General features: G+C 38.5%; 2 protein-coding genes across 2 annotated transcripts; both read right to left on the bottom strand.

The window, feature by feature from the left end:
* Positions 1-876: 876 nt before the first annotated feature.
* ubtd2 (ubiquitin domain containing 2) lies at positions 877-17698 on the bottom strand. The gene is made up of 3 exons (XM_033978987.2): positions 17528-17698; positions 10525-10752; positions 877-2106 (listed from the first exon to the last, which is right to left on the bottom strand). The coding sequence occupies exons 1-3, from the start codon at positions 17595-17597 to the stop codon at positions 1574-1576; spliced, it is 831 nt and encodes a 276-aa protein (XP_033834878.1). The 5' UTR covers positions 17598-17698; the 3' UTR covers positions 877-1573.
* Positions 17699-38231: 20533 nt separating this feature from the next.
* On the bottom strand, positions 38232-55609 carry LOC117381620 (beta-2 adrenergic receptor-like). Its single transcript, XM_033978612.2, has 4 exons — positions 55423-55609; positions 47437-47578; positions 44323-44614; positions 38232-41098 (listed from the first exon to the last, which is right to left on the bottom strand). Exons 2-4 carry the CDS (start codon positions 47564-47566, stop codon positions 40159-40161), a joined length of 1362 nt encoding a protein of 453 aa, XP_033834503.1. The 5' UTR covers positions 47567-47578; positions 55423-55609; the 3' UTR covers positions 38232-40158.
* Between the last annotated feature and the right edge of the window lie 5339 nt (positions 55610-60948).

The raw sequence follows: 60948 nt of genomic DNA, 5'->3' as shown, positions 1-60948 counted from the left end.
ACTCATTAGTCCAGCAGCTACTGGGAGAATTTGAACCTTACAGCGGGAGAATCTCCAGATGAATTATTGTGAGTTTGTGAACTCACAAATATCGTGAGAATCCATCTTGCTGTAGAAAGGTTAGTCTTAGCCGCGAGCACAGCAATCAGCAGGGCTTGAAATGGACTTAAGTGTAAGTTAATTTTATTCTTTTTCCATAATTACTGTAATTTTGGGCTGAGCAATTTTTGGAAATCGATCCTTTTTGTAAGGTTAGTTCACAGTGCACATTTTAAACACATCCGGGATAATTTATTTAATATTTTATTCTCCTCTCAAATAAAGTTAACAATAATCCCATGCATTTAAGAAAATGTTTAAAGGTCTTAACTACAGGGCAAAGAGGCTTTAAACGTAATATGTGAATAAATCATTTCAGTCTTTGCGATTTTCCAATTGCACCCACTGAAATATTGCAGCCCTTCTGAAATGAAAAGTGTAGTTATGTCAGGCAAATTGAATTCATTTTTATATGAATTATACAAAGTCTATAAAATTTGTTATAACACTAATCGTCATGGACCAGTGATCCAGAGCAGTTCAACTAACTCCTGAACTTTTATCTGGCAATAAAATCTCAATCCTATACCATATATTTTTGAGAACTTGCAGGTTTCTGTTACTGACCACAGCAGAACTACCAGCTGGTGACCTTTAATAGACGTACCATTCTATAACTAGTCATGGCAATCAGATGATAAAAATAAGTTATTCAACTCTAAAAAATCATGTTAATAAGAAACATTAGGTTACCAGGAAATAGTTGGAATGTTTTTTTCCCTCTGAAATTCAACTGTTACTTCAATGGAGTTTGTAAAATAATACAAAAGTCAAGAATGCAGTTTAATTAAAAACACTATTTTAATAATCAAAATATGCAGCTGTGTGCCTGCCGTCCATCTTTCAGTCCCATGAACAAGTGATAGTGAATGTTTGTAAATGGGTTTCTTGGTTTATTGTCTCTGCCACAGCATTTGAGATTAACTGATTGTTTTGAAATTGACTGAAGTAAAGCATCTAATCCAGCAGCAGCGTCTTGGTTAAACGTTCCTTCTTTCTCATAATACATTTCTTAATATGTCTTTTCAAAATGGAGCTAAATTTCCTGATGCAAAATTGTGACAACAGTTTACCCCAATATTGACAGCAATTGAAACTTCTTTTATCTAAATTGAAATATTAAAACTCAAACTTAAGCGTATGGTACAACCCTGTAACATATAAAAACATCTGCTGCAGAACATGAATGGAAAGTAAAATTCAGATCTCAGCTCATTAAGAAAATCCTTCAAGCCACTAGACACATTTCTCCTTTTGTAGTTTGGTTTCCATAGGAACAGTTAAAAAGACTTGAAAAAGGTCAACGTGTAAAATGAAAGAGAGTAAGAAGGCTGTATTTCTCAATTCAAGAGTCCTCCAGTAGACAGTCTATTGCCTCGAACAAGGATCTTCTTCTGGCTTTAAAAAAAAAATCCAGTAGAAAATAACTTGAAAAATTGAAATTCAACTGTCTGTAGTAGCCAGCTCTCTCTAGTCAATTTTCTACTGGAGTGGGTTCTTGAGATACCACTCCTTCCACTTCTACAGTGCCCCCTTCAGTTTGACTTTGTCCCAGGACGGGTGAGGGAGGGGCAGGCGGCTGACTCAGAATCACCTGCACCACATAGTCTTTGGAGATATTGAGCTGGTCTAACCGTAGTCTGTCCGTGAGCGGTCGCCCTGAGAAAAACCAGCGCTGGGTGTTAGCGGCGACCCCTTCCTGATTCTGGAGTCTCCTCTTCATCATTCCCACTGTGTCTGTGGATCGGACGGTCAAGCGCAGGTCCCGTCCCGTAGACAGCCGCAGCCGCAATTGGGACTCCCCTCCCACCACCGCGGGGTCCCCTCCTCCTCCCCCTCCTCCTCCGCCGCCTCCTGAAGTGGAGTTTGGGTCGGCCGCACTGGAGTCCGGGTCAGAACCGTCGGGCTCGTCTGAACGCTCCTCGATCATGTTCACGGGAGGGGACAGGCAGTACACGGGCAGCTGGTACCGGTTCCCCAACTCATCGTAGCATTCTGTGAGAGCCCCTAAAGACAGAAAGACAACGGGATGAGGCATGAGAAATATCATCATCCCTAAGTCTAAGAGCACATCTGTCAATCCACGGATTTTGGTAGAGCTGGAATGTGAGGATGAAACCAGATATCAAAATAAATCATGAATTCACTAATGAAATACTAAAATAATTGTTGACTATTTCTTGCCTTCATAATACAGGCTCTAAAACACATATCTAAAGATGTTTCATAACAGACTGCTGCATTTTTAATTTAAACCAAAATGTATAAAATAAATAAACACTAAAAATGATGATGACTCCTCAATAATGCACTTTATAAAATACGACTACTAAAATAATTGATGGCTGTTTTTACAATAACAGTGATATTTAGATGTCAGTGTGCACCATTTTCAGTTTGTGTTGAATCAATCCATGTTGCGTCTCAAAGATCACAATGCCAGTTTAAATAAGAGAGAAACCTTTGTTGAAACAAGTCAATTTAATGAGTCACACATATCGCTGTTTTTTAATGACAAAGCCTTTAAGACATCTACCCTGTTTCAAGAAGCAGATTTAGTCCAAACTCAGACTTTGTGAAGAGACCTCAACTCAAGTTTAAGCTTCACAGAGTTAACCTAAACCCTGACTCAGTCTCCATGGTAACTCACTCCATGAACCTGACCTGGTCCAGAGCAGGTTTTATAACGCTAAACCTGAGTTTAATCAAAGTCTGGACAGTCACAGATGTTGCACTTAATAAGGCTTTACAAGAGTTTAATGAGTTGACTTAATCATTTGTACTTTACACTTTACTCAAATGCTTGAATCACTTAATGTGTGTTCAGTGTGTTGGGAAGTGCAAACCATTAGATTCATGGATTTTACTTTATTCAATTTAATTCACTTTTAAATTTGATTTATGTGGAATAAAATCAAAATCTGAATGAGCTACACAACACTCAAACTTAGACAGTTCAAATTGGTGATTGAAAAAAATTAATGAAATAATAGAATTGTAATTTTTATATTTTAAATGCTTAATATTTTGCCGGTAGTGTATTGTGTATATGTATTTAATTAGACTTAAATTATTTCCATTCTCCTATTTAAATAATATAAATTGTGCTCCTCCACATTTCTTTTATATTAAACCAGACTGATCTGTCCAAAGTCTTTTCTGGGGTCCACTGATCGTCTCGTGTCCTCCTGAAACCAAAACTCTGAGCTGTCTCTCTCAGGGGAGATTAACCCCGAGTTAACTTTTAACTTTAACAGGGTTTATTGAACCTCCTTTGTGAAACAGGGCCATTTTCTACAGAATTGCACATTTGTGCTTTGTCTTAAAGTCAAAAATGAGAATCTCGTATCACATTTTGAACCACAAAAGTCATGCAGTCATGAGTTTCAATGAGAGAAATAAAAGGAAACACTGCTAAGTTGGTAAATGAATCAGAACCAGGACATAGAGGAATGACAGAGTCAGACTCTGATGACAAAACAAAACACTATTAAAACATGAGATAACAACAGCTCTGAGGACATCACAGTTGTCATTACTCAGTATAAAACAGGTAGATCGAAGTGACTCTGAATTTGTGAAAAGTGTATTCATTATTCTATTGATTATTGAATATATTGAATTATAAAACATGGCACAAAAACATACAAGTTCATTTTAAACTTTTTCCAATGATTACATTTTAACAGATTAAAATAAACAGTCATTATCATTACTAATAAAAGTGAATGGTTTTAATGGGTTTTAACTACGTCTTAAAGGTTAGTAATTTGAGCTATGAAAGTAAACACTACTACAAACACATTTCACAAAAAATGTATACATTTCCAATTTAGTTTAGAACCAGCGACATCTCTAGTCTCTAGTTTAGATTTTACTTCCTTAGTAACAGAAATAATATAAATATAAAATGATGTAATAATGACAGGTGTGAGAATGTGTCCTGACCAAACTGAAAGGCCACCTGTATCACCTGAGACTGAGGGAAACAAGAAGTGTAGTAAGTGTTAAACTGTGAAATGTCTCCTACTTTCAGCCAAATGTGGTCAACCAGGCTCTGGTTAACCAAAGTAAATTCACATCTTATTTCTTTAAGTAATTAAACGCAGGGCCTGGTTAACCAAAGTAAACTCATCTCATCTTCTTTCTCTAGGTATTTAACAATGCACCAGGCATCGACATCTTTTCTGATGGAGTCTACACAAACTGCTTATCTCCACAGAATGTTACACAATATCACAGGAAAATCATCTGTCTCCTTAATGAGCACGTGACAACACCAAGTCAAGTTACAGGTCAGATCTGTGAAGAAGCGACCCTGCTCAAAGTAAGGATGTTTTTAAGGATGCATTTTTCAGCAATAATTATACAGTAATAACATAAATATAAACATTCCAGGCAGCGCAATAACATGAACATCTCCACAGAAACAAGCAGGAAGCAAACATCCCCACCAGAAAAGTTACATAAAGCACCTTTAATTTACAACATTGCTAGTGACACTTTATATCTTTGTATATCATTGGCGTGTAGTTCCCAATCTAAAACCTGAGTATGCGGAGTTGTTTTAATTGCATCAACATTTTTAAGGCAGTGGGAATATACAGAATGTTGAGGAAGCATTTTAATGTTTCTTGTCATTTCCTGTCTCAAACAAACAAAGAAAAAGAATGAATAAACTAGCAAATGGCCACGCTGTAAATATCATATCCCAAACACATAATTTAAAAGAAACCTGATCTGCTTCAAACTTTTAAACAGAAAATGTTAAATACACTTATAAAAGACATGATGTAACAGCGGTAATACAGTGTTTGCTTATGCCAGATTTTTTCTTTTTAACTGAAACCTACTTTAAAACACTTTTGAAGGAGTGGCAAATGCACGCGAACCTTTAGAAGCATTTCCTCCCTCCGTTCAGCACTGGATTATTCATTATCGTGCTTCAAAACAAAACAACACGCCCTTTAGTGAGCCAACATCAGCAGCACTGATCGCACTGATACCTGGCTTGTGTTTACTGTTTTTTGTTTCCGAAGCCCATACTTTGACACAGGATAGGGGAAAAGGAAAAAAAAAATCTGAAAAATCACAATCAGAAGGGAAAATCTGTATAAAAGATTAAGTGCTCGATAGCTGTAGTGTCAAATATCATTGTCAAAACTATAAGAACAGACTGTAGTGCTGTTTTTAAACCAACAGGGGTAAAAACTGCACAAGAGCCTAAATAAAAAATAAAAATAAAAAAGGAAAGAATCATTATGGTCTGGTTGATTTTAATTTCAGTATTATTTTAGAATACTTATTAAACTTGCATATGTTTTATTCTATTGCTGTTTTTGTCTCTTATCTTTTCTTTTGGATGTGGTGAAAGACAAGATAACATAAGTCTCCTTTTCAGCACCTTCTTTTTGTCAAATCTAACGACTAAACATCATCAAAATACTCACAATTCAGTGCAGACGTCTAAAAAAGCATCTCAATCTGATAATCTGGGACTCCTCTCTATGTGTTATTGTATAAAATAGTGACATTTTAAACACTACATACAGCTGTAGAGTAAAAGCATTTTACCTCCCAAATCTGAAACGCTTCCCCTGTTCATTTTCCAGTGCATTCCACCTCTGCGTTTACCTTAGCGCTGCAGAATGCTAATTGTTTCCAGCTGCTCAAATGACCTCAGTAACACAAGATTATACAAGTGGAACAAATGTGCTCCAAATTACCGGCTCCTTGAGTTTGTTTTGTTTGTTAGAGATACAATGTGCGTGAATGGTAATTATTTTTCAGCTCATATTGTTTTTCAAGGCTGCAAAAAGGACAGTAGGTGGAGCCGTTGTGCTTTTACGGTAACAGTGCTCTGTCAATTCAATGGTTTAGATAGTTCACTGTACATTATCAACATTTCAGAAAGTATTTATTTTGTGTTTTCTGTATATGAACTATTATGTACAAAAAAGTTATATATTTACCTTTCATTGAACAAAATATTAAAATTGTAAATCTACTTAAAAGTAATTCAAAATGTTATTGATGGTGCCATTTTATTTGAGGGAGTTACTGCAGCTCTATACTCCACCCAGAGCCCTGAGGTGAAGCTGACCAACTCCTCCTGATGTGCGAAAAGGCTGAAGACCAGAGGTGACAGAATGTTTTTTTTTTGGCAGAACTATGGAACAGCGCCATCTGCCTGTCTAGACTGAAAACCCACCTCTTCTCCCTGGCATTTAATACTTCCTAAAAACAATATCTTGGTGTTTTATTGTTCTTTTCCTATGTATCGTGTTAGCTGTATATTTGTTATTTATTTATTTGTACTTTTATGTGAAGCACTTTGGTCAGCTGAAGTTGTTCCAAATGTGCCATATAAATAAACTTGAATTGAATGAGTATGTTTCAGTGGTAGATTTGTTCAGAAAAGGTGCAATACATAAGTCTTCTCTGATTGTATGAAGCCCACATGTTAAACTGAACGCACTCAGCTGCTGTATTTTGATTGGACAGTGGGCCCAGATATTTGGAGTGACATTGTGAATAACATCTCAGTACTAGACCCTCCTTGAACTGATACAAATTCACTTTTTGACACTTCAATGTTGAGAAAACAACCCCAGAATTTCCCTGTATATTTTGCATGTCTAAAGATGTCTAATGTAAAACTGCAAAGGAAAAGTAGTGATCATCAGTGACTGTTTTGGCCTTTTGGTGGAGAGAGCAAAAGGGATGGTTCAAACACTTTTTTTTTTGCCAATACCAATTTCCAATATTTGTTTTGCTGCTGTAGCTGATTGTAGCGTTTGAACAAAAGGAGTTCACTGGTCACGACCATTTACAAACAAAATTAAATTTCTCTCAGCTCAGATTAACAGAGTTTAGGGTGTTTCTCAATGATTCTGCAGAAATCTGTGATGTTTTTGAGTCCCTGTTTTCCTTTCTTTTTTCCTCGTACGCAGCTATATTTGTTTTGATACAGACAGACCATTTGTGTCTCTCATTGGCTAATCCACTTGCCAATCACTCCCATTTGAACTCTGGAGAGTCACTGGTGACTCAAGACTCTGGGAATCCACAGCTGACCTGAATCAACACACAGACGTCACGACAAGACACGACTATTTGCTTTCATAACATAGATACATGTGATTGTAATTATGAAACATGTGCACATTTCTTCCTATAAGTCACTGTCTGTAGCTGCCAGGAAAAGTAGAAGCTCATATAAACCTTCACAAAAACATGATAAACTATAGCTATATGATTTGGAATAAGTTTTAGTCAAAATATTTTGCAGTGCAGGGCAGAATTTATAGTGTGAATGCACCAACAGTGATACATCTGATCTGATCAAGAAGAAACTGCTGGATTAGGTCTTTGTTCCAGGACATCGGCTGGTCTATAAATTGATGAAATAAGCAAAAACTATGTATTAATGTGTTTGCTATACATGTTTTAAACTTCTGCTGTCTTACTTTTTGTCTAAATGAAATATGCAATTATTAATTTTATTTTTGTAATTTTTCTAACACTACATCTGACCTCATCAAGTGAAATAGATAAATACATAAATACATATCTTACTTATTCTATGCAATATTTCAACAACAAAAACATGTTATGATCTATGCTGCAGCTGTTCTTAATTATCCTCCAAATATTCTCACTTGATTGTGACAACCTCGAGACACATCTCCTCCACACACACGGCCACTTTGAACCTGCTGAGCAGGCATTCATATAGTACTGGAACACTGTTTTGACATGTACTTTCCCTGACACATACTCCACGTCACTTTGACACAGGATGAAGATCGCCAACTCAGCACAAAGTAAAAAAATAGCTCACAGTGAGTTATATAAAGACGAGATATGTTGAATATATTGTCAGTGGCTTTAACAATTTTGAGACATTTGGTGATAATTGTTGAATAATTGAGCAAATATTAAAAATTTAATCTTTTTTTTTATCATTTGCAGGACTTTTTGTTGGGGGTTACCATATATTATACATACCAAAGCTACATTTACAATATAGTTGGCTTTAATAACATGTTTTAGTCATGTTTCAACTCAAATAAATTTAGTGGATGCCCAGGTCTCTCCTGCCGAAGCGCTGCCCCTGCTTTCCAGTGCAGCAGTGTCTGAGCTGCAGCCTCACACTGGACTAGAGTATATGGGCCATGCTCTTTGCTTCAGAGTGTGCAGTAATAATAAGAATCGAATGACGCACTTTCATTGAGGACAGGACAAACATGCAGATAATTACTGAGAGGAGCCTCAACAATTACATCGATTTACGCTGAAAGCTCCTGAGTGCCTTTTTCTGTTGGTCGCTTTCTTCTGCCGTCTTTGACTTTCTTACAGACAAAACTGTCACATCTCCAAAACAAGCCCCTGAAAATGTGCTGTTTAAATCCATTTTGTAACTTTTTTGTCAGTGTTTGCTAATGTGTGCAATGTGTCACCATGGTAACTGCTGAACATTCCACCATAGAGACACATGTTAAACACATGTCACTGCAAAGTATCAGTAGTGACCATTATCATAGCCTGGTGGTGCAAAATGCTTGGTTAAATGCCATACTATGGAACATTCTAAGCAAACAAACATGCTGTAGACTCTCCACCAGAAAAGTTACATTGTTCATATTTAAACTATTGGATCTGAAGTTAAAAAGATGCGTGACAGGAATCAGGATTAGATCCCAATCCTAATTTCCATTACCCGTCCAGCCAGAACCACATGCTTTCACAAACTTTACAAAGACGAGTGGATCTGAAGCCATGTCCTGTCTCCCTGATTTCAGAGGGAATGATTGACAAAGTGCATTTACCAGTCAGTGAGACGCACAGTCCATTCATGTCAAAAACAAACATGGCTGCTTACATGTAAAAAAGGCTGTGGTTGGACCGTCTCAAATTAGGATGGAGGATTTTCACCCTCGACTCCAGACTCTTCTGGATAAGATCAGAATGTACAAAGGACTGGCTGGACAGGCAATAATTTCCATCTGTTGGCACATATTCATATAACCAACTCATTTTGATCACTACTAAAAAGTATGCTCATTATTTTCCTGTAGTTCCTCCTGTAGCGCTCAGCTGAGGTACAACAGACCAGCTAATCACTCACTTATTTCAAATGGCATTAGATTTACCTCTTTACATGTATTTGGGGTATAATGATTTACATGTGGGGTTAAAAATACATCAAACCAGGCATTGGTCCAATGAGAAACTTGTCTGACACATTACTTCCTGTTTATATTCAACTTCCGACAAAATACTAAAACAACAGGAGGCTGCAAATGACGCTTCCTCTACCCACCAGATCTATCTATAAACACAAGGAAACAAAAAGGTAATGGAAAGTCTAAGCTAAAACACGGTTTAACTTTATTTAAATCTTAAACTATGCACAATTAGATACATAAAAATACTGGAAAATGTAAATATGAAAATAAATGAAATAAAGATTAAATGCATTTCTTTTAGTTGCACAAAAGTCAGAAGGTGCAAACTGGCCGATTATAGATACACACTTTCATTCCTAACAAAGTCACAACTCATCTGATAAAGCTCAAAATACATACAATGGCAAATAGTTCATGAAAGTTGCAGATTTTAAACCCACAAAATGTTTTCTTTTTGAGGGAAACTAGCAACACTTTCATTGTCAACATTGTCAAGAGCTTTCTTTTGTGAAGCAATGGATTTTTGTTTCATGGACACTTTTCCGTTTCCATTAACATTCATTTTCACTGGATTGTTAGAAAGTGAGTCAGCAGCAATTACATTGTGTGACTCACAAAGGTTTTCTCTTTAAATATGAGGCTTGTTACCGTAGCTCAGGGTGATCCAAAAATGTCCCTTACCCTCTTTAGATTCTCACTCAACAATTCACTTTGAGCCTCATCCCTATGTAAGGCTTATAATATGTAGTGAAGTCATCTGAAACATCTGAAGCTATAACTGCATATATGGGACCTTTTTAATTTAGTAACTATAATAACTAACTAACTAAATAAATAAATACATAAAAAGTAAAAATAATAAATAATAATGCAATAGTCAAATATAGCATTTTTCCAAAGACAGTCATTTTAAAATTTTGTGTATTATTCATTCACTCCACACTCTGGATTGAATTAAGTTTGTTGCTTTTTAGAAGTCATCGCTACTTCCTGTGTGTTCTTTTTTAACTTTTCTTCACAAACTCCCACTTAACTGATGTAAAACTATGATTTTTTTTTCTTACCACATATATTATCCCACCAAACTAGGTAATAAGTAGCGCTAGAAAAACATCATATGCACTCTAACGCTCCTATGAATGAAACTATGCCTACAGACTGGCTTCTACAGTAGAGTATTCTGATGTAATTTAAAACCCAGCTACACATCTATGCAGTTCTATGGTCCAGTTACCGTGGGGCAGGGTGATGCTCGCTCCATCCAGAATGGCCTGAGCCAGCAGGTGGTCGTTGCCCTCAAAAGCACTGGCCGCAGCTCGGAGGGCGTCCCAGATCTCCTTGCGCCCCTCAAACGCTGGCGCCGTATCCCAGAATTCATCTCTCTTACTGCGCAGCTGGCCCTCTGTCATCGGGTAGTCGCTTTTCCATTTGGGCCGTTCACGTTTTAGGGGCTGGTTTCGCCCTGCAGCCACTGAAACCAAAACGCAGGTGAGAGGAGACGAAAATTAAGCCTGTAAGTAATTTTACAAATGGGGGAAAAGTAATTTGTGTAAAATATAAAACTGCACTCACCAGGAAATGATCAGGAAGTGGTCAGTAGTAACATCCATACATACATTTGTGGTTGCAGATGTAGAAAGAGAGAGAGGGAAAGAAAGAGAAATGAAACAGGATATTAGCCATTACCAGAGTGGATGTGATTCACTAAAACTCAAGAGACACTTTAACCTAATGTTGTTTTATCTGAACACGGACACATAGCTTAAGACTGAAGCTCGATCTGAGGCCAAATCAATAAGGAGCAAACAGGAGAAAGAACAAGGTATCTTTAAACCAGTCCCAGTGATTATGCTGTAACTATATCACAATGAATAGGAAAGTATATCGACACTAGAAGAAAAAGCACATCAAATTATGTTATGTTATTATACTGATCTGTGTAGCTGACTATTGTAAGATGAGTGTAGTATCTGTCTATGTAAGTGATAAACAGGAATAAAACTACCTCATAGTTCATTACCACAGTAAAGCCACTTGTACTGAGGTGATAATGGACATGCAGTAGACTTATAAATAGAGAAAGGCATGGGAAATAAGACTTACTATATTGAATTAACTACACAATTGCTTATATATTTTGAACAAGCACAAAATGTGTGCTTTGATAATTACAAGTGTAGAAACAGAGACTTGGTGTAATTGAGAGAGGGAGTTGAGTTTCACCTGCTGCTGTTTCACAATCCAAACTTGAAATAAATATAAAACTAGCGGGCTGCGTGTATTGATAAAAATGTATAGATTTTGTGTGATTATAAAATAAGTAAAATGATATGCTGGAGTGGTTGTATCCTGAGACTGTGATTAAAATTGAGTGAACTTGAGTAAATTTAGTAATTCGAATAAAACATCTTTTGAATAGTGAAAAAAGGTAATGCTTTTAGATGTCATTTTCTCATCTGTCTCTTCAGTCTATTATGTTAACAGTGTTATCATACAGAATGGTGTCAGTGTCTTTCCAAATGCCTCATAAAGATCGCAGTGGGCCCCGGGAGGGTTGTGTTCAATGACATCCTGGAAACTTTAGTCGTACCTTTGGGGAAATGTGTAGAGGTGTAGCAGCAGCTGGCACAAAGTAATACTACATCAGATATAAACGTCAATGGCTTTGTATTTTTAATGTTTTATTTCCACTCCTAAACGCTCATGAATTTTCTTGCGATATTATTGATTGCATTGTCTTTCCTACTGAAGCGATATAATTTTAAGCTTTAGCATTTCTAATTTCTAACTAATGTGTGTCTTTTACGCATATTTTCACTGTTGTTGTCTAGTGTAATAAGTGACGCTGATCCTCAATAGAAGTTCTCAGCAGTTTCTAACATATTGTAGCAGACTTTATTACAACTGACAGGGAAAGAAAACATCCAGATCATCAGTCATCAGTGTGGTCTTTGTTATTGGATGAGAAATGCAAAGATTTCACATATACCGTAAATTTCGGAGTATAAGCCACTACTTTTTTCCCACACTTTGAACCCTGCGGCTTATACAACAGTGCGGCTAATTTATAGATTTTTACTGCCTAACAGCGACTGGGGGGCACTCTAACAGTAAATGCAAAAGTGAGACATGGGGAAAGATTATGAATGAAACTTTTCAGACACAGTTTTTTTTTTAAAAAGAAGAAAAAAAGCATTTCCTAAATTAAAACTAAAAAAACCTTCTGTGTACCATCTTTCTGTGTAAATATCACGTGTTACAACACAAAAACCTGTGGCTTATATTCAGGTGCGGCTTATATATGTACAAAATTGATTTTCTTTTCATATTTAGCTGGTGCGGCTTATATTCAGGTGCGCTCTATAGTCCGAAATTTACGGTAGATATAATTGTGATGACTGGAAAGCTGACTCAAAACAGCTGTAAAACATCTGTGGGGTTTAACCGGGCAGCAGTGATCTATAGGATCTATCTAAAACAGGTTCAAACCTGCAGGTTAGCCTTACCTATGGTGGCGGCACTCAAACTGATCTGCAGTTAAATTGTACAACTTATAATGACAAATGAAGCACTGTGTCTTTAATTTAATTTGAATACCTTTACTAATGACAATAATAACAAAGTCTTGTTGGTTCCACTTTATATTATACTTTATATTTATTAAAGTGTGAAGTCATAATGAACAAATAGTTTATTATTAAGAATGATTAACAACTAATTAAGGGGTTAGTGTATAGTATATAAGTAGTTATTAAGCCTAAATCTGAGTAAACGATTGGTTCATGAATTGAGTATTAGTCCATGTTTTATTTAGGCTATTAAAAGTGTAGTTATTATAAACTGTTACCGTTTTGCCTATTAAAATAAAAAATGTCACTGAAGGATGCAGACAGATTTTTCCCTGTTTGTCATTGCACTTGGGGCTTTAGGTCTACACTTTGACCTCCTTCTGCTGGGCTCTGGTGCAAGCTGAGCTGATTTAACATGTGTTCATCCTCGTTGCTGTGGTGTTAGGTAGCAGCTCTGTTTGGACACTGTAGGTGTCCCGTTACTACACTTAACTTTGACATCTGATTATAGGACACACGGGAACCGCTGGAGGCTAAGCACAGAGAAAGGGAGATGTTCGGAACTATGCCAAGGATATTATGGATTTGTGAATGAATAGGCAGTGAGATTATAGTATTTGTCCTCATGTGTGTCTTAATTGCAAAACACATAATAACTATATGGTACACTGCAGAAGAGGCTTTTCTGACTCTAAAACCCCGACATACTTGGACTCCCCCATTGAGGCAAGGACACACCTCCCGCCCAGAGAGGGCAAGCCACCTTTTTCCGGTTGAGAACCATGGCTTCGGATTTGAAGGAGCCCTCTGGTCCCCCTTCTTAAACAGAGGGACCACCACTCTGGTCTACCAGTCAAGAGGTACTGACCCTAACAGCCACACAGTGTTGCGAAGGCGTGTCAGCCAAGACAGCCCACAGAATCCAGAGACTTAAGATACTCAGGACGGATCTCATCCACCCTTGCCACAGAGGGACTTGCCAACCACCTCAATAACTTCAGCCTGGTGATAGACGAGTCCGCCTCCAAGTCCCCAGCCTCTGCTTCCGGGTTGGAAGACAGGATGGGATCTTAAAAGAATTCCTTTTACCGTCCGTTGAGGTCTCCACCTATTCTCTTAACAGTCTTGGTGAAGCACTGCTTACCTCTCGAGACAGTTGGCCAGAATTACTTTACGGCCGCCCGATAATCCTCCTCCATGGCCTCCCTGAACTCCTCCCAACCCTGGGTTTTTGCCTCTGCAACCACCAAAACTGCAGCATGCTTGGCCTGCCGATACCCGTCAAATACCTCAGAAGTTCCACAAGTCAACAAGGCTGGATAGGACTCCTTCTTCAGTCTGATGGCATCCCTTACTTCCAGCGTCCACCACAGGTTTGGGGATTTCCACTGTGACAGGCACCACAGACCTTATGACTAAAGCTAGGAGAAACCTCATTGACAGTGGAACATGGTCCACTCGGACTCCATGTCCCCAGCCTCCCCCAGGATCTGGGAAAAGTTCTCCCAGAGGTGCTAAGTTGAAAGTGCCCCTGATAGGTGTACTATGCAACTTTTTTGTTGGCGTTTGCCACCCGTTTGTCTCCGTGAAGATCTTATTTCTTCACCAGGAATGTCCCACTATGCCATGAAACCTTCACAATCAGATGACACCAGCAGGCCAATTTACAGGCCAGATCTGTAAAAGCTAATAAAAAAATGCAACATAAATAAGTGTAATGCTTTACTGAGAAACGTTCCAGGCAGAGTAATTCCCTCATCCCAATAGAAATAAGCAGGTAGAGGACCCTCTACCTGAAAAATTATATTGTGCACCTTTAATCAAATAGGTAGATAGGTAGATTCATAACCAATTCCCATTTACAATATGTACTGAGTACATAATGTACATTCTAACTACTGACTGAATAACCCTATACAACCAAGTTTCTCAAAATGAGAACAAAGGCTACCCATCCTCAACTTTTAATTGTATAAATTTACCAAGAAAAGTAATAAACTGCAATGTTCCATTGTTGTCAACTGACAATACATTCAAACCACTCCTAGGCCAAAGTCCAAATCAGTGGCTCAAAAACAATGTGAAACATCAGGGTTCACATTCTAATGCATTGACTTAAAGCCTCCTGCATATTGTACTATGTAATAAAATGTTGAGGTCTACAGTAAGTCCCATTTTGTAGCAGCTTCCTGTCCGCTGGCTCAGCTGATTGTCAAAGGGATCAATGACTCCTGTCCGCTCTATTATACACTAAATACTGCACTACTCCTATGTAGATTCTCTTTCATGCAATGCTAAAATTAACCATATAGAATTTATTGTAGTATGTTCAGAAACTATAGATAGCTGAGGCATTTTCAATGCAAAAAATAAAACAGTTTCACAGTACTGTTATGACAATGCCTTTCGTCTCAATCCATTACCCATAATCCTTCAAACTAGGGCACAGCCTTTGAATCGTAACAGACATAATCAAAATGTCCCTTGGGTAAAATGTGTGTGATTGAATTCATATTTGACACATATACACCAGCAATTTTCTAATTTTGGTGTAGGTACCTTTTGTGGTATGAATCAGGGTTATGATTTTTCAGTTGCAGAAGTTGTTTATGAGTACATTTTGTACTTATTTCTCAAGCGGATCCAATTAGAAAGCATAATTAGCTCCTCATTTTGTGTAGTGAAATCTTACAACAAAAAACATGTGCCATAACCCAAAAGGGTTCACTCTCTTCAGTGTAGTGTCATTGTTTTGCTGTTTTTAAACCAGTATGTGAAGTGAATGTTACACCAAGGACCTTTATATTTGGTGTTTACCATTGTTAAGTCATGCATTAGTCTTATTTGTAGTCTGGCTTAAATCCCATCTTGAAAGCTTTCTAGTAAAGCTTTGTTTGACCTGATGATGAGATGTTTTTGCTTTGTCGGAATGTTCAATCTATTTATCTTTTTATGTGTTCTTAGTGAGACATCTAACCTGCAACTTGGCCTGGCGGTGTCATCTTCTTGTCTCCATGGAAATAGACAAGTGTTTGGATAAAAGATACTGTGATACATTTCACACAAGCCCAAAACATCTCCATGTAGACAACCAGGTGGTGGACCTCGAATCAGAAAAGTTACATAGTACACTTTTAAATAGGCACCATGTCATTCTCTGTGTTGCCAAATAATCTAGGTCTGTATTCTGTGGCAGATCCAGCTGAATGCTATCTCAACCATGACCTTGGCTGGGTGCTTGCATCAGTGTCTGTGCTGCTCCACAGTGTGCTCACATTAACCCACATTTCATCTGTCTCTGTCTGCCACTTCGCACTGTGACACTCTATCCTGCTTTTCAGACCAAAAAAAAAACCAACCACAATATGTTTCACCATACAATGCACTTCCTTCCTCTGTCATAAAGATACGTGACGGCAACTTAACTTAGACAATAGGACCACAAATGTTTCTGAAATCTGCTCTCACAGTCAAGACAAGTTATATTGTTGTACACATTTAGCCTTATCTAAAATCCGGACCGCACTAATTTGAATAGCAAATAATGTGTTATAATAAGTTCATATGACAGTCTATTGACTTACTTTTTAATATCCGTTACACTGCCTCCTGTATAGTAACCAGACAGTGCACTCTCTAGTCCAAAGTCTAAATCTAAAGTGCATGTAATTTCTATAGCAGCCCTGCTTCCTGAACACGGCGTAATAACATCAGCACCATGTTACTGCAATATTGTAAATAACAACTTAGCAAAAACTGTTTTTAGTGGACTGGGCCTAAGCGTAAAAGCAGAGGACTAGTGATAGTAGTAGTAGTTGGAGTAGTAGTAGATGCTATGCTGTGTGTTCTTTGAATCTGACTGTAGCGCTTTAAGATTTGTAAAATGCAATACCTACTACATGCGGTAATACTTATTTTGCAGAACTGGGATACAATAGTAGGCCTACCCAAATATACTACATATTATATTAACTATTATAACTATTATATTATTTTGGAGATGCAATAAGTACATGTTAAAAGACTTAAAGGCCAAATCATTGACCATCATCTCAACTGATCATTTAAGGAGCACTGCAATTTGCATCAAGTCACAGGGCAAGCTCCAAACTACTGGATAATACAGATAACATTTAAATTAAGATGAATTCATTGAGGTTTTAGGATTTGAAGTGCTGGTTGTTGACCTACAGAGGAGAGGGTTATATCATTCATAATAGAAACTGCTCATAATGTAAGCTTTCACATGATTTGCACCAGGGCCCAGTGTAATCACCAAACGCACTATCTGTGACCCATATATTTGTTATGCAGAAGAGCTAGCAGGCTAACGGGGCTACTGTGCTTTAGCCACAGCTAGCACCGCCAAAGAACAAAGGCTGGCAGCAGCGTTCACTCCACATTACCCCAGTACTTTACAAAGTGGCGAGGAGACACGGCATCAGGGCCCCGCAGAGGAGGTAAGACACACCGGGGAGAGCTGTCGTGTGCGCCCGCTGCTCCGGTTTAACGCACCGGAGCGAGCGCCAGCCGTAGGACCCCCCCTCCTTCCCCTCAACCAGCAGAATCCAGCCAGGACACAACACGCGTTTAATCCCCAAAGGAAAGCCCGTTTAAACAGACACCCAGACACCCTCTCAAGCTGGGGATAAGCCGGTTATAAGTTACCTCCAGTGCCGTCCGAGTTCTCGTTGAGGCTGCCCGAAGAGTCGTGATGGCTCCCGACGCAACCACCCATGGATGTTTTGGCGAAGCAGCCCGGGCGTTTTGGTAGCTCACCCTAGCTACATCTACAACTAGCCCCTCTCTCTCTCTCTCTCGCTCGCTCGCTTGTTCCTCCGGTGTCCTCCCCCCTCCCCTTCCCTTCCTCCTCCAGCCTCCTCCTCGCTCCTGTCTCCTCGTATCTGGTAACTACGCCTCTTTAGTGTGACTTCGGCTCCTTCTCCAGCGCGCGTCCGTGCGTCCTCTGCGCTCCTGTCCGGTTCAGCAGCAGCAGCATTTGGGTCGCTGGGTGGCCGCTGTCCCGTGCAGAGAGGGTGGAGGGTGGATGAGGGGGGGGGGAGGGGTAGGGGGTGAGAGGAAGTCATGCACAAGGTGACCCACAAAGACACAACTAAACAAGAAGAAGTGCACGGACACAGTTTAGTGTGATGCATGTGGGGGGAGGTTTCATGCGCAAGAAGTTTTTTTTAGTGATGTTTTGAGTTGGGGTTTCAATAATGCAGCGATAATGTTTGTTTTTTTGTTTTGTTTTGTAGTAACAGGAGCAGTTCTAGACTTTAATGAGCTTTCATGCTGTTTGGAGTTGTTTAAGACGTTTTTGTGCAAGGATCATTTCCAAATCTAATCTGCGCATAGAAAAACATGGGACTATAGGCCATTCAATTGACTAATAGAGCCTACATCCTACCAGTTATAGGCTACAAGCTAATATATTTAAGTTTTGGGGACAATATACAGATGTAATACATTACTTCCATTGTTACAAAGGTGCAAAACGTTCTGTTTCTCATGCATCTGTGGCCAAATGTCACACTAGGGGAAGATAACAGCTATCTGCTTGGTTATCTGTAACCCCCCAACTCTGAGAGGGTTATAAAACACTCACCTTGTTATGTTTAACCCCCCACTCTTCTAGTTGTAAAAAAAAGCCCTGGTACAATCTCACCCTAACAGATGCTACAAGACTCTGCACAAGACTCTGCACAAGAATCTACAAGACTCAGACATCACTACTCACTCGACTCATTTTTAAATTTCTGGACGCTGCCTTGAACCCAACTGTATTGCTGTAACTGGCAATAAAAATCTACAGAACAATCCACATTTCTCTGCGCCTGTTCTTCATGCAACAGAACAGAAAACCGACAGTTACATCATGTCTATTATAGATTAATAGACACCATTATAGTCTAGTTCTCAATTTTACTATGATGATCTACAAGAGGCAAACCACAAACAGAAGGCAACTGTCAAAACTCACACATCACTAATAAACATGCAGCATTAGACCTATGATCCTCAAATTTTTAACTCAATTGGTGAGAGCATGTTATGTCTTTTTATCTGAATAAAGCAAAATAGAAGAGGTGTCATAAGACTTATCTATCATGCTGTTATTTTACAGTTTATATTGCTATAGCTACGCATGCACTGTTATTGTGCGATGGCTTTCCTCTCCACAGATTTGACTTGTAACGTGTAATCTTTTGCCATCACCAGCTTGTCTGCATGATTATAGATACGTTTAATGCCGTACATGAAGCCAAGAGGGTGAGTTAGAGTTAAAATGAATTCTAATTTGTTTTTGCTAGCATATTAACATCTGAAAGTGAATGCACAGTTTGAAAGTAGAGCAGAAGTTGTTTATTTCCTCTTTAGGCCAGTGCGCTCATTATGTGCTCATGTTTATCGTTGAAGCATAAAAGAAACGTCCAGTTTGTCCTATAAGCTTTTACCGTCCTCGCTGCCCGGACACTCCCCTTCTCTATACAGTGCTTTGGGTCTGCAGTTACATGACATATATCACTGCATCATTTACATATTTGACACCTTTATTTGAGTCTTTGGGGCCCTTATATTCACCAAGGCTTTGTCACAGAGCTGTCCTTGGCAACGATGAACAGATGGTGTACAAGCTCGGGACAACTTTCTGCACTCTTGTAGTTCAGTCGTTTTTGTGTTGTTTTGTGATGTTTTTGTCAGTGGCGCTCTTGGTGCAACATCCATTCATAAAAGTGCATTTGATTTCTTATTCATAGTGCCTTGAAGGGATTTTTCAGCTTTAAAATTTCATTCACCTGTTTCAGCACTTTGTAGTTTCTGGTGGTGAGGAGAAGAGATAAGAGAGGGAGCTTGAGTTGAAAGTTTTCATGAATGGACAATATGAATAGACATTGTTACGTCAAAATGTGTTTAGGGCTGTTTTATTTAATGTCTGCGCTGTTTTTTCTCTGCATTTGACCCATCTGTCTGTTGATTTTCTTTGTTGAAAACTGAAAATGAAGCAAGCAATGACACAAAAGAGGGAAGAAGAACATCACCTCTGCTCAATCAATGGGTCATTTTTCCTCAATCAGTGTGGTTTAGTTAAACTCTTGTCAATAAAGTACTAACTATAACTTATTTTTACTTTATTTTTATATTGTAATGTCTGCGCTACTGTCAAGGTGATTTCCCTTTTGGTTGAATAAACTTTGTCTTAGTTTATTTTGATAGTTGGTCCTATTGTTATTACTATTTCTATTTAAATCTGTATAGTAAAATGAATAAAAATGTATGTGTTATGGATGCTCTGCTCTCCCTTTGTAATAATACTGTAGTAGTAGCAGTACATGATCCTCGTATGATGTGCCTGTTTGTGAAAGTGGAGCCTGCTCAAACACAGCTCTATGTTTAGCACTGAGGAGTCGCTGTAACTCGACACAGTCACTACCTCACGTGTTTTTACTCACATAAACAGCAGCCCGGCATTTCACCTTTCAGGGAAGTTAGTTAGTAGTAACGAGTACAGTATAATTTGTTTAAAAATCATTTTACTATTAGGCCTATCATATAAAAGTCTCAAAATCAATCAATCAATCAATCAACATTTATTTGTAGAGCACTTTACAACACTCAAAGTGACCAAAGTGCTTCCCAGTAAAATCAAATTAAAACAAGTTAAAATCATACTAAAACAGTAAAACAGTCAAAAGACAAATTGAGATTTTTAGATATTTACATAATACTTTAAAACAAGCCCTATCTATATGTTGTTTAGGGTTGTTTGTCTAGTTGCTATCACAAAACATCAATCTGTAGTTTGCTAATAGCTGTGCTGCTTTCTGTCGCGCTGCACCGTTCATTAAAACAACAAAGAAGTCTGTGTGGAACTGAGAAATGCAGATTCTCCAGGAAATGTGTATTATATATATTTAATTTTTAGGTTGCTGTAATGGTCACTAGCATTTCTATTTCATGTGTTCAGTGGATATTGGAAACCCTGACATGTGGGGACCCTTTTTAATTAATCTCTACATGCTGCACTTAGGCCAGTTAATACGCAGCAGTAATATGTCATATCACAACTACTCAAATAAACACTTAGATCATCGTCATCGTCTTTGGCCCTCAGAAACAAACAGAAAGTATCAAAAGTCACCTCCAATCTCTCTCTCTTTCTCTCTCTCTAAAACCTTAAAATCAGGCAACATATCTAGGGGTAATAATGACTCAGACTTGAACTTTAACAGCCACATCAAATCAATAACATCAGCAGTATCATTTTTACCATCTAAAAACATTGCAAAAATCAAAAGTATCTCTAAACCAGAATGGGAGAGATTTATTCATGCACTTGTCTCGGACGGCTCACTGGCCTCTCCAGCTGCAGTACATTCAGAACACTGCTGCTCGGTCCTGACTAGAACCAGGAAGTATAAGCGCACAAGTCCTGTGCTCAGGTCTGCATTGACTTCCTGTGGTAGACTTTAAGACAGCTCTGCTTATGAACAAGTCTCTCCATGGACCAGCACCAAAATACATCTCCGACATGTTAGAGCCATATGAACCATCTCACACTCTGAGGACTTCAGGACCGACCTCCTGTTGGTGGAGTCAAGACTAAACATGGGGCATCAGCGTTTAAGTTTTATGCAGCTAAAACCTGGAACATGAAGATGTGAGCAGGCCTCTACTTTGACAATGTTTAAATCCAAACTTAAAACGGTTCTGTTTAGCTGTACATACAACTGAAAGGGTTTTTATTCTGCACTCTTTATGTTTTCTTTGTATATTCTTTCTTATTCTGTAAAGCACTCCGAATTACTTTGTGTATGAACTGTGCTATACAAATAAACTTTCCTTGTCTTGCCCACAGAGGTTCTCCTATGGGCTATTGACATTGACATTTCCAGATGGCGCTGACAAGGTGAATGTCTCTTCTCATGTGAAAGCTCTTTGGGGATTCTGGATATAGTGTTGTTTTTCCCACTGAACCTGTGCTTTAAGCTGTGAAATATTTACACCGCCTCACATACACAAGAATAGGCTGCTATGGACGTGAAGATATCCACAGTGCCCTCTGGGATATTTAAAGGTGCTCTATGTAGCTTTTCTGGTTGAGGGTCTAACAGCTGTTTGACTCCATTGCTTTGCCTGGAATCTCCGCAATATTGAAATACGCTCATCTATCTCACATTAATTCAGTTACAGTTTTTATTGCTATCACTTGAAAAACATGCATTCTTACAGTGGGTAGCCAATGAGGTGGTGGTGAAAAGTTACACATAGAGCACCTTTAAATAGGGTGGATAGAGAATTGGTGAGTGAGGCTGTTTTGTTTATAGTGTTATTTGCAGTTAACTTAGAAGAAATCAAAACGAAAGAGGAAAGGGGAAGGTTTTGGAGGCAAAAAAAAGAAAAAGAAAACACCATGTAAATTCATAACTACATGAGAATTTAAAGAATTGACCGTGTTTGCCTTGTGTAAGTTGATTTGCTGTTTTTATTATAGGTGTTTTTCTGCTATTTTGATTCAATTTAAGTTAAGTAGTTCAGAGGTGGGAGATATGTAAGGATTTTTTCAGTGTTCCAAGGCTGTAAAATACTGCATTCAAACACCATAACCTCACACCATCACTAATCATTGTAAAAGAAAGCACAGTCAATGTAGTAATTTGACCTTTTATTAATGATCAGCAATGCCAAACTCAAAGATACTCATATTTATTACAACCAGTAGAGCACTTGTAATATTGTTCCTCATGCTTTAACACTGATTGTCCAAGAGATGGAGCTGTAGAGTTTAGAAAGTGAAAGAGGCCAAATTCATGGCTCATTTTTGTCACATCACATGAGGTAAAACTCTACTGGTCTTTCATGATAATATGTTTTTTTTAACTTTTGTTTAAGTCAATATTTAACCCTTAATATGAGCTAAAACAGTCAAATCAACCTTTATTTAGGCTTATGTGTATGTTTTATTATTTCATCTTAATGCATTTATTTATTTATTTGCATGTATTTATTTTTATTTATTATTTATTATTTATTTTTTATTTATCCATCATTTTTTCGTTATTTATTTATTTATTTTGTATTTATTTATTTTGTATTTATTCATTTTTTTATTATTATTTGAGAGACATCAACAGTGTCATGAAGTAAAATATTCACGTAATAAAAAGGATCTTATTTTATTTAATCTGCCCCTATTGCAGATATTATGATAATTACTTTAAAACAACCATATTTGATTTCAGTCATGTTATACTTTTGGAGACAGCTATGCCTCTGAAAAATATATATTGCATAGCAGTCAGATTTGATTAAAATGACCTGTAGCATCATTGATAACCACTTACACTATCTGGACCCACGCCATCCAAATCCTCTCCTTCAAACACGTGGTCAGAAAACAGCCAATAAAGCGATCAATAGACTTTCACATTGATTTACTATTAGCCGCCATTATCTCTCATGATCCCGCCCGCAATTCTATGGCCATTTAAACATGTCCAACCCCCTAATGGTCTATAGAAAATCTGTATTGATTCAGTTCCTGCGTGTATCTAAAGATGAAGAGCGAAAGCTTTTTAAAATCATTTGTGTGAAACTGTTATGGCGATGCTGACACGTGAGTTACTGTTACAAAATGTGGAATAATATAACAAAGCGTCAAGGTATGAAGTCAGAAAACAGAATCTGAAAGAAGGCCATAACAATGATATGCATGATTAATATCAAAACAGTGTGAATCATCATTGTGTTGTTATAGTTTAGTGGCAGAATGGACCAGTGGTTGTCAAATAGTGCTGCAAAAGTACAATATCCAGGCAGTTTGAGCTTTAATCTTGTTAGTAGCGATGTTTATTTTGTTTAATAAAGCTTGAAATTTCATCCTTTATTACGCCATACTATTGTAACTACCGTATTCTCTCTCACCCCAATTCATCTTGATCTGGAGTTCAAAATGTATTGCAAACCGTTTTAAGATCAGTTACAGAGGTCCATAAGATGAAATAAAAAGAAAAAAAATTAGGTGAAGACGCAATGCACAAATCTTGATATGCACTCAGCTAATGTTTTATAAGTAATTGATTCCCTATATCGTCACTGTTTATTGGCAATGCCTTTCTTTTGTATTGTTTTGTTAATCTGCGCACCTCTGGGACCGTGTTGATCCTTTGAGCAGAGGGGATGCGTGGGATGGACAGGACAGGACAGGCAGGGCATAGGGACATTAAGTACCAACCACTCCCAAAACAACACGTCAGGGGAAAGGAAGTCACGGCATTAGGACTTCACTTTGTGTCACTCAAACGTCATCGAAATGTAAGGAATGAAAACGTACGTCAAGGTATTTGGGACGCAGAGGGTTAATAAAGGAAAGAGCTGATTTAGATGTAGATATGATTTTAATAAAAGAGATCTAATCTAATCAACAATAACGCAATGGTTTTACAGCGTGTGATCACGAGCGGGATTTAGGGGATTAAGCCGCGTAAGATGTGGTTTATATTCTTATTGCATTGGCGTATGAAAGATTCTCCGTGAAAGAATGTTGAAAATAGAACATTTCCTTTTGTAACTACACTTTGCACTGTTCTTGCTAACCCTTTGTGTACAGGGTGTCCATAAAGTATTTACAATTTAAAACAGGGGTGTCAAACTCATTTTCACAAAGGCCCACATCAACAAAATGGTCACTCTCAAAGGGCCAGATGTCACTAACTGTAAGATAAATATCACTAACTGTAACCAAATTTAATGTAAAATAAATGCAACTTCTTTTGAATCGTGTTAATTAACCATTTCTATATTTATTATTTATTCAAGCTACAAATATTGCATATGGATTTGCATAGATATGAAAAAATGGCTGTTTAACTGTGTATCTAATGATAAACTGACATTTTAAAACAGTCGTGGGCCACATAAAATGATGTGGCGGGCCGCATTTGGCCCACGGGCCTTGAGTTTGACATATGTGATTTAAAACATGTATTTGCTAAGATATTTTAATCAGAATTGTACTCAGTGGTTTCCAAAGTTTTTTACCTCATTTAATACACCTCTACATGGACACCGTTAGTCACATGAAGCACATCAAGACAGTACTCGATTTCTTGCCTTGTTCGCTGCATCATAAACTCATCAATGGGTGCAATCACATCTGTTCTTTTTTGCTTTAGTTCAGTAATGTCCCCATAAAACCACATTGTGCCTTCTCTTGAGGAGGAGCCATTTCTCAGGGGTTCATTCAGTTTAATCAACAGGATGCCTGAAACACAAAAAAGCAATGTGATTTAAAACTTTTATAACCACTGAGTACAATAGAACAAATCAGATTAATGTATCTTATCAATTGCTTTTGGAATTAAATTTTAAAATTGTAAAGAGACTGCGCATTGCATACTGACTGACACATCTGTATTTCTATAGATATTTATATGATGTTGAGGAAATGAATTTATATAGCACTTTGAAGACCCCCCTAAGCATGTTACAGTTCACTATTCTTTCATTACTCAGTGGTGATAAGATGCTAGTTCTGGTTGATTCATTTGCAAACTCTAAACTACATATCTCACAGATGAGGAGTGGGGTTGAGTGTATATTCTACTTGTATAGCCACAGCTGCCCTCTTACAGACTGGCAAAAGTGAGGCTGCCAGTCTGCACCATCGGCCCCTCATCCCTCACACACCTCATTCATACTAAACAATGTGCAAGCAGCTAGTTTTACTCATATATAACATTATTATTTTGAGTAAGTATGTCTCAGTAATGTCTCTTGTGGATCAAAGTCTAAATTTGGACATTTGATCTGCAGCACATGTTGTGTTTCTTCTCAGCCCTGTCATTCTATGCTGTTATAAGTAAATACCCCCACACCCCAAGAGACAGGACTGTTTTTGGTAAAGTCTTTCTACATTTCTCTTCTCTTGGCCAAAATCCACTGTGCCTCGAACAGCAGCTAAGCTTTCTGAATGCAATCTGTGTATACACCGGTGCAAAAGTGCAGTCGTTGTGTTTATGGATGTGTCACTTAACATAACAGAGTCAAATTCTGCGCGAACAAATGAGGTATTTTAAAATGTTGATCATGGTGACACTAAGCAGATCTGTACTTCACTGAGTATACCATGGTACGATAGAGCGTCATTAGCAAATGCAATACTACTCGAGGAAATGTGTGACTGTTTAGAGTGACTTTAGGTTTGCATGTGATCCATTATTTGCTTGTTATTTACTCAAATACATTACATATTGCTTTAGCTCCTTGTGATCGTACACCACTTTTGTAATCACAGCTGGGAAAGAATGACAGAATAAACAAGGCTGCCAGTCTAAGCCATCAGCCCCTCCAACAACCACCAGTCAACCAAACGGGAGCCTGCCTCACAGAAAAGAAACTTGAATATAATAAGAGTTTGCGGCGCACCCGTTTAAACCAGTAGCGTCCCAGCGGGTGCTAACATCTGTCAGTGTAAGTCTGTTCATTTCCCCACGCTTCAGCTCTCATCAGTTTCATATTGGCTAACGCACAAACGGAAAAAATACTTGTATTATTTACTTAAATGTCTTTTATGCTCAAAGGGGTTGCCAAGATAAACAATGCATATTTTGTAACAGAGCTAGATTTGTCCCTCGTGGGTCATTATACAATCCAAATGTATGTTTCTGTTGGTACGATGATGCTTAAATGGGCGTTTGCTCTGACTGATTCTGCGCTGCGTCTGTCTGTTGCATGCCAGGCTCTCAAACACACTGAGCTCAGAGCAGATGTGAACAGGACTATCTAAAAGAGTATCAGCGCTTAAACAATGTCTCAAAGGAAATACCAGGGCCCACTGCCAACTGCTCATGACTCAACTGACGAATGAGTATACAACAAATACAAACAATAGATTACAACATGTTAATGAAAGACGCAGTCAAGATAGCTTTGCCTTTGCAGTTATTTCAAGTGTTTTTTTTTTTGTCGCTCATTGAAAAACAGGCTTAATTATCGGATTTATACCTGGTGGCACCAACGTCTGTGGAGATATATCAGTTTATATTAGATTCACATATGTTTAACACACAAACCCTGCATATTTAGGCTGAGTTCTTCTCTCAAACTGAAAAAAACTTGTGATTTTGTGATGTCAAGTGTCAATACAGGAAGTGCCCCATTATGTTTTTAAACTCCACATACCTTTACTAGATTAATTTGGATAATTTCAGCCCTGGAATTGCCCGTTTCTACTGAACAAAAGGTAAAAAGGCGGCTGTTAACTTGAAAACTCCCGCTTCATGGAGCATTTTGAGTTTTGTAGATGAAGACACCCCAGTAATTTAGTGTTAATGTTACTCAAATGGGTGTCAATAAAACAAAACGCAACTCTAAGGATGCTTTTTACATCAGATAACAGCATTATAACATGACTCAAAGCTCAATAAAGAGTCAGTTTTGCGTAATATAGGACCTTTAAGCTGAAAAGTTACGCATCTTTAGGTAATTGTGAAGCGTGTGTGTGATTACGTTGTGGAACTAAGACTCCTTTTGCAGGCTCTGATGAACGCTGAAGCAAAGACGAAGACGGTATTCCTTGCAAGAAATAGGTCCGACAGCATCTCTTCTAATGTCAGACCCCGAGTCATGGAAATCACCAGGTTTATATAGTTTGAGACGACCAGAGGACACGCATTTCAAAGTGCGGATGTGACACTCCTACTGAGGTGTGGTCAGACGAGCTCCTGGAAGCGTTCATGAGCTGGATCACCTCAGGATGTAACATGTGGAGTTAAAACAATACAAGGTGTGATACATTTCAAAGGAGAGCGATCTCAAAGCCAACTATTTGGTCTGATTGCATCTATCAGCACATACATTACAAATAGTAGTATATGTGCTGATATCTTGACAAGATTTGCAACCAAAAGGGAACAAAAGGGTTTACGTGAAAGGTTTTCTAACACTGTCTTTGACTACGAAACCAAATGAGTTTTAGTTACAAGACCAATTGATTTCTAAAAGGTAAAATAATCACACAATATGTTAATTTCCTTTACAATTATCCCAAATGTGCAGATTGGCAGCCTCTTTTTCATCGCTCAGCCCCAGAAAAGTTCCTTAATGCCCCTATAAGATTTAGATACAATGTTTGTTCTCGGACCAGCATCTAAAACCACAGGTGTTCATGATGGCGCAGCATTATCACGGTGTTAATCTCCTCCTCACATCATTATAGAAAGTGTGGAGGAGATGATCTAATCTTAATTAGTCCTGATAGAGTGATGTAATGTAATGTGACTCTGCTAATGCGCTTGGATTGGATTCACAGCAGACACTTCAGACATCAGGCTTCAAAAGTAACACTGCTGCCATGTCCTGTGGTGTGAAGCTGCAGTCGTTCACGCAAAGCTGTTGTTGGAGCCACGTCAGTAGAACCAAACTTACAAAACCCAAAAGATAAAATACGATGTTATATTTTTAGTAGAACGTGCATTTGTGTTTCCACAGTAGTATTTCTTGTTTGGTTTGTCAAATCTCAAACGTGCACGCATGTTTCTGCTGCTGATTCTCAGTTTGACGTCAGTTTTAAATACGTCATTGACCTTTGACCTCTACCAATAATATCCCTATCAGCTGAGTCTGAGAGAGGAGCTCTGTGTTTAATAACAAAGATATCATCTGTTTGGTGTGATTAAAATATGAAAAATGAATAAGGCATCTGTTTAGTATTTTTGTGATTTTTTTATATTAGAAGTATTCAACTGACCAGTGCTTATGAAATACTGGTGTCAAAGTACTAAATATATCAGAAGCTACTTTTGACTTTTTAGACAATATTGATTTTGTTCATTTTGGAGTTTCGCTACCAATGCGCAGCTCCTAAAATTCACTTTTCTTGTCACTATCTACCACAGAGACGAGCACGTGACACCACCAGGCCAAATTACAGGAGGTCATGTTTTTCAAGGTATTTTTACTTAAGGTATATTTAAGCACAGACTTTACCCATAATTAAATAAATGCAGGCCATCTGGGCTATTAGTGACTAAATCAATTTAAGGTCGACTAAACACATGTCCATTAGTTAATCAGTTGTAGACAGATAATACTTCAGTGTCAGATCACAGATCCAAAATTTGTTTCACAATGAAACATCAGCTCTGTCACTTATACACAACAGAAGGACACCACACAGAGACATAAAGACACAGGACAATTTAACAAACACTGTCTTCTGTTCATCATGGCATCACTGATTTTATAGATTAAGCTCCTCATTTAGCTTCAGGAGAGGCTGATGTTTGAAGGACTGTCTGAGTCTAGTCCTGTTAAAAATGTAAATTCTGTGTTTAGAACATGGTCTGGGCCAGAGATGATGTTCTTGGACAGTCCCATGGTGTTATTATGGTACACGGCCTCAAACAGTCTGTCCAGAAGTTGGCCCACAATCTTCTAACTGTTCCAGTGCAGATTTTGCAGTGGCTGACAGACAGCTGTATCATGCATCACTACAGTACTGCACCACACTGAGGATGACAGAGCTGAAGGACAGAAGGAGCACCTGATAAGAGGCCCAAAATGACCCAAGGCCACGGAGGAAATATATTCTCTGGCTGGTCTTTTTATAGATGAAGTCCATATGATGTTTCAAAAATAATTTTGAGTCAATCATTACACCCAAATGCTTATATGATTCATGCAGACATCATTAATGACTGTGGGAGCTGCAGGTGTAGGTTTGATGCAAAAAGCTACTTCCTCTGTTTTGTTTATATTTCTTTCCAGACCATTGTTTTTGCTCCATGCAACAACCATGTCCACGCCATGTTGGTGTAACCCAGGACTGTCTGAGTTAGTCAGCAGTGTTAGCAGAGCAGTATCATCTGAATACTTGAACACAGACTGATTATTTGAAGATGAACGGCAGTCTTCTGTGTATAACGTGAAGAGAAGAGCTGAACTAACACAGCCCTGGGGGCCCTGGTTGTGATGACAGAGGACAGTGTTTTATTCATCATCACCAACTGGATTCTAGGGATGAGGAACGATCCATACCAGTGAATCAAATATGGATGAACTCCCTGATGGAGCAACTTGGAAATGAAAATGTCCGGTTGTTTTGTTGAAGGCAGATGAAAAATCTAGAAAGAGAGCTCTTGCATAGTAATGTGTCACTAAAAGGCGTCTTGGCGTGGTGCAGGCAGAAGCTCTCAAAGCTGCTTATTCTCTCAAAACTTCATGATGCTATTTATTAACCCAAAGTGCACTGACCCTGTATTTTTGTTTTGATACAAATGTGCCATTCGTGTCCCTGATTGACTAATCCACATGTCAATCACACCTATCTGAACTCGGAGAGATTCACCGGTGACCAGGCATTAATAGAATATTGTAATAAATAATAATACATTTTATTTGTATTGCATTTTACATTTCAAAGAAATCTCAGAGTGTTAATTGTGGAATATTGTGGAACATACCAACGTTTCCATGGAGACAAGCAGGTGGTATACCCTCCAGAAAAGTTCCAAAGTGCACCTTTAAAACCTGCTGTAAGGCCATTATAGTGAATGAGGCTGAGGTTGCATTGGACCTTGAAGTGGTCATGACATAATCACTTAACAGCTGCATAAATTCTGTAGATTACATTCTGAAACACAGACTGTGAACCCATCTGTTGATACGGTGGCACTAGTTTGTAACAGTGGGAGAAGCGCAGACATTTAACCACCCAGTGTCCTAACTAACTCACAGACAGGACGCACGCTGATAGGACGACATATGGTACTGGTGTGGCTCCAGTTATGGACAGGCAAACTTCATTACAAAACAGGCCACAAGGTATGTTCAAAATCACTCACATTGAAAAACAATTTATGGACAATATAAAAACTTTAGCAGTCAAATGAATTTAAAATGAATTAGTATAGCACTGTAAAACGTAACATGTACGGGTAAATGGTCAAATTCATGTTACTACGAAGAAAGGTGTAAAAATGTATTAAGGGAAGACATAAGTTTGCGTTTCTGAAGTAACCTTTACATGTTGCATTTTTTTTCAAGGAATCTTTACATGTGACACTTTACTGTGATACTCAGGGCCGTCCCTATAATCAGACTAAGCAGCTGCTTATGCACCGAGGCCACCACAGGGCCCCCAAGAGCCCATATACTGACGATAATGTTTGGAATTTTTTTTCTGAAAACTAAATGGAACTCAGGTGTAATTTATATATAGTCTACATATCCATCTTGAACGATTAGATGTGTTTTATTTCCAGTAGCTAAATATGTGCTATCTACAGTTGTTTTTTGAGTCAGGCAGTGGTGTGGACAGGTACATGTTTACACCGGTGGATCCCTCCCCTCCAGGTGCATTCTGGGAGCTCTGAGGCAGCAGAGGGACATTTGAATGAGTGTTTTACAAACTAAAAGACTAAAATTTAGTGAAGTTCAGTTTATCTAAAGTACAGGACAATGTTTGAAGAGTCAGAGGACGGAAGTTTTGGGGAAAGAGGAACTTTTCAGAGAAGACTCGAAATATGTCCCACTTTACACCATGAGACCTGCAGGATGAAAGAGTGAAGCTGGACGAGGACCATTCTGCAGACAGGACACCTCAGAGGGACAGAGGACACACCTCAGAGCAGCACAAGGACAAAGGGTGAGTCTGTTTATTACACTGGCTGTTTGTGGCTGTGGCTTGTCCTTTTTGGTATTTTATTTAGATAAGCATCTGGCGTTAATATTTACCACTTCCTCTTTGCTAACTGCGCTCCGAGCTAACTGCTAACAGGCTAACGGCTAACACGCTAACTGCTAAGACGCTAACTGCTAATGAGCCACTGTTAGCATAACACTGACAGTTGTGTTATTTTTACCACAGTCACATTTTGACCAACATGGACGTGTTGTACGTCTTTTAAAAGCTCTAAACCCGCTCTATTCAGTCACTAAATGCAACCAAATAATCACTAGCAACATTAGCATGCTACTACAGTAAACACGAGCACTGCGCTGGTGTCCTCTGTGAACTATAAAGACCTTTAAAGTCCTACGTATTTTGTATATTTCATGTGACAGTCACATACGATTATAGCTGCGCTGAATATGTAGTACAATGTGCAGCTTTATGTCCAGAGCGGCTCTGTGGAGAGATGAGCCGTGAGTCAAACAAGAGGCAGCACAAATACAGTGGTATCGGCTCTTGGTATCGGCAGCCTATTGGCAAGTACAAGTACTATCACCCGATACTGGTGTCGGTATCTGTGCATCCTACTCATTTGTATGCGCATTTATGTGAAATCACAGCATCCCAAGCCTGACAATAAACATAAAAATAATGTGATCCTAAAATCCTCTCTCATTTAATGTTCAGTCCAAATGATCTGATGATTATAAATCTGATGTTATGTCCAGGCTGTTTCTCTTACGCAACTCTTAACTTTGATCACTGCTTTGTACTTCTTGAGTGGTATAATTTTGAAGTAAATGTGCCCTTGCCTAAGTACACTGTGTGGCTACTCTATCCAATTCTGCATTTTATGACAAGAATTGATAAATGTAAGCTCACTTTAGTCAACTGGATCACATACAAATGCACCAGAAACCAAGAAAGAGTGGCAGAGCCCCCTTGCTGACATGTTTTTATACTGTTATACTTGTGGTTATTGCTGTTGTGAGCCTCTAGAAATTGCAGTCATTTTATCAGTGGTTGTGTTGAAGTGGTGTGGGGCCCCCTAAAGGCTAGGGCCGGCCCTCGTGATTCTGTATATATTTGATCATTTTAAAGTACAGTATAGGCCATATGTTTTAAGTATAGGCTCTATTTTAAATATTTTGGTTACTGTTTAGTTTCTGCTTTAACAAAATGCCAGTCTTATTATAGAGCACAATGGACATATTTGAATCTACCAAAAAGATGTCAGCTTACACCTCCACTATTATTATGCCAGTGATGTATGTAGTAATCGCCTTGTGTACAATATCTTAGTCATTTAGATACAGTACAGTTATTTTCTAAGAAGGTACTGTTAGTGGAGTCACATTTATAAACGACTTTGGTTTGGTCACTCTATTGCAGATTTGCTTCTCTTTTCTCCTCCACATATCTTCTGCAATTTGGTCATTCTGCCTTGAGAGAACAAGACCAGAGCTATGATGGTTGGCTAATCAAAGAGACCACAGACTTCATACAAAGGACTTGGCAGTACTGATACTCACGAGATGACAGATGTACATTTGAAAAGAAAAATTATTATGTTTTGAATAGTTAATTGATATGGAAATAATGCTACCTTTTTACCACTCTGAAACTCATAAAAAATCCATGTTGTAATTCACAGTTTACAGTTCAAAATGTGTGGACTGACAGTATTCCAAACCATGTTCTAATCTTAGTTTTGAATAGTATTCATTCCAGATATGTCAGGTATTGTGCACATACCCGAGTGACAACTGCCTGAGTACTTTTAGGAAATATTGTGACGTCGCTCTGTGTGAAGTGCTCTTTGTCTGCTCTTTGATTGTTGTCCATTGATGTCACGACTGTCTGGTATGTCATGAAAGGCGATACCCTGATGCCACTTCGCTCTGGTATTTGAAAACACTTTATCTGATTGGGTTAGGTGGTGCATTCATCCTACTGCAAACTGGATACATTTTTTTAGAAAGACTTGTTTTGTTGAATTGTGCATCTTTTGATGAGTGGTACATTAGGTGTAGATGGATGTGTAATCAAAGGAGTACTATAGCGTTTAATAGTGAAAGTAGTAGCTGTTGTTGATGTAGTTGTTTTTAGAATTCGTCACATGAAAGGTGGGAAAGGAAACAGTTCACAATCCACACGTATGGCCTATTAGTATTTTCATTCACTTAGTACTTAGTGAAGTAAAAGTACTGTTATCTGAGTACTGAACATGTACCTTAACATACAAACATTATGTAAAATCTGGGCAAATAGGAGTAGCACAGTCCACAGACCTGTTCCTTTACAAGAAAAGTATATGAGATTTGTGTTTAAAATGTAATTGCTCAAATGTTTCGATATCAGAGTGTGAAGTGCAAATATAAGCTGTAATTGAATAAAAAACAAACTATAACACAATTTCAACTTTCTAACTTTAGTCTTTTTTTCATTTATGATCAATTATAACTTTTATTTTGCCTGCTTGTCTCCAATTGCAGGTGTTTTCAATTGCTAAAGAAATACATAAGAAAAACAGGTATCCTTACATTCTTTTCTCCAGGGCAATCTTCCACCAGAAAAGTTACATAGTTTAACTTTAACTTGCACCACACCTTATGAGAAAATCCAAACTACCAAATTATACAGTTGGTCAATACGCACTGTCCTTGTTATAAATAAAAAAAACAAAACATAAATAACTAAATACACAATAAATAAATACACAAATATATAAATAAATACCTCAATCATGAAAATTCACTAATATACTCTTTAGCAGATGAACAAACACATAAATCCTTGTTATATCACTATTACAGTAAGCGTCCACAGACTGAAGACATTAGGACCAGACCTTTCACAGCCCTGCACTTTATGAAAAGCAGATATGATCAAAAATATATTTATAGAGATTAATACCTCCAATAAAAAGATAATATTTTGATTCATACTTCATCTGTTTTCATGAACTTTCTTGACAAATTTGGAAGTAAATTAATTTAGATGAAGTAGATCTGGGGGATAGGCTAACAGTAATATCCCAGTGTCTTTGTATTTGGCAGGATTTGCAGGTCAGATCTAGTTCAAACTCAATGCTTAAACTCTGTAGGATCAGGAGATTTGGACTCGTAGCTCTGACCTAGACTGACTCAAATTACATCTGGATTTTCACTGATAAAATTTATCGCACTCAAATAATAAATTCCAGAGTGGACCCTATTTAAATATACTTTGCTCATTTATATAAAAATGGGAAAAGGTGACAAAGGGAACCATCAGATCTCTTGAATGTACATACGTAGTTTGACTTTACTCTTGACCTATCATTACCCTACAACTGCGACTATCACCTACACATGTCATCTATAGATATTAAAACCCCACTACGTAACATTTTATCCAAGAAACTGACTAAAATCTCCACAAAGTTACATAAAAATGCTATACAGTACTTCAGCTATATATGAAGTTTAGCAATGATGGGTGTAATGATGAAGAACTATTACCCTAGATTAAAATATCCCAGTTTATGTAATTAATGCACAGGAGTTTTCCAATTAAAGTCCAGAATGAGTAACGTTAATTAGCCAAGCTTTTTGACATTTCGCAGGTGGCATTAAGGACTAACTGGAAATACTTCTATACAACGAGCAGAACATTACACATTTGTGGTCGATATAAAGTTGTAGTCAAAAGTTGATGAGTGATTAATATTTAAAGGTCAGGGAGAAAGTGCAATTATGTCCACCACTTGAGCCGCTAATAGCTAATAAAGGCTAGCTTGATTTCACATAATGAGAAGATGCAGCTTTTAATTACGACTGTTATGTTTTTATGCATAAATGGACTTGACAAAGCTGAGTAAACACACTGAATAGACTTGCGTTGGTATTTCACTACATTCGAGGGTTGTGTCTTGAGTGTCTTGCACAAGGACACAACGACAGCATTCATCTGTGGGAGCTGGAATCACACCTGGCAATCTGTGAGTCAGTGGATTTGACCGCTCAACAAACAATGATGTTTATGTTGAGAGCGGGATTTGAACCGCCAACCTTCGGATCAGTGGACGAACGCTCCAAATGTGCTACTGTCGCCCGCTGAGTTTGGACATTTTCTTGATAAGCCATGTGCTTTTTACTCATTTTTCTCTTTGTACCAGTTAAATCTTATGCTTATGTTGCTAATGTAGCTCATCATTTTACTCATTTGGGCGTTACACAGGGGAATCTTGTATAGCTTGACAACTACGTGGACTTTTATCTGTATTTTAAAGTCATCATACACTTGCAGAACACGTCTTCAGTCACTCTACGAGACTTAAAACGCACACATTCAGTCTGTCTTGCTAAACGGCACAACAGCTGTATGCATTGTCAGAGCTAAAGGCGCGTACACACTTGTTCCCGGTTAAGCTCAAGTTGACTTCCAATTAAAGCCACTGTGCCACTGTTTGTTTTGGTAGAATAGCGTAGGGCTTATTTTCCCATAAGCCCCAAACTCTTAACGCTCTCAGGTCCCACAATAACTACAAGAAGAAGGCCTCTGCACTATGTTAAGTGGATTAACCTGCCGCGCCTATATTTGACACTTGTCCCATGGAAACATTTATCATCTGTTGACATATGAGGCTACTATATGAAGGCCGCAGACATGCTCCTCCCGCTCTCTCTCTTTCCATCTCTTTTTTGATACGAGTTCAATTGGAAAAGTAGTAAGTAGTGTAAAGGTTATGGTAAGTCTCCAAGAATTAATTTAAGTCACAGAGTAGTGTCGGGGCAAGACTCATGGACGGAGACGGATGGTGGGGCCAGAAGGAGAGAGGGAGAGAGGGAGAGAGATGGGACTGAGGGGGAGAGAAGAAATGAGAGGGGGGAGAGAAGAGAGAAGATGGCAGAGGGAAGGAGGAGGGGGATGAGAGAGAGTGGGATTTGGAGAAAGGGGAGAGAAGAGATGAGAGTGAAGAGAAGGCAGGAGAAGGAGAGAGAAAGGAGGGAAGAGAGAGAGAGGAGAGAGAGAGAGGGCAGGAGAAGGAGAGAGAAAGGAGGGAAGAGAGAGAGAGGAGAGAGAGAGAGGGCAGGAGAAGGAGAGAGAAAGGGGGAGGAGAGAGAGGGGGCAGGGGGAGGAGAGAACGAGAGAGGGCAGGAGAAGGAGAGGGAAAGGGGGGAGGAGAGAGGAGAGCGAGAGGGCAAGAGGAGGAGAGAGAAGGGGGGAGGGGAGAGAGAGAGTGCAGGAGAAGGAGAGGGAAAGGGGGAGGAGAGAGAAGGCAAGAGAAGGAAAGAGAAAGGGGGGAGGAAAGAGGGCAGGAGAAGGAGAGAAAGGGGGAGGAGAGAGAGGAGAATGAGGGCAGGAAAAGGAGAGAGAAAGGGAGGAGAGAGGGCAGGAGAAGGAGAGAAAGGGGGGAGGAGAGAGAGGAGAGAATGAGGGCAGGAGAAGGAGAGAGAAAGGGGGGAGGAGAGAATGAGGGCAGGAGAAGGAGAGAGAAAGGGGGGAGGAGAGAGAGGGCAGGAGAAGGAGAGAGAAAGGGGGGAGGAGAGAGAGAGGGAGCAGGAGAAGGAGAGAGAAATGGGGCAGAAGAGAGAGGAGAGCGAGAGGGCAGGAGAAGGAGAGAGAAAGGGGGGAGGAGAGAGAAACGGTGGTCAAGAAGGTTAGAGGACTGTTACAGGAGATAAGGGGAGGTGGTAGAGGGATGAAAGTGGGAGAGGAGAGGGAGGGAGGGACAGAGAGGGAAGGAGAAGTAAGAAGAGAGGGAGAGAGAGTGAAGGGGAGGAGGACGAGGAGGGGGGTGGTGGAGAGAGAAACAGACAGAATGAGAGAGGGGGTAATATAGAGATTAGAAACGGTGGAGCAGCTGATAGAGTATCTGAGAGAACGTGCAGCTGCCCCCATCCGTCATGTCTCACATGGACAACACTTTAGTCTCACCACAGGCTGAGTTTCCGGATGACTAGACCTGGTCACAACTAACAAAAGTACTCATCACAAATACTACTTATACTAAAGAAAAAGTAACGAGAGTGCACTTCACTTTTCTGCTGAATGATGCATTTGCTTATTTCCATTCCCACATTGTATTGTTAAAGTAATGTAATGACCCCAGAGATAACCTACATTGTCCTCAAAATAGAAATGGCCTTTTTGCAAGAGATGACGAAATATTTTATGTTTTTGTGTATTTTCTATCTCTGTAAAGTCCCCTGTCTGTGTCTGTGCAGGTGCTGATCACATTACACCACTGGATTTTATTTCTTCACAAAGAAATCATTTAACAAAGTGCTCCAGGCTCTAATTTCTGTCTTTGGAGGTTTTCTTATGTAATTAGCTGTGTGATAAATAAATGATTGAGAATATTCCTCCCCCATGAGTCAGCTGGCTAACATGAGGGCTGACTGTGTAACACTAAACTTGTGCGACTCAGAAAAAATGTTTAGGCTATAAATCGTATTCAGTGGACTACACGAGCCTTGTAATACTGGCTGTTACAACAAATAGTGGATCCAAGGGTTAGGGACGGTATGTAAAATAAAAATAGATGAAATGATAAAGATGTATGTGTGCCTCATTTGAAAACATAATGGCTGCTATTCTGCACACATATATATATATATATATATATATATATATAATTTCAAACCTGATCTCCTCACTGAATGATGTGAGTAATTCTACTAAAAAAAAGTCTAAATAACACAAGGAAACTTTACTCAAGCCACATTTAATATTGAGCAAACACATTTTTACAGAATTGAGATGACATTCACAGAATGGAGGTAGAAAATCATGCGTTTACTCAAATGTGTGTTGTATATTCACAATAGCTCCACTGACAGTACAAAAAGCAAAAGATCTATGTTATAATACACATTTATAACAAAGGAATTAAAATTATTTGACCACGATGCCAAAACTGAATAAACTAGTTTGGTAAGATTGAGTAACACCTATTTCTGTTTTTTTTTTTATTTTTAAATTTTTTTAATAAAGTGATAAACCTGATGATGTCCATACATATTTTCCATACTTTGTGAGGACATTATATTGACATAAATTCATTTCTGACTGATCTTAACGTTGCCTGACCTTAACCTGAACCTTAACCTCAACCTAAAGTAACCCATATCTTCACTTTCATCTTTCACCTTTTCATCTTTCACAGTCACATCATTGATCTAATGTTTAACCTCATGGGGAACTGATTTTTGGTCCCCACAAAACACAGGGTCCCCATGAAGCGTATCGAGATTTCTGACACCATAAAGTGATGGATACTTTTACTTTACAATGTAACTTTACAAATAAACAACATTGAGACAGATAATTTGATCATTTTTTCACTTAGTAACATCAGCAATACACAAGATGCAAAATATAGAAATTAGTTAAGAACATGCATTTTGTTTTGAATAGCATTACAAAGCAGAACAGAATATATTAAAGCACATTTTCACTTCACGTGTGGTCTACTGTAAGCAAAAACATCACTTTAGATAAATACATTTTTTCATCAATCATTACATTAATAACATGAACCGTTATAGTATTGTGCGTCTCATTTAATTTTTTATTTACTTAAAAAATTCAATAAATAGGACAAACCAAAACAGATCAGACTTGTACACTTACAACGCTCAGTTTCAAACACATTCATCAAGACTATATATGACTTGGAGGTGTGATCGGGTGACCTGGGTGTTACCTGGGTGTGACCTGAGCTAAATCACTCCTCACTTTGTTCATGGAGTCTGCAGTTTTTTCAAATGGAGCTGGAGAACATTCAACTGTCTGTTTGTTTTTATGGCTGAAAATGAAGTAAAAACACCACTGCCCAACTCACGTCTGATGCTGTAGACCAGTAAAACATCTTGATGGATTTTAAATTGGAAAAAAGAAACTGTTTAAATGCTTTGATTACTCTAATTACTCAATGCGACTGGATAACATTTATTCTGTTAAAATGCTATGTACATGTGTATTGGCGTTTTTTAAGACACACTGATAGGGATGGAGTCATAATGAGTCATAAAAAGTCATAATTTACAGATTTACATTAAGGGATTTTTTTCACGTCAATGCAGTTGGAGGAATTTCGGTGCTTCGCTTGACTTATGTTGATAAATGAATGTATGTTTACATTTCAGGCTCGTATACGTCAAGACAATTTATGAATTTTAATCTTTTAGTAAATCGTATCCTAATTTTCCAAAAACAGAATTATAATTTATACAGCAGCCCATCTCAAGACAAGCAACTGCATCCGTGTTTTACAAATCGGCTTCTAAGCAATTATCAGATCAAAAAACAACAAATTTGCGAGGCACATCTGGTCTTTCTTCTACTTTTATTCCACACAGTTTTATAGGTTTGTAAATCCTGTGGCAATAAAAGTAGAAAGAAAAAGTGTGTTTGCAAAATGTTTCAAACCAATCAGCGATTTTATCTGCATGTAAAGGTGTAAGTGAATCTGTTTAACCCTGACTCAGACCTGAAAGGACACAAGTAGGACGTCAGCAAATCTATTAACCTTTTCACGGAGCACGTAACTTCCCATCATCTCTCCAAACCACCTCGGTGACCTTTACATACAAATTGACTTTCATTGTTGAATCTGTAAACACTTGTATAAAGTCTACGCGATGGACGCCAGACTTTCCTTGCAGCTCCCGTTGGTTGAGCCTGACGACAGAGAACCAGGCGATACCTCCAGTGTCTGTTCAGGCAACGGCGTGGGCAGTCTAATGGTCATTGGACTGTCCCGTAGAGAGCCGTCCACGCTGCCTTCCCATCCTAAATTCTTCCCCCCAAGTTCTTTCTCTTTGCTGTCATTTGTCCTGCATTGTGGCTTGGGATACCCATCCTTACAGCACCCCCAGGCCTTCTTGAAGCGTAATTTTTCGGCCCAGTTTCTCAAGCAAAGGATCTCCTGGAAGGCCTGTCTGAAATCAGGACTACGGCAGTAAATGAGTGGGTTGAAAGCGGAGTTAGAGTATCCAAGCCAGTTCAGAAGTCGAAATAAAAGTGTAACATCGCCGAGATCTAAAAACATCAAAATGTTCAAAATAAAAAACGGCAACCAGCAAAGTGTGAATGTCCCCATGATAATCCCTAGTGTCTTGACAGCTTTCTGCTCCTTCAGGCAAAACTTAAGACGCCTTGTCGTGGATTGCTTCTCAGTCCGCGTTTTCCCGTTTTCCATCCGTTGCATGCTCAACCTATCATCCGACGCATTTCTCCGAAGCCTTTCCGACGGGCTTTCCTCGGAATACGCCAGAGAAATTTGCAGTTTCAGTAAATGCCGTTCCCGTCCCCTGATCTTCTCCAGTTGTTTTTGGGCTTCCTGGAAAACTCTGGTGTAAAGGAAGATCATGACAACCAGCGGTAAGTAGAAGGAGACAATGGAGGAGGAGATCGCATACGCAGTGTTGGTGTTGAAATCGCAGCAGGATTCGTTGGCTAAGCAGGCTTTAGCTTTGTCGTCGTTGGCCACCCAAAGTTTGAGATGGATGGGAAGGAAGGAGATGAGAGAGGCAACGATCCACACAGCCAGGACCACAGCGACCGCACGACCCCTGGGTGAAGACAGCAGAGCGGTTACAAAAACATCAGAGCAAGTTACCATACTCCACCTCCTCCGTATGAACCACGCCAGAAAATGTGCATATACAAACAAACCCAAGGACAGAAGATTGATTAAGTTTAAACTGATCTGTACTGGATATACGCACAGGGAGTATAAAGGGAGTGAAGTGTAAAGTTAGCACAAAACGGCAGATAGAAATGATATCACTGGGAATGTGTTTTAAGTGAAAAATCCACAAAATGGTGACCAAAATGATGGCAAAACCCTTGAATATAAATAAACCAGGACTTTAAATGTCGGCATTAACGATGTCACTCTTAACGACCCTCAATTGCTGCGCATACTGCAATTTGAGAACCATCTGTAGTGAATATATTTACAAGCGCTAGAAAGGAGTAAAGGCAAATAGAGACGATATCACAGGGAATACTTAATCAAAAGTTCGTAAAATGGCAGCCATAACTGAAAAAATAATAAAGTTTAAACCGAGGAGAGGTTAAGCAACAAGACTCTAAATCTTATGTGAGAAACAATGGATAAGAGCATTTTCAAACCCAATAAAAACTGTTATGACTGGAATATCACATACAGAAAAGAGTAATTTGCCGCATTTACTAAATCAAATCGTATCCCTCTAAGAACATACACATTTTTTTTTCAATTGCTGGACCAAAACAATGGGAAATCTACTGAATTAAAAGGTTTTTGTTGATAAAAGCCATTGTTTAAATCTGATTAGGACTAGACTACAACAAAAGGAACGTCGCTAAAACAAAATTGATGTCATATTGTTGCATGCTTCATTGGAAAAATACACACTTCCTTTCTTAGGCACTCGGAAATATCACTTTGAAATGTCAGTATTGTTCAATTGATCTTTATCCAACGAAAACAATGCTGGAGACGGTCTAACTTTTTCACAGTACAGTATTTGCAGCTGACTGGGCTTTAAGGTTACTGGGTTAATTAAGGTTTCGCGTTAAGAATTCTGCTTGTATGACGTGATTAACATAAGTTTTTGTAGACATACGCCCCTTGCTGGAAATGAGCGGGAAACTGGGTACTTCCTGCCGCAACTGATTGTGTTGATGATGTTTATGTTGTTGAATACTGCTAATGCGGTGTACAACAAAGACTGCAGGAAATATCTCACTTTTACACAAAGACTTTTACATTGCCTGAGTAAAGAGTTTAAAAGATAATCCAGACGATGGTTTTGAAACTGAGACATTTTGACCGCCGCCCGGAAGTCATTTTCAATCTGAAGGTATAGGACTGAGAAGCTGTGCTGATTTATCACCTGAAACTGCTCTGTGTGCTTTGTTGACCTGCTAGCCTCATTATAGGTTTTTGTAATGTATAGCTCTCTGCCAGCCTCGACTCTGCAGTTGTTAAATACCTGATATAAACTGTTTCTGTCATGGACCACCCCTGGATGAATGAGGGATTACATCATCTCCTGTCATTGGAAAGGTAAATGGCTTTGTGAAATGATACGTTTTTTGGTTGAATGAATGTCATAATCCTTATAGCTCCTGTACATTATTTCTCCTGTTTTCTAACCTTGACTGGGAGGAGGCACTCTCAGCAAATGAGCATCTTTTGCATTCATGAGATAAAAGTGAATTTATAATTTGACATTGACTGGGTACATAGGTCTTATTACATGTTTGCTTTTACTGCATTCCTTTTGGGTCAAACATTTTTACAGGGCATTTGAAAGGTTTTCAGAATTTTTCCATGTAGGATTCTGTCTGGCAAGGAAGTACTTGTGGTAAATATTTATTTCAATAAAAATTGAAGACCAGTAGGAAACCTATTCCTATCACAAGTCGTCAAGTACATAAAAGTCTCTTGTCCATAATCATTTATAATTATAAACCAAAATGGTCAAACTCAGGATACGATTCTTTAGATACTTGGCTACTTAGATTCTTGGATAGATTCACTTATCTGTCAGTGGGCTGTGTTCTCTGCATCTGCAGTGATATACAATGTTTAAATTGCCTCAGGTGAACTCTGGAGCCGTCCTTAATATAGCAAACCCATTCAATTCACACGGCAACATACCGGTAAACTAAAGGCTTCAAGTAATACTTTACAACTTGATCACCAAAACAGTACAATTAATTAATCCATAGTAAATCTGCAGGCTTATTTAGAGTGGTGGTCAAACTTTGTTTGCTAAAGTACATTGTCTTGAGTAACTTTTTAATAAAATTGTACTTCTCAGAGTAGTTTTCAGACTTTCCCTTACTCCTACAATAGTATTTATATTATAGTGTAATGTGACCATATTAAAATGGTTTGGAACCTTTGTGTTCTTGCTCCACTCCTTGAGATATGATTTATCTTTTAAAATTTGTGTGGTCTATCCTTTGAAAATACCAGATTTTGTGTGTTATTGAATGCCTTCCGATTACATTATCTTTGTACTGTTTCTTCTTCTTGAATTCTTTGTACGGAACTAATATTATTATTTTAAAGTGGCAGTACTCTTACTTGAGTACAACTGGCTATGGCCACCCCACCGATCTCTATTTATATTCTTATGTAAAACAGACAATACAAACTCAAATTTATTGCACAGCTAATCTGTTGAATCCAGCCTTAGCAGTGGACCCTATAAAATGAATGAAGTGCTTGTCTTCCTAATGTGCCGTCCTCAGGTTGCCGATACATCACGTCTAAGTCATTTGGTTTTGGAAAGTGCTTAACAGCAACATTTACCACAACTACCTAAATGAATTTGGGGAAAATAAGACAACTTAAGCTAATTTGTTTGTTGTTGGCTGGTGCGAGTATGTTCTCTGCCTCGTCTAAAGGTCAGACTCAGACAGAGCAGCAGGAAACACTTTTGGATGAGCTCAAAGTGTTCCAGCTTTTGCCACTTCAAAATTTCAGTGGACGAGACCAGGAAAAGTGATTCCTCCATAGATATTTCAATACTATTAATTGAGTAAAGTCATTAGTTAGTAGAACTTGTAAGGATAGCGCACATTTTAGATTTATTTATTTTATATTAAATCAAGGTATATGTGTTTTGTGTAGCACTGTAATGGATTTATACCGTCCATTTCACTTTAGTCTCCAAAGTCAACTGTCCTCTCAAAGCACTTAATCCTGGTTATTAAACTATCTGAAACAGCTCTCCTCACTGGCCCCATTGTCTCCCAGATAAAGCCGTCTCCATCACCCAGGCAGTGGTCATACCTGGTGAGCAGTGAGGGGTATCGAAGAGGGGACGTGATGGCCAGGTAGCGGTCCAGAGCGATTACACACAGCGTCTCTATACTGGCAGTCACACACAGGACATCGGTCGCTGTCCAGAATTCACACATGAAACTTCCAAACTGCCATGCCCCCAAGAGGATGTAGGAGGAGCCAAACGGAACCACGGCAATGCCCATGATCAGGTCTGCCACAGCCAGAGAGGCTATGAACAGGTTTGTGACGGTTTGCAGACGCTTGAAACGCAAGATGGCGGTGATGACAAGGATGTTACCTAGAAACAAAGAAGAAAGGTTCTGGTAAAATTGTGAAGAAGTGAAAGTGAAAAATTTAAAATATTCCATCTTTAGAATATAAAAGCGCAATGAAACTCATGAACAGCAACAAGACCTTCTGCATACTACTTCAGCTGATAAATACACATAAAGTCTGCTTGTTACCAGGGCAGGTTACAAGTTAGGTCTGTGGAGAGGCAAGCTCACTCACAGTAAAATCATCATTATGGAACCTGTTAGTTGGGGGGTTTATGGGGAAAAAATTGTATGTAAATGTGTGTGTCAAATAATGGGAATTATAAGTTTAACTGAACCTCCGCTCTGCCTGTTTATTTCTCTCTGTCTCTGTGTCCTGCTTCCTCCCTCAGTGCAGAGCTGTAGCAGACAGGGGAATATCTGTTCAGGATTTGTCTGAGGCTTTATTTTATTCACATTTGAGTTTTCAGGACAGATGCTCACATATAACATGAAACCGAGATGAGGTGCCTTTACGTTACGAACTCGAAAAGCAGCTTTAGTGCAAAACATGCAGATGAATTGTTCTAAACTCCACACTGTGTACAGTGTACACAGAGCAGAGAGGTGTGTGGGCTGTAGTTTTCTCTAGTCTGTGGTCTATAGAGAAGATAATATAGCATGAAGTGCACAAAGCTACTCTGTAGTAGCTGTTATAACGGCAATATTATTTCCTGCCTTTGGCTAAACCCTGTCACAGAAAAAAATATGCAATTAGGCAGTAAAGTTGTGTTAAATTAAAGTCATTGCATCATTCTGCAGCTCTGCACATTTACAAAAGTAGCCAATAATTTCATGTGAATGGTAAAATGCATAGTAAAACATAAAGATTCATCGAGGCATCAATAATCGTTCTGGCTCGTGAGCCTCAGAATCGTAATCAAATTAAATTGTGAGTTAGCCATAGATTCCCACCTGCATTGTACCTGATCTGCAGTTGTCAGTATCTATCAAACATTGTTGAGGCTCAGAGCTGTAGGGCCTACAGCGTACTATAAATATGAAAATGACTTGATTCTGCATTTCAAAAAATCAAAGCCACATATTTAATCTTTGACTCCAGGTCAAAGCCATGTAGATATAACTACAGGCTGTGTAAATGTAGTTAAGTTAAGAATGATTCAACTCTAAACTGAACCAAAAACAACCTTGAAAATGGTTTTCCAAGAAGAAGATATCCAGCCTAATGACCCTGTCACATGGATCGATTTGTGCAATTGTTATTGACTTGGCCCGAAGCAAGACCTGATTTTAGTCACAAGCCAAGTGTGTTTGCGCCTTAAACTGAAGAGTCAACCATGGAAGTGTCCACTTGAGTGTGACATAAGCTTACAGAGCCCATATTATAGTATTTTCTGATCTATGTTGTAATGTTTCCTCATCAAAAACATACCTGGAGGTTTGTTTTGTTTCATTCACACATGTTTAACACACAAACCCTGCTTATTTGAGCTGAGTTCTTCTCGCAAACAGAAAACACCTTGTGATGTCATCATGTGGTAATACAGGAAGTGCTCCACTGTGTTTTAAACTCCACACACCTTCACTGGAATCATTTATTTCAGCCCTAGAATTGCAGATCTCTACTGCACTAAAGGTAAAAGGAGCTGTTAACTTTAAATCTACCACTACATGACATCATAAGGTGGAACGGAGCATTTTGAGCTTTGGAGATACAGAACGACTAATAAACCCAGATTATGCAAACATGTGTGAATGAAACAAAACACAACTCCAGGTATATTTCTGAGGAGGTAACAACATTCTAACATGACTTAAAGCTCACAAGAGTCAATTTTGTGCAATATAAGACCTAGATATGGTTAAAATTCTTGTGAACTTGCCTAATGTTTGCAAATAAGATTGAATTTTAACTTAAAGCCATCCATTCAACATCACAACTATGCTGTTTTGATCTTGTAAAACAAAAATGAACCTACAGTCTAACAAAGAAAGAAAGCCATCAATTAAAACAACGAGCAATTGGGTCAGAAAGAATTACTGACCGAATTAGTACAGCAAAAGTCACATGATCTCTACCTGTGTGGTTGTCATGGATACTGCTTCCTCTTAGTGATTAAAACGTCTACAACAAACGCATTTGTTTAGATTATTGATTTTTACTCAGTATCTTCCTGGATTTCAAGGATTACTGAGTCTGTATCCATGGAGTTCCTGGTCCTTAAATGCATCCCTTCTCCAAGCAATTACAGCTGAAAGGACCTTTCCTTGGGATAGCCTACAAATTGAATTATCTATAGGCAACCCACAGGGAACCTTTGTCCAGGTTTAAAGAGGTTAACTAAAATGTAATTACAACAGTTTTTTTTTTGTAATAAAAATTGGCAGTAAATTTACATGAAGGGTACCTGATGCTAGTTTTACTTTTGATACAAAGTTCTAAGGTCTCCAATGGGTTTGATTGACAGGCGGGTTAACGAATCAGAGAAACACATCATCTGTATCAAAACAGCACATTATAAGTGAAAAGAATAACACATAATAACCTGATGAACTTCTGCAAAAACAATGCACAAAGCAATAAACTCTGAGTTTGATTTTGTTCTAGATGACCAATGAGCCCATTCATTACTCTAAAACAAACAACCCTAATTGCACTGCCATAAATTACTACACTATAAATCCTATAAAGAGCATTTCAGTCTGGATGCTTGGCTAGCATTTTGTTCCATTCACACAAGTTTGATAAACAGATTCATAACTGCATCATTATGAACATCCTCCATCGACATCTACCATTTTATGTTTATTCACAAACGCTGTACATCACATTTGATTTACTCACCAAACACTATGGCCATCACCAGTACAGCCATGCCCACTCCGATCACGACCAGCTCGACATCGCTGTACTCCCCCTGGATCGAGGAGGTGTTCGACAGGGAGAAGTTAGAGCCCCTCACACCTGCATCCATGGTCTACTGTCTCTGTAATAAGTAAAAACATAATCAATCCACGATCTATCCATCTTTCTAGCATATCATTTTTCATGTGCACTGCGTAACGTGGTAGAAGGATCGCTACCTTTGCTATTTCTTTGCCAGAATTTTCAGTTTCACAGTAAAGCATTTGACTCATCTATCATTTTTATCATTATGGTGTTTCAAAAATACCTTAAAAACCATGAATTCGTACAAGGAACAGCATCTCCTCTCCACAAATCTCCATGTAAGTAGACAGTTTTAATGCCATACTGTGGAAAATTACCGGCAAAGCGAAGCGTAACATCTCCATTGAGACAAGCACATGGTGGACACCCAGAAAAGTCGCTTAGTGCAGCTTTAAATCCTAATGCCACAGTGGCCAGGGAGCTGAAAAGTGTCATTTTGCTGTACTGTAGTATGGCTAAAGGCTGAATGTCTCTCCACACTTTTCACCCCTGTCCTGTTGAATAAAGCCATTACATTTAAAACTGTAAAAACCAAAACTGAATAAATGCATTCCCCTTAAAATAATGTATTATAGACACGAAAAGACAGGTTTTTGTTGAAACTTTGATGTGAGGAATGCAGAGATGCTTTGTGCGCACAGATTAAGTTGACAACACAGACTAAATGTTTAGCTGTGGTCTCGGACAGGCCCATATTTCGTGTTCACTCCCTGAGAGTTCTGGGTTTAGGGAGGGCGGTAAATCTGGACGTCTCATGTTGTTTTAAGTCGGCCGCTCTTTTAACTGTGATGAATGGCACGAATACAGGTGTTAAGTGCCTGCTGCGTAAGAGACCTCTGCACACCGGCACACTCTGAAGTCCATGGCCAAATTTTACGTAAATCAGTGCTTTTATGAGTTAACAATCTATCTAGACTATGATTGTTCCCAAGAGAAAATATATTATAAGCATGATTGGGCTAAGAGTGGCTCCTGTTGTAGAGTGGTTCAATCCTAAGCAGTTCATGTTACTAGTGTGTCCTTGGGCAAGACACTACTCCCACCAGTTTGAATGTAGTTTGTGAGAAAGTGGTGATGGCGGGCATGTTTTCTGTTGGTCTGTAGATTAGTCCACTATATTAACATAATCATTTAGACAGTTCATCAATGGCCCTAAACATTGACCACATTTAGAAAATAAAAATCAAACTATATTAAATTAACTTGTTAGTGCGTTAGGATTAATGTCTGCGTTAAAGCAATCATCATCAATCATCTCACATCTTGTTTTTTTGTAATATTTGCATCATGTGAAAGCTCAAAACCCCCATAATTCACTCACTGAGCTTCAGAGGCTGCACTAGCACTGATTAATGACTGCAGGTGCTGTGGTTTAGTGAGGATTCAGATCAGAGGGAGCCTTTTTAAGTTTAAATCAACTGGATTTCAGCATTGGAATTAACAAAACAAATGAGAGAATTGTGAGGCTCATTGTGTTTTCTGATTGGATAATTACCTTGGGAACCAAAAGACCAAATTATAGTATAAACAATGTGGGTTTGGGTTGTTGTTTTTTTTGTAAATCAGCATTACAGTAGTTATTGATTGAAGCAATATTGATGATTTTTGATTTGTTTGTGATGATGTCTGCCTTATTTATGAAATTTTAAATCCAAACCTTACACTTTCCCTTTAATCATGTTTTTATCTCACCCATTAATTCTAATTATAACCGCTGAATGGACTTCCACCAGCTCAATTATTCCACTTTACTGTTCCATTGATTAACTGATTGGAGCAACTGTCTAGCCAATAAATACCAACCAAAACACAAAGTACTGAGTGTGGCTGTGGGTTCCTGTTACGGACATCTTGTACTGCTGACTATGTCTTCAGTACAGGATGTCTCCACCATGAGTCTCAATATGAGCAAATTAGTCTCACACCCTGAATGTCCTTCTCATTTCAGTTCACACATGTACTTCACTCGTATAAAGGTATAGTATTTGCATAACAGTGGACTAGATGGAACAAATTCTGGTTACTGTGTTTTGAAGCTGAACAGAAATAGCACGATCAGGTCACTGCCGTAGTAGTGATAGGCCTTGTGTACAAAATACCAGAGTGGTGAGTGGTGACGAAGTGGTAGTAAACCTGGAAATTAGCAAATTGGTAAGAGATTTGCCTAATTGTAGTAGTAGCAGTACTGGTAAGCTAGCACAGTGGTTGCTAAATTATACAGTAGACCTATATTTGAGTGAAAATGAGGTAAAAAAAACAACACAATGTCATGACAAATAAATCAAATTAAACTTGTTTTACTTATTACAATAACAATAACAGGTGTCAGTTTCATTTTACAGTAGTCCAAGGTCAGTTGCGTGGCTATTTTGGGGAGTCCCGGCTTTAAAAACATGGGGAACCCCCTCTGTGTTAGTATGCTCACATTTTTATATAGCGTTTTTCCACCTTCAATGCACTTAAAGCTCTTTACACCAAGCAACTACTCAGCCATTCACACGCATATTCATACACCAGTGTACACAGACATCGGGGGTGAAGTGGGTCAAGTGTTTTGTGACAGGATTCATCTGTGGGAGCGAGAATTACACCACCAACCTGTCGATCGGTGGGTCAAACTGCTCAACCAGTGATGTTTATGAGAGTGGTATTTGAACACTCTACCAGTTTTGTCATTTGTCACTTTTGTGTCAGCTTGGATGGATATTTTGTTGTACAGTTTATAAACGGCCTACACTGTATATCCATGTGTCAAAGGTCTGTTGATTAACTTAAATGTAAGCTTTTGCTAATCTGTAGTTAGCAAATGCGCCATTCACAGAGTTATCAGAGTGTCGCATGTGGAGCTGCTGCTGATAAAGATTATTCTATGTGGTCTATGTAAAACTCCCCTGCTTAAATAACAAAGTATTTAACTAATTGTTCATTTCCCCCCAAAAAATATTTGTGCCTTAACGTATTGTTTCTGTTTCTCTATGCTAGTTGCCAACATTTCAGAGTAGCTGTTTGCTGACCGTCAAACATGTGGCAGTGCAGCTGGTAAAACGCAATCTTAGTTTCCAGGACCAGATGAGCTAAGACCAATAAAATCTATCTGAGGTCAGACCAGTTCAGCTGTAACAGTGAAGTATGACATGCAAATACGTTTATGCACTTATGTTCACAAGTACAGTATGAAGAATTGAAGTAGGGTAGTGGAATATGTAAAGTATTTAGTTCAAATACATTGCGCTGTTACTGGGAATGACGGCAATAACAGTAATAGTGGCACTGAAAGTATATGATAATAACAGAAAACCTACCAAAGACTACCAAAAGACTATCAAAATGTAAAAAAAATATATATTACAAATACTTATAGGGCATAGACCCGGTCAGTTTTGCAACAAATGAGATGAACATGGAAAATAAAACTAGCAAAACTGTTTATTTGTGTCATAAAGATACAATGACATCCGCTAAATAACATCACAATTTGTTCTTTTATATATACGTTTGCATCCTTTCTAAATCTATTACTATTTGTACAATGCAAGTTTGCAAAAGTACGTTTTTCTCTTGACTACAAACACAGTACTTAACAGCTAAAGTAGTGTAATCTTACAGTGACAGTCGATATACTTTTGTGGAAGGGGCCACGTTGTATAAGATTGCCTCTGCTGTCCTTAATTGACCCGTGTGTTGACAGGACAGCTACAGAGTGATCGGAGTGAAAGTGTGACTGATTCTACCATTCATAATTCATCACTACACTTCTGAGTACTTCTCTTGATTCAGATGAGAGCTGTGATTTTAGCTGTTCTCCTGACATGTACACATAAAGTACTTGCATTTCAGGGCACATTAGCTGCGGTGTGGTGCAGTCCAGACCTGTTTAGCTGTGGTGAAGAGCAGCATTGATTCATGGGTGTTGGGGCAGTTTCCCTGTGGTCAAAGACTCGTACTGTTTATGTCTGGGAGCAGGTTCAACGCCTGTCAGGGAAAACTGGGACGGGACGGGGGAGGTGCTCTGACAGGTGCAACAGCAAAAAAACACAGCAGTAAGTTTTGAAGTGCAGCTTTGGAAAAATTAGAGAAAAATTAGTCAATTTTCTACTCACTCAACAGTATTACACCATAAACTCTGCAGTTTTAAAAGTAGAAGGCAATTATTGCGGTATGTTATTACAACTACATCGAAACCACGAGAAGTACAAGTGTTAACCAGGGATTTTGGAGCTGGGAAAAGTTGCTCAGTTTCTTAAAAGTTGTTTAAAAGTGCAATTAGAAGCAACAGTAACATGGCATTGGTGGCACTGTAGTAGTTTTCGTTGCTGTAGCAGTAGTACTTCTAATAGTAATAGTAATGTAAGCATCAGCAGTATTAGTAGTTGTAGTAAAAGTAGTAGTAGCATCTAGTAGTAGTAGTACATCTATCTAGTAGGAATGGCAGTATAGAAGCAGCAGTTGTAGTAGTTGCAGTAAAAGTAGTAGTAGCATCTAGTAGTAGTAGTACATCTGTCTAGTAGTAGTGGCGGTATAGTGGCAGCAGTTGTAATAGTTGTAGTAAAGGAGTAGTAGTAGTACATCTATCTAGTAGTGGCAGTATAGTAGCAGCAGCAGTATTAGTAGTTGCAGCAGTAAATGGAGTAGTAGTACGTGGCAGTATTAGTAGTGTAGTATATGGTGGTATAAGTATATTCTCTCTTGGTCGATTTTGAAGTGTCAAAGTTTTAATCTTGATGGATCTCACTAAACTCAGTTAAGTAAAATCTCTCTCATCACTTTTCCCTCAAAGGCAATTTTAATTAATGAGCCGAGCCAGACGACTTTTAGGGACAGATTATATCAGGGCACCCGTGAAAAATGATCGTTTCACAGTTGACGATCTGAATAAAACATCAAGCTCATATTCTCACACCTTCTTTAGATCAGTGACCTCGTAGTACAGACAGAGGAGGGAAGTTCAAATGAAAAAAAGAACGATTAATTTAGTCCTATATAGTTAATAGAATAGAGCTGGGAGGCAGGATTTTAAATGCAAAAAACCCCAAACTGTCTCTCACCTCCTACTCCATCTTTTTCCCTCTCTCTCTCTCGCTCTCCTTTGACAAACACAGCTAAGTTCTGGTAAAAATCAACCCCACCCCCTTCCCTTCTCTCTTTCTCTCCCTCTTTCTCTCCCTCCCTGTCTCCCTGGGAAGCCCTCCAGAGGGACGTCCTGGACAAACGCCTGCCCACCTCAGCTGGCGCCTGTCTCTGTGGAGCAGGAGCCACAGTTGTAGATCCTCCCCTGTGATTTAGCACCTCTGCACTTCTGTGTTAGAGCCACCAACCACCATCCACCCTGCACAAGTATCTCGTTGATGAATAGCGTTGTTTTTTTGTAGCGCTGTGGTAGAGCAGGATTCTTAGTGAAAGTACACACCACATCATAGCAATAGTGGTATTTGTAATAGTTTCTTTTTTTGTTTTTTGAGAAAGATTGATGCGTATAAAAGCTAATGTCCACTAGTGGGCAGTACAGATGAAAGATAAGATAAGAGAAGCTTTATTCATCCCACAATGGTGTAATTCCAGTGTTAATATAGATAACAGCAAAGTGTATTTTCTGTAGATTCAGTGCAGACAAATTGTTGTTGTTATAATTACTCTGTCCATCATTTTTACCTTTCCAGAGGCAGTTTTATGCACTAACTTCTGCTGTAACGAGTCTCATTATTTTACCTTAGAAGACAGATGCATCACATACGGTTATGCTAAAACACATAGAATCAAGCGTTGAGTTTTCCCCTTGTGCTTTGCTAACTTTTCTCTTGATGTCAAATCCTCCAGAGCGCCTTCCCCCCCTTTCCCTCCGGAGCATCATTAAACTGCCAGAGCATGCTTTTAGCCGAGCAAGTTTCCAGCATAAGCATCTATTAACATACGCTTAAGGTGACCGTCCAGGACTCCCTCACTCGTCTTCTGTAGCAGCAGCGGTCCAGCCAGCTCTGCTCCATGTTTGGATAAATCTAGTATTAAAGCGACACAGATTCAGGCGCTACAAATATGTACTTTGGCGGCAAAACTGCAGTATCCACATTTGGGAGGGGTTGTTTACTATAAATACTACATTAAACAGACTACCAAAACAGAAAGTATAGTCATGATCTGATATTTTGTGTTTAGATTTGACACATTTTGTTGTGCGTTGATGTTAATCTAATTGCTTTTCCATGTGGCACTTGGTTGCTATGCCGACAAGATGATGTAAAGGTTCAATTCGTCATTTATTGGTTTGTTTTAGCGACTGGATGTATTGAGTTGAGACTGCTGTTGTTTTGATCTTGCTTTTCTGTTGATTACGGCCTACAATAGTCCTTGTGTTCAGAATATAAACAACCGGAAGAAATTGAGCGTGTTTCCTTACACCAGAACGCTACAATATTTACCCTCATTATTCAAAGTGTAATCAAGCTGTGATCGTTTTGTTATTAATGAACTACACTGAGACGCAACAGTAGATCTATAAAGAAAATATCTGCACTTAGCGAGTTTATTCATTCTACACATGAGCAGATACAGATATAATTTTATGCATTTTAGAAAATCTCCAAATAATAAGAATGACTAAAAGCATTTGGAGGACATCAAACCTATCAAGGCGCTGAACCAATCTTGCAATAAATATGAATTATCCCAAAACGTTTTCATGAGTAACTGAATGCAAATCATAAATAAATGAAAAAAAAAATGTACCAAGAGTACTGCTACTGCAACAACAACAGCAATTACTACTATTACTACTACTACCTACAATATATCTATAATAATTTTTGCTTACCTTCAGAAAATGTCTCCACAATATTGCCCACATTATCATCTTGGCAAAAATCCCAAAACCACATCCATAAACACTTACCCAGCCGCTATTACAATAATTCATGGCCCCCCAAAGCATCATGGGAAAGTCATAACAAAGACTTGATTCTGCTGAAGAGCGGAGGGGCAGTTTGTTGAAAGCGAGTATTAAAATCCTCATAAACAATCTCTGTGAGCGCATAAAGTCAAATAAGAGATGACAGCTGCAGAGAGGGACTTTTGAGTGGAGTTTCTTTGAGTGCAAACGTGCAGCTTTGAGATTTAAGACAACATCAAAAAATAAATGAGAAATTACGGCGAAGGCTTGTCCAATTCTGTTGCAATTTTTGTTATGCAAATTGATCACTTTTTAGTTTTTATATTTGAATGATGTTCCATACGCAGATTATTATATATGTAATGTCAAATGCTTTGGACTTGTTCCAATCATTTAACAAAATCTATTTAATCTGTGCATTTTTGTTTACAATTTTTTAATCTATTTGCATTTGATTATTTAAATGAGCTTTTTATTACACAGGAAGCACGTTCATTATTCCAATTTGCACAGCTTCATCTTAATTTCAATGCGACACTTTATTTCCAAGCTTGTAATACTTGTATGACACAGGGACCTTAATTTAGCTGAGACAATTAGATAACATTTTGTTGGTTGAGAATAAGAATTACAGCTTTTACTTTGCACAATACACATAGTTATTCTTATGTTTCCTCTTTTCCTTGTTTGCAAATGATCTGACCCAGCATATTTTATTATGTCACTAATATAAATGACTACACACATGTTCTGCATTTAAAATTACCACAGGACATAAACAAAACATTTCACTTTCATTTTTACCATTGCATCAGTTGTGTTTACTTTATGTGAATGAATAATAACAATTTGCTGTTGTTTTTTCCCCACATTTTTACAGAGTAGCATTTCCATATGTTACTATATCATAATTTCAGATACTTTCAAACCTAATTTTCACATTTTTTTCACATTTTCTAATTCTCTGTACACATAAACACATTGCACTCAAAGGCTCCTACCTGTTGGCTCTGGTTTCCAATCCACAAACTCAGTAATAATCCAGACCTGTCCACAGCGTCTCATATTAAGGTGCTGTCAGCTGGTGCTTCTTCCTCTCTGTTATACTTGTGTTTTTAGGCTCCATTGACTCCTCCTCCTCCACCACATGGACTGTCCCCGTGTTCCTATGTCAGCACTCTGCCTCTCGCAGCACTTTTGAAGCAGCCGGGACGCCCCCCTCGTTTTTATAAGATCAGCCCCATGACATCACATCTCAGCAGCCAATCAGGGGCCAGAGAGCAGCTTTTGGACAGGATTAAGTAACTGCACTGCGCTGGTCCTATGCAGAGTACTATAGGGAAAAGATTTTTTTTTTTATGTGCTCAAGCCTGCAACAAAAATTACACTGCATTATTCAATAGGCACACTCTTTACACAACATACCGGTAGTAGTTATACAAGTGAGAAAGTAGGCCTACTAGTTCCTCTGAGGGCATGTTAATCACATTTACACTGGGTTGATAACAATGGATAATAAATGTCAATACAGTTTTTACAAGTTTATTATGTTAGGAAATACTTTGCTGTTCCCATGTGAAAATCTGTCCACTGCATTTGACCAATACTTCAGTACCACTGTGGCAATCTGCCAGTGTCTGGGACCCATCTATGGATTTACAGATAGGCTTGGTTTGGATTATGATAATAATAACAATAACAACAATAAGAAGAAGAATAATGATAATGCATCAGATTTCTATAGTGCTTTTTTGGAGACTCGGACGCTTTTTACAGAACGACATTCATTCATTCCACACTGGTGGTGGTGAGCTATTGTAGCCCAACACTGAGACCCCCCCCCCCACACACACACACACCCACCCACCCACCCACACACGCACCCACCCACACACGCACCACTTTTATACTGGGCAGTGAGGGTGAAGTGTCTTGCCTAAGGACACAATGACAGTTTTTGCCACTGGCGCCCCACTGTGGCACGGGATATTCCCAGCAGTCTCCCACCCAAGTATTAACGGGGTCCATTCTTGCTTAGCTGCTGAGATCTGAGATCAGGCTTTGACCAGTGCGTACGGTCACAAGTCTTAGCTGGAGGATATAGTGAGTGTTTTGGGTTGATGGGCCAGAGGAACCGTGCAAATAAAATACGGGATATTCTTGCTGTGAAGTGAAAGTGCTAACCACTCAGCCACTGTGCTGATTTATTATACTGAATATGAACAGGGCAATATTTATGGATGTTTCAAGCTTAAATAAGAAATGTACATAATGAATGAATAATGAACAGCTTTATGACCTGTTGTTTTAAATAATCTGAATAATAAATAAACTATGACTTAATTAAGTTTTGTTTCCTGTCATGAATTTGTACTTCACAAAGTGAATAGCTCCACGTAAATATTTGGCATTAATATGCATATCCACACAATCATTGTCCTTTAAAAATGTCATGCTTAAAGTAGCTGGTTGGAATTTTACAACTTATTTTAAGTTTTTTTTAATAGTGTGCTAATTTGACTCAACATCTCACAACACGATGTGACCTTTGGAGCGCTATATTGTCTATATTGTCTACTATATTGTCATTTTCTTTATTTACAGTTTAGGTGATGCAATTAATACCAAATGCCAGGGACTGATAATGGTTTTAAAATTATAATTGCTTCAAAGAAAATTTAATTAATTTAACCTATGGATCTAACTGAATAAAGGTGAGTTGAGAACTGCTCATAATTCTGTGTGAACCAGAGAGAAACACATTTTATCTTTATCACCCCAAGCCATAAGTACAAATGACGACCTGATTATTTGTAGGTGTAGATTATTTCAGTCAGTGGCGTTATTTAAATATTTATTAGCATTAGCAGCAACACACAAAGGCACACAAAGGCACACAAAGGCACACAAAGGCCTACCTTTGTAAAAGCAGAAGTGTCCTCCTCCGGTGAAGTTTGTAAAATGTTTTAACACATGTTCAGTGACATCCACAGAGCTCTCTGTCCACTGCCTGATCCGTCAGTGATTTTAGCGCCACTTGGCACAAACCTCATAGAGATTTCATTAGAGCTGTCCCTTTGAGCGGAAATGGCAAGTTACCGCTGTGCACAGAGCCAGTACTGTGGAATATTTACGGCAAAGCAATAATATCTCCATGGAAACAAGCTGTTGGTCAAATGTATATGGCATTTTTCTACCTTCAGTGAGTCTTGACATAAAGAGCTTTATTTAAACAGAGGAGATTCTCATCCTCTGGTTGAGTAGCATGATGGGAGCATAGTCATATTGCGGCAAAGGTAAAGTTTGCTAAAAACCACAACATCTAGTTCGCAGAAAGTGCAGTACAGGGAGGAACAGGAAACCACTGGTGTTGCTGGGTCAAAGTACAACATCATCAGTCCAAAGAGGAAACAGACTTTTGAGGTTAATTACGGCCGTATCTTTATGTTATTTATTTATGTTTATTTATACAGGGAAAGCCCAAAGAAAGTAATCAGACTGTCTTTTTCATGGGCATCCTGTTAAAATACAAAAATACAAAAAATACAAACAAAAATGAACAAATAACTACATAAGTCCATTTAAAACATTAAAACAGGACCAGGTGTGATTATAAATGTTTATCACCAGATTATTAGAGTGCATTTGTGGCACCAATGTGTCCAGTTCAGTCCTTGAAATGTGTTCCACTTTTGGGTGTGTTGTTCTCTTCTGACAAACAGCGACGGCCAGCCTTCTTTTTCAGAGTGAACAGTGATGGGTTTTTATTCATCACCTGTTATGAAACAAAGAGCTGAGTGAAAGATTGAATCTAAAGGTTTCATGTAGAGTCCGACGTGTATGTTATATCTCCATCATCGAGGACAGTAAAAAATGTTGCTTAAACAATTTCTTTTCTGCAGTTCAAAAGGATGCAACATTTGTTTCTATAATAAAATGATCTTTTAGATTTAAATGTTACATAATTCAGAGATATGTATTTTAAAGGATACATTTTTGTCAATCCAAAACCCAACATTTTTATAAGTGGTAGTTTTTGTAGCTTGCACATCACTTAAATGTTTTTTAGAAAAAAATAAAAATAAAAATTATATACTGTTTTATTTGCATTCAATGACAATTATGAGGCTGCAGTTTTGAAATCGCCTGATCAGCAGAGCGAGTGCTTACATATGAAACAGCATCATCTGCATATAAATGTATGAGGCTTTCTCTTAAATTTCAACCAATTAAATTAATAAATAGACCAAAAAGTAGCCAGTCCAAAATTGAGCTTTGGGGCACACCTTTGCTTAAAGCAGAATTAAGTAAATTTAGTTTGTGAGAATACACTTTCATAAACACTCCACACTCCTCACCTCCCCACCGCTCACCTGAGTGCTCACAGTTGTTGTCACAAAGCTGGTGAACACTGTACACAACAAAATGTGTCAGGTGAGCATTGTTATTGTACTTAATCTTATACATAAGCTTGTAAATATATTGTGTGTGTGCTCTGTGAGGCTTGACACTCTTTATGACGTGGAGGTGTAGACACGGTTTGACTTTCCCAACTTTGCAACTATAACCAGAACACAAAGTTTTTTAATGTAAATTCAGCCTCAGATTGACTTTACATCGAGGCTAAAGCTGCTCATGGCTATATTTACAGAGTGACAATACTGATTGCCAACAAAGAAGCTGCTAAAACATATGACATTACTGCGTACAGATGAAACATCAGTCTGTCAGTTACAGAAGAAACTCCAGCTTGACAAGTGTTTGATCACATGCAGTTAGTTAGCCATAATCAGATAGCACATCAGGGCTAAATCTGCACATTGCTGTCGTTTAGTGACATATCCTGCATGTACATGTAACTGCGTACTAAAGCAAACAACTATTCTAGTTACATAACTAGAACAATAATACCACAAGTAATGCATGTAGAGTTTAGATGATCAATAACAACGTGGCCAGATCTATGTGGCTCTTGCTCCTTCTCTTACCTTGAGCTCTCTCTATTCCTTAAACATCGTCCTCAAATTGACTCACATGTGAGGTTTGGCTCTGTCCAATTCACCTTTTATTTTCCTTGCATACTTGGACAAAGGCCTCATTTGTCTTTTAGCTGGTTAAGCCACGGCTGACAACTCACAAGTGAACGGGACATTTATTCTTGTAGTGAACTGTGGACAGCACAGGTAAGGAGTGTTGCTATAGGTTACCTGTGTGCAGACTGAAGTGCCATAAAGCAATTTGTCTGTCGCCAGAATGAGAACAGACTCCTGAGAGTTGACCGTGAGTCAGTGGTAACCAAGTTGCATGTCTGTTTTTTCCGGTCAGAGACAGCTGGGGCCACAAAAACACCTTTATGTCCACCAGAGGGACTTTGAAAGACATTAAATGAGGTAAAAATGTTACTTAGTTCTGCATTTAAGTAAACCCGTAAGCTACTAATGCCTGGGTTTAGTTTGAAAGATCATTTTGGAATGAGCTACATGTAGCTACGTAGCATTGTCAAATCCAATATGCTTCAGGCGCTTCAAGAGGATTTTACTGAGGATCTACTGAAAACTGTAGTTAAATCAGTAAATGGAGCTACACAGTCTTTGTTATCAAGGGCTGTGAAAACGTCATTTAAACCTTTTGTGGTTGTTCGTTGTGTTCTTAGGCCAGACCTTTCAGCCTCATTCCCTCTTCTTAAAGTGGTGCATGTGAGGGCACTGGTGGTGGTCAGAGGTGCAGATAGAGATCATCCCAGAATCTGGGCCTGCTGCGGTTATTCAGATCTGAGTCATAGAGAGATGGGTCACCAGTGAAAATCAGTGCACAACTTAGACTTTGATGTGGCTACCAAGTGGTTAGCATTATGCTCAAAAGTTGAGCTGTCACACTGGCACAGATCAAAACACTTAAATTAAGTTACACTTTGTTAATAGTTGACTTATTGAATTTATTTGATCGAAATTGAGTTGTATTTAAAAGTATTCTGTTTATAAACTGAATGTTAATTTCAGTAAAATCCATACGATAAACCCCGTCTGAAACACCAACACAAGCACATGACGCCATCGCATGTGCACGTGTCAGTGCGCTATGTCACCAGTGACGCTATTGTCAAGATAAAATTTGAAAAGATGTTAAAAAAACGTTCAAGCAGACTTGAAGTGTTTAGATATTTACAAAAACATTTTAACATAGCATATGTTGTGGCCATACCTGCTTGTCATTGCCTAATCTCATCTGATATTGGAAGCTAAGTAAGTTTATTGGTTAAATGATATTTAATAGGAGTCTACTGGGAATATGAGGTGCCACAGTGGGGCAGTGGCTCTAGTGGAAGTGTCATTGTGTCCTTAAGCAAGACACTTCACCCACATCACCTAGTATGAATGTGGTGTGTGCAGGAGTGTTGGTCGTGGTCAGAGGCCGCTGGTGCGTAGTGGCAGCTTTGTCACTGTCAGTCTACCCCAGGGCAGCTGTGGTAACAGTAGTAGTTTAATGAATATGGAGTGAATGAATAATTTGGCGCTATATATAATCCA

This window comes from Periophthalmus magnuspinnatus, chromosome 14 (genome assembly GCF_009829125.3).
Source record: "Periophthalmus magnuspinnatus isolate fPerMag1 chromosome 14, fPerMag1.2.pri, whole genome shotgun sequence".
In the NCBI taxonomy this organism is placed as follows: Eukaryota; Metazoa; Chordata; class Actinopteri; order Gobiiformes; family Gobiidae; genus Periophthalmus; species Periophthalmus magnuspinnatus.
The sequence above is the reverse complement of the archived record's forward strand: the minus strand, read 5'-3'. Positions and strand labels throughout refer to the sequence as shown.

Bases quoted from the DNA above. Each gene is read 5' to 3' on its own strand.
- ubtd2 (XM_033978987.2), bottom strand. From the start codon at position 17,597: ATGGGTGGTTGCGTCGGGAGCCATCACGACTCTTCGGGCAGCCTCAAC. The intron at 10,753-17,527 runs GTAACTTATAAC...CAGTGGCTGCAG, and splicing joins GAACTCGGACGGCACTGGAG to GGCGAAACCAGCCCCTAAAA. The intron at 2,107-10,524 runs GTAACTGGACCA...TTCTGTCTTTAG, and splicing joins GAGCATCACCCTGCCCCACG to GGGCTCTCACAGAATGCTAC.
- LOC117381620 (XM_033978612.2), bottom strand. From the start codon at position 47,566: ATGGATGCAGGTGTGAGGGGCTCTAACTTCTCCCTGTCGAACACCTCC. The intron at 44,615-47,436 runs GTGAGTAAATCA...CTTTGTTTCTAG, and splicing joins GGTGATGGCCATAGTGTTTG to GTAACATCCTTGTCATCACC. The intron at 41,099-44,322 runs GTATGACCACTG...GTCTTCACCCAG, and splicing joins TACCCCTCACTGCTCACCAG to GGGTCGTGCGGTCGCTGTGG.